This window comes from Triticum aestivum, chromosome 5A, assembly GCF_018294505.1.
Source record: "Triticum aestivum cultivar Chinese Spring chromosome 5A, IWGSC CS RefSeq v2.1, whole genome shotgun sequence".
Lineage (NCBI taxonomy): Eukaryota > Viridiplantae > Streptophyta > Magnoliopsida > Poales > Poaceae > Triticum > Triticum aestivum.
In genome coordinates, this window is record NC_057806.1 from 634,196,758 (window position 1) to 634,268,846 (window position 72,089).

A 72,089-nucleotide genomic window follows, 5' to 3' on the forward strand; every position below is an offset into this window, starting at 1 on the left:
TTGGCCATGGTGTGATGTCACACTACAGAATACATCAGTAGATTAGATTTGTGTAAATATTATTCTCTCTATGGCAATATGTGGAAACTTATTTTTCAGAGCCGGACACTATCTTTGTGTTCAAAATCTTCTATGAAGTACTTGGAGGAGGAACCCACCTTGCAATACCGAAGACAATATGCGCGCCGGACTCGTCGTCATTGAAGCCTGGTTCAGGGGCTACTAAGGGAGTCCTGGATTAGGGGGTGTCCGGATGGCCGGACTATACCTTCAGCCGGACTCCTGGATTATGAAGATACAAGATTGAAGACTCCGTCCCGCGTCCGGAAGGGACTTTCCTTGGCGTGGAAGGCAAGCTTGGCGATACGGATATGCAGATCTCCTACCATTGTAACCGACTCTATGTAACCCTACCCCTACCCGGTGTCTATATAAACCGGAGGGTTTTAGTCCGTAGGACAACATACACATCAACAATCATACCATAGGCTAGCTTCTAGGGTTTAGCCTCCTCGATCTCGTGGTAGATCTACTCTTGTACTACCCATATCATCAATATTAATCAAGCAGGACGTAGGGTTTTACCTCCATCGAGAGGGTCCGAACCTGGGTAAAACTTCGTGTCCCTTGTCTCCTGTTACCATCCGGCCTAGACGCACAGTTCGGGACCCCCTACCCGAGATCCACCAATTTTGACATCGACAACTTCCATTTGGCTGCAAAGGCTTGAAAATCCATGTTTTGCTATATTCAAACATCTCCATCACTAATAAGTTTGTGTGTTAATATACATCTTTTCCTAGAAAAAAGTGTAACATCTTCTTTATCGTTTCAAATATGATGTTATTTCCTTTGATTCAAGACTGAATGTGAAGTACTTATGCCGCTGCCCTACCCTAGGGGAAGTTCTTAGACCCAGAGCGGATGAGGTCGAAGATCGTCGGTAGCGCAGCCCAAGGGAAGGCGTCCTTACCAGCAGGGCCTCCTCCAGCATCTGTGGCTGCAGCGCTGTTTGACGCTGTGCGCGCCTCCTCCTACTGCTTGCTCCGCTCCTCCTCGTGCGCCCAACATTGTTGGCGCTCCTCCTCCTCGCGCTCCCGCCGCATCTATCGCTTGCTATCGGCCTGTTCCTCTGCCAACCAGTGGGCCTTTCAGACGTCGAGGTGTTGGGCCTCCTCCTCTGAGTCTTCGATGTCATGTGCATCCACACGGCCGGCGTGTTGAGCCACTCCCACACGACGCCGGTCCACTGATACGTCTCAAGGGCGCCATCGGGTGCCGGCGCGGGTGATGGTGGTGACGGCGGATAGATGCTGTCGAGATCGTCGACAACTAGATCGAGCACCTCCTCGAGGCCAGGCCAAGCGGGCGTCCTCGTGATGTGACTCCTCGATGGCGCGCTAGAATGGTGCCTCCAGCGCGGTCTGGTACTCCGCCTCCGGTTCCAAGTCCTCCTCCTTCACCACCAGCGGCGGTAGTGGAGGACGGGCCTCAACCTGGACGGCACCGTGGCGGCGCATGACATGCTTCGTCATGAACCAGACGTCCCAGTTGGGACTTTCTACGTGGCGGCGCTGCTCCGGCGTGAGGAGAGCATGCTGCCTGCGGATCTCCTCCGCCCGCGCCTCCTCGGACTGTGGCGCTGCTGGCATGAGAATGTGATGGGGGTCGAGATGCCAGCTGGAGGGGAGGTTGACGTCTGACCAGGACAGTGGGATGTTGTACTCCTATTGGTATTGTGCCCGCTCACCGTGATGTACAGTCGGTCTCGTCACCGGCGAGCCCCCCCCCCACCCCGGCACCAGCGGCCACCTCATCGGACCACGATCACCCACAAGTATAGGGTATCAACCATTGTCCTTTCGATAAGTAAGAGTGTCGACCCCAACGAGGTGCAGAATGAATTGATATGCGGTTTTCAGTAAAGTATTCTCTGCAGGTGTTGTAAGAAAGTTTCGGTAGCAATATAATTGGTAACAAGTAATAAAAGAAGCAAGGTGCATCAAGTGGTCCAATCCTTAATTATTCTAAAGACAAGTTGATGATACTTCTGATAGTGATTAAAACGCTCTTGAGACATAGGAATATCGCCTAAGTTATTTTCACCACGATACATTGGCTTCGTGTTCATTGCGTCGATACGTGTCATGTGGGCGGAGCGGAGCTAAGGTACTATTCTTACTTTAACAAACACCTACTTATGATTATACCCTCCATGCAAGCACCAAGAAATACAAGAGCAGTAATGAAGATAAATATAATAATAGCATTAAACACGTGGATCCAAAATAGCCTCTCAGGAAACAATTCATAAATCGAGGTTTAGGTTTTTATTACTCCCGCAACCCATCACGTAGAAACTAATTTCACGATGCCTTCTAATAGGCCTAAAGATGGTGAAGTTTTATGGAGTCGACGTTCATATAACAACACTAGAGAAAGAACAACACAATATAATATTGAAACATTGAATGGTGATCAACTTCACATGATTAATAACAAGACTTCTCTCATGTCCTAAAGAACAAATGGAACTACTGACAACTCATCTTATAACCAGCATTTCGAACCCACATGCGTCAACCAGGCCTAACCGGAGAGCAACCCCGACTTATGAGAGGCCTTGGACCCCTCCCCCCCCCCACGCACACACACAACCGATGTGTGACTAAAACCAACACACAATACATTTCTTTTTTATTTTTCTCTTCCTAAGTCGGTACTTAGTTGCTATTTGTTATTTTGTAAATAAGTAATACTATGATGTTTGTTCAAAGCCAAGATTACTGCCCAGTGCCCAAGATGTTAAATAGATTGCAAGATTGATACATGCAAGATGACTTAGACCCTATTTTCCTTGCTTATGGCTTCAGCCAAAAGTGGGTGAGCAATCTATTTGAAAGCTTATATCCTCCAAATTAAAACAATGAAATGTTTCCTCACTGCCATCCGTCTCACCGTCTGTGGTAATCATGCACCTCATCTTCTGCTCGTTACAATATTTTCCTATAGCTCGACCTCAGGTTCACATACTGAATTTGGTTCCTATTCCATCTCTGTTAACTCACATGTAGTTTATGGGACATACTTTCTTCAAAAGAATATTTCATCTTCCGTCACTATAATGGTCTATTTTCATAAGATGGCAGATAATTATCTGGTTGAAACGTTCACAATAACCATGACACTTTCATTGTTTATGTGTTGTTTTTTAGCCACTAGCCCATGCAACGTCACGGGTTTATGACTAGTTAATACTAATAACATACCCTCCAGAATCTACATGATTTGAAGTTGTGTTCAAGTGTGACACATAGCCATGCAGATGATTGACTATCTTGTCTTTGCACTGCAAATGGTGAACAGATGATTAGCAATTTGCTGCGAACTGAAGTGACATGCTAGCCGTGGTAGACAACTCTTTGTTTCCACATTATTTTTGTTGTCGTTGTCTTGCTTGATAGTGGATTTTAGGTTGTTTGCACTCAGTAGGTCAGTACCAGACTTGATCAAGCTTTCTCTCTCTCTCTCTCCACACTATATTCTGAAATACTGAATTGATTTTGCATGTAAGGAAACCAGCATGGAACAATCCAATGAATCTTCTATATAGGCGTCAGTAATAGAAGACACATGGAATCTTATGAAAGGCATGTGAGTCAATGACTCAACAAAATATGGTTAGGTGTAGAATAAATAACGGTTTAAATGCGGGTTGGATTGATCTTTATTGACTTTATCAGTTATTTAGTTTTCACAATTTTCTTGATAACCATTAGATGCGGATCTCATATAATTAAAGTCACAGAACGACTTGAGCATATGTGGACCTAGGGTTCCTGAATATACAGTAAGGCTAGTCATAGTGAGAGTAACTTAGCTAGTAACATAGCATACTCCATGAAAATTTTGCTTACGTATCGAGTAGTTAATGAGAAGTAGTAACATAATATGTCACTGTAACATAATATGTTACTGTAACATAGCGGTTCCCAAAACAAGATGAGTCTATAAGATAATAAATGAAATCATCTATAACACTACTAGTATGTTACTTTGCATTATGAAGTTAGTAACTTAGACTAGTGTCATATACATGACACTAGTATAAATTACTCTCCACTATGACCAACCTAAAAGATAACAAAAACAAAGCCACATATTCGAGAATCGCATAGCCTCGAGACCATGTATAATATGATAAATACAGTGAATCGGGCAAAACGTCTTCACATCAACGTGCTAACATGCCCGCGCAGGTCCTAGCTTCCCAAGGCTTCTTTTTCATCCCACTCTATTGACAACCACCATGCATATAACACGGATGCAGACGGGTTGCATGGGACTGGAAGGCACTGTGAATTATTTTGGGGCCTTGTCATGTTGTTCACCAGCAAAAGGAGGTGGACCTAGTCGCACCACTGGAAATACTTGTGCCGAAGGGTGTTCGTCAAGAGGTGACCGGCTTGAGAAGCCAAACGGCCATATCGCACATCCCGCCTCCAATGTCATACCTGTAGGAGTCTAAGGGCATCTCCAGCCGCGCCCCCAAGAAGGGGTAAATAGCTCCCATGCGACGTCGTTGGTGTGAACTGTCTCTCATGCGACGTCGTTGGCTGTAATAGCTTGCATGCGACATCTTCGTTGGAAAAAATAGCTCCCATGCGACACACCATTTACGCGGCTAGTTGGCTGTCCGTTAGGCTGAGATTTGGTTAGGACACTGGGGGTTATGTGCTCTGACTGGTGGGGTCCACCTATGGCCACGTAGTCAAGAGTCAACCGTCCACGACTCGACCGGTGACTGGGCGAGCGGCGCCGCCGTAAGCATCTTCTCCGGCAGTGGTTTCTTCTCCGCGGTGGTGGAGTGCATTTCTCGGCAGCGGCAGAGCTATTGCGAGGTGAGCCCGAAACCCTAGTCCCACTCCCCGATCTGTGGCCTCATGCTGCCCTCTGTTTCTTGGCGATTTAGAATCGGGCTCCATTGGATCCGGGGGTTGTTTCTTCTCCGCGGCCCGGTGGTGGAGCGCCTATCCCTGCAGCGGCTATTGCGAGTGAGTATTTTCCAAACACTACTCCCATTCCACTGAATTTTGAATAAATCTGGGGTACCCATAAATCTGGGGTACCCATAAATCTGTGGCCTCATGCTGCCCCTGTTGCTTGATTGGATAGGAGATGGAGCGAGGGCTAGATGAGATGGAGCGAGGAGACGGGCTGCCCCGAGGAGACAGTGCTTCAAATCGGTAATGGCACCCTCTTTTCTTGGCGATTTAGAATCGAACTCGATTTGGTAGTGACTGCCGCCGCTGCCTGCCATTGACAAAACAGGGGAGGTTCAGGTTCTGCCACCACATTCGCAATTAGAGTGGAATTTTTTCCCTGTAAAGCCAAGCTCAGTGATGGCAGTGTCCAAGACATTGATAGAGATACCACCGTGAGGTTGGATGTCGATTTTGCAGATGTTGATCCCCAGGAATTGGAGATCATGAAGGAGAAGGCCGTGGGCAATTTGGTGGAGAGAATTGGGGAGAGTATTGTTTGGGGTCCAGAACAAGAGGTATCTCTGCAACGTTTCGATAACTATAATGGTGAATATGTGAGAATTGAAGATGGAGAATCCATGGTTGCTGAAATTGATCAGCAAGGAGGATGGGCAAGCAAACAAGTAACATTTTATGCAGAGCTAATTGATCTGCAAACTCATTCCAGAGTTGGTTATGTGCCATCAAAGATGGCTGCACAGATGGAAGATGATGAGTGGGTTTCACAAAAGAAGATGTTGGCATTGTTGACTGAACCGACTATAGTAGCTGAAGATACTGGGATTGATGCAGATGGAGAGGAGGGAACCCATGGTGCTAGGAAGATTGTTGTTGACTGGAATGTAGTAGAGTTGAATGAAAAAACAGATTTGGTCATTACACCAATATCTGACATTGATATGGCCGAAATGTTTGGCATTCAAGTTGATGACAAAGATAAGGAGAAGGATGACAGTTCTTTGCCAGCTGAAGGTAACACAGGCCCTAGAAATGCAAATGAGGATGAAGAACACCTGATGAGAGAGGCTGCAGATGATGTGGATGATGCAGATGATAATGAGCTGGTTTGTTTGTATGACAAAGAGAACCCAGTTATTGAGGTGGGAAAGTTGTGGCCAAGCATGAAGGAGTTTAGGATGTCTTTCAGGACCTATGCAGTGAAAAAAGAGTTTGATGCCAAGACTATGTGGACTGATCGAAAGAAATTTTATGCTCGGTGCAAAGGTTATGATGGTGGTGGCAATCCTTGCAAATGGTACTTGTCTGCCAGACTACAACCTGATGGAAGTACAGTAAGGGTAAATCAAATACCACACCAGCATACATGTATGACCACTTCACAGAGAGTTTCAAAGATGACATCACAGCTTTGGGTTACAGAGAAGATTACTCCTATTTTAGCCAAGACTCCAAACACTACTGCAAAGAGGCTTAAAGTTGACTTGGAGAAGTTGTACCCCATCCAGCTGCAATATACCACAGTGTGGAAAGCAAAACAAAGGGCCATGAAATCATTGTATGGTGACTGGGCAAATACATTTAGGATGTTGTATAGTTTTAAAGCAGAGGTGGAGAAGAGGTCACCTGGGAGTGTAGTGGAGATAGATACAGAGGTAACAGAGGATGGCAAGGTTTTATTCAGCAAGTTTTTTATGTGTTTGAAGCCTTGCATAGATGGATTCAAAGCAGGTTGTCGTCCATATTTGAGCATAGACTCATCTTTTTTGACTGGAAAGTGGAATGGTCAGTTGGCTGCATGCAATGCTCTAGATGGACACAACTGGATGTTCCCAATTGCAATAGGAATGTTTCAATCAGAGACAGAGGCATCATGGATATGGTTCATGATGCAACTGAAAAGATGCATAGGGCCAGTTTCTCCTTTGGCCATCCACACAGATGCATGTAAAGGGTTGGAAAATGCAGTAAAAAGTGTTTTCCCCCATGCTGAGCAGAGGGAGTGCTTTGGACATATGTGGATGAATCTGATAAAAAAATTCAGAGGAGATGAATTTGGGCGCATGTGGCCAGCAGCAAGATCCTACACCAGACAGACACATTCCTATCACCTTGGTAAGATATTGGCATCATGTAGTGATAATGAATTTGCTTCATGGTTGAACACCCACCATTCTCTGTTGTGGTATAGATCAGGTTTTAATACTGCCATAAAATGTGATCATATCAATAACAACTTGGCAGAAAGTTTTAACAACAAAGTGAAGCATTTGAAAGACTTGCCTGTGCATGACATGGTGGACCAAATAAGAATCATGATCATGCGTTTGTGGGAGTTGAGAGGAAAAATTGCTAATATTTTGGAAGGGGACAAGCTTCCAGCAGTGGTACAACAGGTGGTCAACAGGAGTAGAAATCTTTCACATCTATCTGTTGAGAAATCTTCCTTGTGGGGTGCTGAAGTTAGAGATACAAAGAGTGGCAAGAGGCATGTGGTAAATACTGAGTTGCATGAGTGCACTTGCCAAGAGTGGCAACACACTGGAAAACCATGTGAGCATTCCATACTTTTTTGGCATCTAAACCCAGGTTAAATATGCACCCATATTTGCATGAGTATTATTCAGTACAAAAATTCAAAGCTGCATATGCAAGTCCAATTCCTGCACTGACTGACCAATCTCAGTGGCCTGAGGTGGAAATAGAATTTACCTTGTGTCCCCCTGTCACTAGAAGAAAGGCTGGGAGGCCTAAACAGAGCAGATTCAAAGCTTGGTTTGAGAAAGGTGGTTGTAGTAAGAAGGGGGAAAAGGAAAAGGAAAAGAATGATAAGCCCAAAAGGGCTCAAAAAGGTAACAAAAATAGGTGCAAGTTGTGTGAGGTACTTGGGCACAGAATTGGTTCATCCAAGTGCATCTACACTCCTCAGAGGCCAAAGTATGTTTATGTTACTGTTTTTGCAAGTTTTTGATTTTGCTACTTGTTCTAGTATCTAACCAAGTCAAATGCTTTATTTTTTAGGAGGAAGCGTGCAGAAAAAGCCCCACCGCTTGTTGTTGAACAATGCTGGCCAGTGAAAAAAGCAAGACTCAGTGGCTATAGAAGGAAGAGCACTAAGCAGATAATGTTTGGTGACAAAGATATGGAGCTAACTGAAACTGTTACTGCTGAACATGAGCTAAGTGTTTGTGTTTTGGACGATGTGATGCATACTGAATCTGTTTTGCAGACGCTAGGGCAATCTGAAACTGTTGCAGATGAAGCAACTGTTGTGCTGCCATTCGAATCTGCTTTGACAACTGTGTTGCCATGTTTGGAGGTTGTGCTGCCAAGTGTTGAGTTGCAAACTGAAGTAGTTGAACAATGTGTGCCATCTACTCAATCTGCAGAAGTGCAAACTGAAGAAGTGAGACATGGTCAGGTGCAAAAGTTGAGGGGGCCAAAAAGCAAGAGCATCAGCATCAACAAACTATGCGCCGTGGAACCAAACGGTGGAAAAAAGCAGAAGAAATCGAGTGGTAGAAAGAAGCAGAAGAAATAGAGTCGAAAACATTCAAATTTGATGTGAAAACTTAAGTTTGTTGTCATTTGATGTGAAAACTTATGTTCTTTCATGTCATAACTTATGTGCTATGATGTTGATTTGACTTGAAATAAAATTCAAATTTGAACCGATATTCAAATTTGAACCTATCTTCAATATTTTTTGAGTTCATTTGTTTGTTCTGTGATGTTGCATCGTTTTATGTACTACTATGCACTTTAGTTCATAAATCCAACCCTTTTTGTGAATTCCAACTCATAGTCACGGACAATGTTGACCAAACAGGCTCCAAAGTAAGGGAAAACGGCCCCATTTCTAAGCAAGTTTTTTTCGACCTTCTCAAAATCACCCAAAAAAGATTTTCTTAGCTTATATTATACCTATATAGGATCAATACGAAGTCTCACCTTTTTTTGAATAAGTATTCATATTATTTAATTTATTTTTGAAAAAACACCCTTTAATACAAAGTTAGCAATAAAACAAGTTTAAAAATTTTAAATGCAAAAATAACTTCAGATCCTCCTTAGTCACTCTAAAATGAAGCTAAGGTGATGTTTTTGATTTTTTTGCATTTTCAAAACCTCAAACCCTCTTCTCACTCCTGTGAACTCCATGCAACCTCAGTCGAGATAGTCCAATTTGTGAAGGTTTTTTCAAGCAAAGATCATTAGATCAAGTTTATCATTTTATATCATAACTATGTAACATAAAAAGGCTATATGCGCAGGTTTTTCATTTTTTAGATTTTTTTTGAATTAGTTATACACATTTGAATGTTCGGTCAAACCTTTCAAAACCCCATTGACTGCCTCCAAACCCCATGTAACCCTAGCGCCAAACGTCCACCGTCGATCTAACCCTAACGCCAAACTGCGGCCGTCGGATAGGCCTTCTAGAAGGATTCCGTGGGGGCGATCCGTGGGCTCCAATCTGATTGGCCACCGTTTTTTCTCTCTGACGAACAGATAACGTTGAGCGGGGGATCATCTAAGTGACCGTTGGGCCGAGCGGATCGGGCCCGGCAGAGCCTGGCGTGCGTGCGCACGGCCGTCGAGAGGGGGATGGGCTGCATGCGAGAGGGTCAATGACATGTGGGCCATCCCTGTCCCATGCATGCCATGCAACGTCGCAGCCTAGCTATTCTTTGCTCGTGAACACCTAGCCCGCCATTGCATGCACGCATCGACGCAGTAAAGCACGGCAGGGGCGCAGCGTATAGGTACGTCGCATCTAAGCTATTTTAACAAATGCATGTTTGAACGAGACGGACGCGTCGGTGGTGCAGCTCCTTTTTCAGTGTCACGCGCGGATGCAAGTGCACGAAACGATGCAACTCGCCTGTGCTTCCCGTGCCTCTTTGGATGCTCTGGCCGCCGTTTTTTGAATTAATGCCCGCAATTACTTATGCCAGTGCGAACGGAGAAGAGAAAACGATCCAGAAGGCACCGTGTACACATTGACCACAGCTGCAACGCGGCTATAAAAGGGCACCATTTCCTCATCCTCTCACACTCATCTCTCAAGCCTCCTCCCCTTCTTCTTTTCGAGCCAAATCCCACTCGAGCCACCATGCAGTTCAACGGCCCTACCTACCGTCGCCCTCCCACCGTGCCGGAGAGGCAGTACCCGGCCGGAGTCGTCGTCGAGAATAGCCTGAGGGTGTGGGCCATCTCTAGATGGAGGGGCCCTAGAGAGTTCGCTCGCTTCTTCCTCCAAGCCGGCTACCGCCACCTCCCTCCGGGCACTCCGCCCATGTTCCACCTCCACGAGCAGTACGATGGCAACGCCAACGGCCTCGTCATCGGCCTCCACGTCACCTTCACCAACCCCTACGACGCTCACCACCTCCTCGGCCAGGTGTTCTGGTGTGGATGCGAGTTTATCGCGTTCACGACCTACAACATCTTCACCAACTTCCACCACATCTTCCCTCACCCCAATGGCATGCACACCCTCCCCTACCAGATGCCGGAGGATGACGAGTGAGGGGCCCAAGGAGGAGGGGCCAAGGAGTGGCAAGGAGGAGGGGCCAAGGAGTTGTTCAAGGGGCGAGTCTTCTATCTATCTAGTTTGGGGCTCTAGTTTCTGTTTGTGTTGGTTCGGGCGTGTGTGCCCGTGTCTTTTATATATCTAGTTTTAATTATTTTACTTTCATGTTTTATGAACTATATGTAGTGGGGGGATGCCCCTCTATATGTTTTATCTATCTATGCTACTAGGGTACCCGATGCCCCACTATCTATCTATATGTTTTTTCGGTCCTAAAGTTTCTCCATTGCATTTTATTTATGTGGCCATGTGTACTAAAAAACAATTGATCTGGTATCTAAAATGTACGTTACCAAGAAATTGACAATAAAGATTATGTACTGTACTACATAATCATACAGTTGGTATACAATGCATTTGAAGACAATGGGCAAGAAAAATGCTAATTATCTGGTGCTGATGACATGCGCAAGTGTTGTTTGATGTTTAAATCATGCTTGCTATGTCATTTTTTGCTGCCAAACATGGCATTAGCGAGAAAGGTCATTTGGGCACTGAATGTATTAAAGTATACACCATATATAAAAATGTCTAGCCAAAAGATTTGGGTGTACACCCATGACCAAGTATGGATCCGCCCCTGGTTGTAAGGGGATGCCCCTCTATGTTGTAAGGAGATGCTACTAGGGGCACACTAGATGTCTTCTTTTTTGGGCACAACCTTTTTCGGTTGAAACACACGAGTAAAAACTTTGAAAACACCATAGCACAAGTAAAAAAATATATTAAGAAATGGTGCTTGGTTGAAATAAACTAGAACCAAACAATTGCAACTTTTTTGGTTCACAAAGACTGCTCAAATAATTATCTCAAATAGCTTATGCATAAAAATATCTCAAATAATTATCAGATGAGTTATCTCAAAAAAGGTGACTGCAGGAAACTTAAAATTTGTGAAATGATCTAAAGCCGAAAAGATATATCGATGTCAATGACCGTGTGCACTTTTTTTGCACTCCTTTTATCAATGGGCCTGGATATGTTCTATTCGGCCCTGCCTAACTTCTATATGGGCCTGGCCTTTTCGGGCAACTGTGGACGAACCTTTTTTTCTTTTCTCCCTCTACCACTGAAACTGAAACTGATGACGAACTGAAGAAATAAAAAACGGGGCCGAAACAGAGTGGAGAGGACATGCTTAATTCATACAGCGCAACACTTTTATTCAAATGTACATATCATCCCGATTACAAATGATGCCCAATCTATTCACTTACGACTAATTATCATCACATAAACAAATGCGAGACCAATTACACAAACATAAAAAAGTGCGGCCATGAGCCCCATCAAATTGCCCTGCTTCTGCAATTTGATGAGTTTCTTCATCTGCTTGTTCAGCTTCTTCAGCTCTGCCGTCACTCCTGCATCCCCCACAGTAGCACCAATGGAAGGGCGGGCGCCCCCGATGGAATTGCCAGATCCAGGGGCCCCGGATCCAGATGCGCCCGATCCAAACTTGCCCAACTTCTCCTCCCCTGATGCACCCTCCAGTTGAATCCGCTCTATGTACTCATCTAGCCACTCAAAATGGGTGCATTGCTTCAATTTCTGAAATCGGAAAGATGAACCCTAAATCCCAAATCCGATGGGGAAAAATGGGCAAATATGAAATTGGGAGACAAAAACCAAAATTGGCATATTGAGAAGTAAAATCTCACCTTTCCCTGCTCTGGTTTGCTCTCGCATTTCACGAATTCCCGCCCAAGGTTGCCATTCTTGTCGGTCGTTGTGACTAGCCGCTTCAGGGGTGCGATACGTGGGCATGCAGGGCATCTTGTCATGGGCACTGCGCCATAGCGCGGCCATGAGCGGCGGGAGGCTGAAGCGGAGCTCGACATTGCTAGGTCGCGGCCCGGAACGGCGTTGCTGCGCGTCGTCGCCGGAGAAAAAGAACAACAACGGTCGGGGAGGGGGAGGGGGGAGGATGGGCTCGGGTGCTGCACGGCTCGGGGCACGGCTCGGTGTCCTCTTGTACCAATGCTGACCTGGATAAGTTAGTGGGTCCCACGCTGTGGGTCCCGCTCACCTGACCAATGCTGAGTTGGATAAGTTAGTGGGTCCCATGCTGTGGGTCCCGCTCACCTGATTCGAGTTTTAAACATGTGTCTTTGGATTAGGCAGCAGTGTCGCATGGGAGCTATTTTTTCCAACGAAGATGTCGCATGAGAGCGATTACAACCAACTACGTCGCATGAGAGACAATTCACACCAACTACGTCGCATGGGAGCTATTCACCCCCCAAGAAGGCCCCTCAGGCGTCTTTTCGTCCGCCGACGCCAAAAAATCGGCCCAGTCGCGCCCCCAAGAGCCCAGTTTTCGCCGGCTCAGGCCGAAATTGACGCCGGCGGACCCAACCTGAACCCGGCGCGCTGGGGTCGCTCGGGGGCGCCGGGCGAATCGTTTTTGGCACGAAGAGCCATGGGCCCGCCGCGTCAGCGACTCTACCCTCTTCTCACCCCTTCGTCGTCCTCATCACTTCGTTTCCCGCGGCGAATCAATGCAAAAGCTGCCGCGCGCTACCGCGCCAATCAGCCTCCTATTGATGCCTCACGAGCGGCGCAGTGAAGGCTGGGCGGCGCGTCCCTCGGCCGCCATGCAATGACGCCATGCGTAACGCGCCGGCCAAGCCTACCACGCGGTGTCTCCGCCTATAAAAGCCGACTGCAAGCACGCTGGAGAGACTCACCCCGATCATCCACCGACGACGCGCTCATTTCTCCCCCTTTCCTCCTCTCGCCGTCATCAGTTGAGAAAGCATGGCCGAGCGTTTCCCAGGCGACGGCGCGACGGCGAACGGATTCGGGCGCCGTTATCTACACGAGGACGAGGCTCGCCTCCTTTTCGAGGCCGAGTACCCGGTCTCGCCGGACATGCGGGTGCCCGGGGCTTGGAGGATCAGCGCCGGCGGCGTGCCGGTGCCACCACCACCCACGCCGTCCGTCGCCGCCGCGCCATCTCCTGGGAAACGCTCGGCCATGCTTTCTCAACTGGTGACGGCGAGAGAAGGAAAGGGGGAGAAATGAGTGCGTCGTCGGTGGATGATCGGGGTGAGTCTCGCTGGCGCGCTTGCAGTCGGCTTTTATAGGCGGAGACGCCGCGTGGTAGGCTTGGCCGGCACACTACGCGTGGCGTGATTGCGTGGCGGCCGAGGGACGCGTTGCCCAGCCTTCGCTACGCCGCCCGTGAGGCATCAATGGAGGCTGACCGGTGCGGCAGCGCGCTAGCTTTGGCATTGATTCGCCGCAGGAAACGAGGCGATGAGGACGACGAAGGGGCGAGAAGAGAGTAGAGTCGCAGACGCGGCGGGCTCGCGGCTCTTCATGCCAAAAATGATTCGCCCGGCGCCCCCGAGCGAGCCCCAGCGCGCCGGGTTTGGGTTGGGTCCGCCGGCGCCAATTTTGGCCGGAGCCGGCGAAAACTGGGCTCTTGGGGGCGCGACTAGGCCGATTTTTTGGCGCTGGCGGACGAAAAAACGCCTGGGGGGCCTTCTTGCGGGTGCGGCTGGAGATGCCCTAACCACGCGAGGAGATGAGGCCACCGCAGCCGTTAGGTCGAGAGACTTCTCTTGTAAGCTTCCTGCTGCCATAATACTTTTTCTAAAATTTAGACATCTCTTTTTAATTTGGCCTTCGGTCGTTTTTTTTGGCCATCCGATGTGCACGGATCTTAGCATTGCTAACTATAGTAAATGTCTCACTAGCCACGTATACATTGTCATGACAAAACTGAAATGACAATTTAATCTTTACAGACCACCAGCCAAGAAGTAAAAATACATTCGAGACCGAAGAATCTCCTAAGCTTGGCGGTAACGCCCGTCACCTGTAAAGTGTTATGCGACCTAGAGGTTGAGAGAGCCTCTGAGTTGATACGCCAATTAGTGGTGGTTAAACCTATGTCTGATGCCGACATTCATAATTTGAGTGTCCCCACACTTGTGAATTTTTGTGATGGGATGATGCCTGCATCGGAGGTCGATGAGGAGGCAGGAGGGGTAGAGAATACGCTGTCAAGTGGGGAGTTAGCTAGTTTGGAGGGGTCACCAGAAGTACTGGCTCCTGATGCGGACATGCCGGTATTGAACAAACCTAAACGACCCTGGAAGAGGAAGATCTATCCAGCGTCGGCGGTCCGTAGAAGTGCGAGAGTGAAACTCAAGAAAAAATTCCATGATGAAATATGAAAGGGATCTTTTGGAATAGCAGAGGTCTGGCAGACTTGGCTAAACAATGGTTCCTTGCAGAAACAACAATACAGGATAAGTTAGAGTTTATCGCTCTTCTGGAGACGGGTAGAGATAACTTCACGTCACAATTCTTAGGCTCACTTACAGCGGGAGTTGCCTTTGACTGGCACTGTCTTTCGCCAAGAGGGTGGTCCGGTGGGATTCTCTTGGGAGTGAAGTGTGAGACTCTTGAGGTTATAAATGTAGTAAGAGGAGAATATGCGGTGAAGTTCAGGGTTAGGTCCAAATTAGATGGGTTCCGTTGGGCCTTAGTGGCAGTTTATGGGGCTGCTCAACCTGAGTTTAAGCTAGAGTTCTTAGCAGGTCTGGTACGGATTTGCGCAGATGAAAGATTGCCAATTTTGGTAGGAGGCGATTTTAATATCATTAGGAGGAAGGAAGAAAAGAACAATGATCATTTTGATGGACGGTGGTCTTTTATGTTCAATATGATCATTGAGAGTCTTAATCTTAGGGAGACTGAACTCTCAGGAAGACAATTTACCTGGGCAAATTCTCTTCCTACTCCTACGTACGAGAAGCTCGATAGGGTTCTGGCGAGTGTGCAATGAGAACAGAAGTGCCCCTTAGTATCGGTGCACGCGATGCAACGGGCGATCTTGGACCACACACCCCTGTTAGTTGATTCAGGGAACGCCACACACATTGGTAATAAAAATATTTTCTCGTTCGAATTAAGCTGGTTCGAAAAAGAGAATTTCATTGAGATGGTGGCAAGAGAGTGGGCTAAACCAGTGCATGGCACATCTAGCATGGAACGCTAGCAGAACAAAATCAGACACCTGAGATAACTCTTGAGGGGTTGGGATAAAACTGAGAGTGGCATCTATAAAAAAGAGGAGAGGCTTCTCCAGTTAATTCAGACACTAGATATACAGGCGGAAACGAATTTGCTGGACCCGATTGAGCAAGCTTGCAAGTCGGACGCCGAGGCCAAATTACGTTCGTTACTTAGAGAAGAAGAAATGAAGTGGGCATTGCGGGCCAAAGTTCTTAAGGTGGTAAAAGGAGATGACAATACACAATTTTTTCATATGATTGCGAATGACAAGCATAGGAGGAAAAAAATCATTCAGCTAGAACAGGATGAGGAAACAGTTGTTGGACACGAGAATTTGAAGCTGTATATATCCAACTATTACAAGCAGTTGTTTGGTCCTCCGAAGGATAACACCGTGACTCTAGATGAGAGTGTACGGGTAGATATCCATCAGTTGCAGTTAGAGGAGAATGAGATCCTTTCTGCTCCTTTTACTGAGAAGGAGCTGTTTGAGGCGATAGATCAAATGAAACCAAACAAGGCACCGGGACCGGATGGGTTCCCGGCAGAATTTTATAAGAAATGTTGGCATATTGTGTAAGATGATCTTATGCCTATGTTTCATGATCTTTTTAATGGGCACCTTCAACAGTTCCATCTGAATTTTGGCACAATGACTCTTCTACCTAAAAGGAGGAGGCTATCCGCATTGAACAATTCAGGCCCATATGCTTATTGAATGTCAGTTTCAAAATCTTTACGAAAGTGGCCACCAACAGGCTGACTAAGGTGGCACACTCAGTGGTGCAAGCAAGTCAAACTGCCTTTATGCCTGGAAGACACATACTAGAAGGGGTAGTTGTCTTACATGAAACCTTACATGAAATCCACTTGAAGAAACTCGATGGAGTGATATTTAAAGTGGATTTTGAGAAGGCTTATGATAAAGTCAAGTGGCCTTTTTTACAACAAGCTATGCACATGAAAGGTTTCAATGAGTCCTGGACGAATCAGGTGGATTCTTTTGTCCAAAAAGGCAGTGTTGAAATAAAGGTTAATGATGACATTGGACATTATTTTCAAATGCATAAAGGCATGAGGCAGGGTGACCCAATGTCCCCAATACTGTTTAATATTGTGGCGGACATGTTGACAGTACTCATAGGCCGGGCCAAGGAAAAGGGGCTGATTGGTGGACTAGTCCCGGGGGTATCCATCTTACAATATGCGGATGACACAATATTGTTTATGGAACATGACATTGCTCAAGCTCGAAACATGAAACTCATCCTATGTCTCTTTGAGCAATTATCGGGGCTAAAGATCAATTTCCACAAAAGTGAACTTTTCTGCTTTGGAAGGGCCAAAGATGACCAAGAAGAATACAAGCACCTGTTCGGTTGTGAATTGGGATCGCTGTCCTTTAGTTATCTTGGCCTTCCAATACATCATAGGAAATTGACTAATAAAGAATGGAAACGTATCGAGGATCGATTCGAGAAGAAACTTAGCTGCTGGAAGGGCAAGCTTATGTCATATGGAGGACAGCTCATATTAATTAATTCGGTACTAACGGGCATGCCGATGTTCCTCCTGTCTTTTTTCGAAGTACCCAAAGGGGTACGCAAGAGATTAGACTTCTATCGATCTCGATTCTTTTGGCAATCGGACGAGGTTAAGACAAAATATCGTCTGGCAAGATGGGATATTATTTGTCGACCAAAGGCCAGGGGGGGTCTTGGGATTGAAAACCTCGAGGTGAAAAATAAATGTTTGTTGAGTAAGTGGTTATATCGATTATCACTGCATTCTGAGGGAATGTGGGCCCAGATTCTACACAGCAAGTATTTACACTCCAAAACTCTAGCCCAGGTTACCGTAAGACCTATTGATTCACCCTTTTGGAAGGGACTCATTTGAGTGAAGGATACTTTCTTTCATAGGGTGAAGTTTAGTGTTGGGGGCGGCTCAACGATAAGGTTTTGGGAGGATACGTGGTTAGGTGATATGCCGCTAGCTCTCCAGTATCCTTCTCTGTATCATATTGCTCAACGTAAGGAAGAGTACATGGCAACAGTGATGCAGACGGTACCCTTGAATATTCAGTTCAGGAGATCTTTAGTTGGGGAACGCTGGACTTCTTGGCTGCACTTAATGAGGAGGCTAATGGAGGTGCACCTTTCCGATGAGGTGGATTCTTTTAGATGGAAGCTCATGAATAATGGCTTGTTCACTGTCAAGTCTATGTACTTAGATCTCATCAACTCTGGCCCAATCCCGCGATCGCTTCATATTTGGCGAGTTAAAGTGCCCCTACGAATTAAGATATTTATGTGGTTTGTCCACAAACAAGTGATCCTAACCAAAGATAACTTACTTAGGCAGAGATGGGTAGGTAGCTCGAGGTGTTGCTATTGTGATCAGGATGAAACAATACAACACCTATTTCTTGAATTTTTGTCCAAAAAGACCACCCGCCGAGTGAAATTGAGAGAAAAACTATCTCTAGATCAAATTGTCAAAAAAGACCAGCTGAGTCGTGGCGGCAGGTGCGGAAGTAGACACATGGCACCTGCCACCACGGACGCCATCGGCAGAACCTGCCGCCACGGGTGCAGGCGGCAGCCGAGGCTTAACAGGTTTTTTTTCGTCCGGCGCACCAGCTGCAACGGAACGCCGGAGTGGTACGTCTGCTGCGCATAGCGCGATAGGCCAGGTGGGCCCTGCCGCCACAGCCCGAGGAGGCAGCCGCTGTTGCTGCTGTGCACCGTTTCCTTGCTTCAACAACTCGGGTTTCGTCAGAGATGTAATAGTAGTAGAAAGCAAGATTGATCACTAATCACACGGGCAGGCAGGCCAATGCCTGAACACACAAAAGCTTCGTGTTGATGCGCTGTTCAGGATTACTACAGTAGATAGATTACTGGAAAGCGTGAGATGATCTGTTCAGCTGTTCTCGATATGTCAATCACATGAACTCCACCCACTCGTTAGGTATTACTACCGGATAAATACATCACCACCTGACTGGCCGACACAAATAGTCATATATAATATTGTGCATTTGTTCTTCGCTTGCAGATCAACAGCAGCGGCTGCCGCGTCTGGCCGTGGCGGCAGGGCCCATCTGGCGCACACTCGCAGTAGTAGCGGCCGCCTGCCCGTTCCATTGCAGCTGGCGCGGACGAAAAACCTGTTATGCCCGAGCTGCCGCCTGCGCTCGTGGCGCCAGGGGCTGTCGCCGGCGACTGTGGCGGCAGGTGCCACATGTCGTCTGCTGCGCCTGCCGCCACGGTGTAGCTGGTCCTTTTTGTCAATTCATTTTGGAGATGGTCTTTTCTAGCAATTTGACTCGGCAAATGGTCTTTTTGGACAAAAATCCCTATTTCTTGAGTGCCCGCTAGCGAAGTTACTTTGGAGATTGGTACTTGTATCCTTTAATATTTCACCTCCTAATAGCGTAGAGACGTTGTTTGGGATGTGGCTTGATGGAGTGAATGTGCATCTCACGCGTAATATTCGGATTGGAATATGCGCACTTATTTGGGCTATATGGAACTGTAGGAATGACATAATTTTTAACAGAAAACCTATGACTAATTTCTTGTGGGTCATATTCCAGGCTACGGCATGGATCCGCACTTGGTCATTGCTCACTCCTACGACCTCCAGGGAGCAGCTGGCTACTGGGTGCAACCGATGGGAGATGGCAGCTCGGGTTTTCTTCAACCGGTTTGGATGGCGATCACTTCATAGGATTGGTCCTTAGTGGATCTTCGTTAAGCCAGATGCGGTTTTGAGACTTGTTCTTTTTATTTTTACTTGGCTCCTTTTGTGAGCAGTACTTTGCACTCCAGACTTTGTTTATTTCGAATTTTTAATAAAGTGGCTGCATGCATCTGTCCGATGCAGAGGCTGGGGATGACCTTCTTTTCCACAAAAAAAAATAGCCGTGGCAGGCAACTACTTGTTTCCACTTTATTTTTGTTGTTGTCCTGCTTCACAGTGAATCTCAGGACGGCAAATGTGTCGGTCTGTTTCAGAAATAACCAACTAGTTTGGCCCTTTCCTTCACTCAGGCTCTTTGAAGTTTATAAAATCAGTAGGCCAGTACCCTGACTTTCTCAATCTTGCACTGTCAAAGAATTTTGTTACAACCCAGAGGCCAGTTGAGAAAGAAACAAATCTAAAAGAAGAGTTTATCTTTGGTCCTGAATAACAAAACAGATATGATCAGCCACAGTAATGAGCTCCTAAATTCACTCTCTCTCTCTCTCTCTCTCTCTCTCTCTGTGTGTGAGCTCCTAAATTCACTCTCTCTCTCTCTCTCTCTCTCTCTCTGTGTGTGTGTGTGTGTGTGTGTGTGTGTTTCTCTCCTGTATGAAAATCACTGAACTGACTTTCACATGTAGGGCGACACCAGCATGAAGCAATCCAACAGATTCGAAGTGGATGGAATTCATTGATCACTGCATGCATCTGTCCGATGCAGAGGCCGGTGATGACCTTCTTTTCCACAAAAAAAATAGCCGTGGCAGGCAACTACCTGTTTCCACTTTATTTTTGTTGTTGTCCTGCTTCACAGTGGATCTTAGGACAGCAAATGTGTCGGTCTGTTTCAGAAATAACCAACTAGTTTGGCCCTTTGCTTCACTCAGGCTCTTTGAAGTTTATAAAATCAGTAGGCCAGTACCCTGACTTTCTCAATCTTGCACTGTCAAAGAATTTTGTTACAACCCAGAGGCCAGTTGAGAAAGAAACAAATCTAAAAGAAGAGTTTATCTTTGGTCCTGAATAACAAAACAGATATGATCAGCCACAGTAATGAGCTCCTAAATTCACTCTCTCTCACTCTCTCTCTCTCAAAACAAAAAAGATGATGACACAATGCCTGAAAGTGGTGCTTATTTCTTCAGGGTGATGTTCAATTTGGAACTACTTTCAGACCTCACCTCACTTTTACCATGCCCCCTCTCTCCTAGAGTTACTCCAAAGATGAAATTCTTTCCTGTTTCTTTTGCCACACAACATTGTGCCCAAAAAAATTTACCCCCTGAGAGGGAATCTACGAAGTACTTGATGGAGAGAAGCGGCCCAAGTTCAAAACGAGAACAAGAGAAAACATAAAGATAGGGAGTGTTAGATGATTCTACGTATCCCCAACCGGATCGACCACGTGTTGTAATTGATCATGTACAGTTGGTTACCATATAAGGTTAAAACCGACTTGATGAACTTGCGATACAAGTTTTGTAACCCTATATATATATACCAATCAATGAGATCAATCGAGGTGTGCACTTTAGCAGCCCGATCATATTACATTACATGGTATCAGACACTAGCCGTATCCTCCCTCCTTTTGAAATCCTAATACACACAAGCCTCTCCAATCGAATCCCAACCTAGCCTTCTACCTGCACCATGACAACCGACGATCTCAAGAAGCTCGAGGCCGAGTTGAAGGAACGCGAGTCTCTCCTGCAGACTCGCCAGGAAGAACTTGATCGTCGCGCCGCCGAGATGGGCAAAGCTCCCGCAACCTCCCCAACAGCCTCCACGCCCAGCCCTTCCACCTATGCCACATCCATCAAACGTCATGTACCCATCACCCTCCAACTACACCAACTGGCGCGAGCTGTTCCTCGTCGCCCTTGGCCGCTATGGCCTTATAGCTCATGTCATCGGCGATGCCGGCGCTACTCCCTCCGACACTTCGCCGGCCTTAGATTGGGGCCACGACGACTACACGGTTCTCTCTTGGATCTATGGCTCTATCTCCATCGACCTCTTCGGCATCGTCATGCGCCCCGGCTCCACCGTGCGCACGATCTGGGACGCCATCGAGAATCTCTTCCGCGACAATAAAAAGCACCGGGCAATCCAGCTGGAAGCGGAGTTCAGGAACACCCCGCAAGGCGATATGACCATCAGTGACTACTGCACAAAGCTCAAGTCCCTTGTTGATTCTCTCGTGGATGTTGGCTAGACGATCAGTGACGAAACACTCGTCCTCACCCTCCTGCGTGGCCTCAACGACAGTTTCTCCCACCTCCGCTCGTTTCTTCCGTTCCAGGTTCCCTTCCCCTCGTTCCCGCAGACCCGCTCGGCGTTGATCCTTGAAGAGAGCCAGAAGAAAACTGATGCCAAGAACGCGGCATCCACTGCCCTTTGGGCTAGCGGGAACAGCATCATCCCGAGCGCTGGCGGTGAACGTGCTCCTCTCCCTATAGGCTCCGGGGGCGTCGGCTCTGGAGGGCGCGGAACGGGCTCCACCTTCAACCGCGGTAGTGGCCATGGACGTGGCGGACGCAGTGGACGTGGCCGCGGCCGCGACAATCCGTGGCAGTTCAACCCATGGACGGGTGCTCCGACGAGGGCATATCTTCAGCAACAACACACACAGGCTCCATGGCAGCAGCCCTTCTCTTCCTGGCAGTCACGTCCGTGGCAGGCTCCTGCTCCAGGTCTACTTGGTCCTCGCCCCAACACTGCTCCTCAAGCTTACACTGCGTACGGCCATGCCAACAACAACTCCAACATGCTGCAGTCACCTTCATCAAGCTCGGCGGTCGACCCTGCGCTTCTAGCGACTCTCAACAACATGCAGATTCCCCGCACACATGAGTGGTATATGGACTCTGGTGCATCCTCCCACATGGCATCCGATCATGGTAACTTCGACTCTCTAATACCACCTGCTTCTCAATCTGTCACTATTGGTAATGGTGCTACTCTACCCATTACACATATTGGTTCCTACTCTCTAACTAGCACATCTATTCCTCTTTATTTACGCAAAATTCTCATCGTTCCACAAATTATCAAAAATCTTGTCTCTGTTCGTCAATTCACCACTGACAAATCTTGTTCCGTCGAATTTGACCCTTATGGTTTCTCTGTGAAGGATCTTCTCACGGGGATCGTGATTCTTCGATGCAATAGCTCCGGTCCCCTCTATCCAGTCTGCCAAGCCAGCCATGAAGCCCATGTCACCACATCTCCTTCGGATATTTGGCATGATCGCCTAGGTCACCCCGGCTCCCACACCATGTCGCGTCTTCATCAACTTCAGCACATCCCCTACAATAAAGCCGACTCTACTTTATGTCATGCTTGTCAATTAGGAAAACATGTTAGGTCGTCGTTTTTTCCATCACAGTCCTATACTATTCGTCCGTTTGAGCGTCTACATTGTGATCTTTGGACATCCCCTGTACCCAGCTCATCTGGCTATTGCTATTAGTTAATAATTGTCGATGATTTCACTCAATATTTTTGGAGCTTTCATCTTCAAAAAAATCCGATGTTTATAACACATTTGTCGCCTTTCATGCTTATGCCTCTACACAATTTAATCTCACTATTCAATCCATCCAATGTGATAATGGCAGAGAATTTGACAATACTAAATTAGATGTTTTCTGCGGTAGCCATGGCATTCTATTCCGTTTTTCCTGCCCCTACACATCTCAACAAAACGGCAAGGCCGAGCGAGCTATTCGTACAACCAATGATGTTGTTCGTACATTACTATTTCAAGCCTCTCTTCCTTCTTCTTTTTGGGCTGAAGCTCTACACACTGCCACCTATCTCATTAACATTAGACCAACCAATTCATCTAACCTTAGTACACCCTTCTTTCTCCTCCACGGTCATCATCCTCGGTATCATGATCCCCGTGTGTTTGGATGCCTTTGTTATCCCAACACCTCATCCACCACACCACATAAATTAGCTCCTCGTGCCACTCGTTGCTTATTTCTCGGCTATCCTTCTCGGCATCGCGGTTACCGATGTCTTGATCTTGAAAGCCGGCAAATCATCATCTCCCGTCACGTTACATTTGATGAGAACACCTTCCCATATGCTCCAACACCTAGCCCTCCCAACCCACCTCACCATGACATATTCGATCCTCTAATCATTGACCCAATTCATACCACGACAACCAAAACTCCTCCATTCCCTACAGCAGCAGCCGACCCATCTGTCGTGGCAAAGAACACCTCCACTATTCCTGCCGCGGCAGCGCCCCCACCCGAACCATCCTCTCCTATTTCTCCTACCGCCTCCGTATTACACACTCCCAACAACTCACCAACCCCTTCTCCTATCCCTACCCCGCCACCACCACCTCCTATACATCGCACTCGTCGCACAACCGGTAAGCTACCCGGTCCCATCGATCATCTTAATCTTTCCATCATGGTTGGCTCCCCTCTTCCACATAATTATATTGTTGCTCTTCGTGATCCTTCATGGCGTCAAGCCATGCAAGACGAATATGATGCTCTCATGACAAATGGCACTTGGACTCTTGTTCCTCCCCCTTTGGGTGCTAACATTGTTAGTGGCAAATGGATATTTCGCCACAAATATAACTCCGATGGATCTCTTGCTCGTCATAAGGCTCGTTGGGTAGTGCGCGGATTTACACAACAACCCGGCATTGACTACGACGAAACCTTCAGCCCTGTTGTCAAACCTGCCACCATACGTGTTGTTCTTTCTCTCGCGCTTTCTAAATATTGGCCAATTCATCAACTAGATGTAAAAAATGCTTTCTTGCATGGAAATCTCAATGAAGAAGTCTATAGTCAGCAACCATCTGGATTTATCGATGCTCGCTTTCCTACACATGTCTGTCGTCTTCAAAAGTCTCTCTATGGTCTCAAACAGGCTCCCCGCGCATGGTTCCAACGCTTTGCCACCTATGCTCATTCCATTGGATTTATTGAATCTAAGTCCGATGCATCTCTTTTTGTCTTACATCATGGCACGGCCACTGCCTATCTTCTCCTTTATGTAGATGATATTATTCTTACTGCTTCTTCTCAAACCACTCTTCATCAAATAATTGTTCAACTTAGCGGTGAATTCTCCATGAAAGATCTTGGTCCTCTTCATCATTTTCTTGGCATCTCCGTCACCCGCACTCCCTCCACTATTCATTTATCTCAACGTCAGTACATCATTGATGTTCTCCGTCGTGCTGGCATGATTGACTGTAATCCTTCTCCAACACCTATAGACACCAAATCCAAACTTTCTGCTTCTGCCGGTGCACCGGTCTCTGATCCTTCTCAGTATCGTAGTCTTGCTGGGGCACTCCAGTATATCACTCTTACCCGACCAGAAATTTCATCTGCCGTCCATCAAGTATGTCTTCACATGCATGATCCTCGAGAACCACATCTTCTTCTAATCAGACGTATTCTTCGTTATCTTAAAGGAACACTTGATCTTGGTCTCATTCTTCATTCCTCCTCTTCACACACTCTTGTTGCCTATTCGGATGCTGATTGGGCTGGATGCCCGGATACTCGCCGCTCTACGTCCGGTTTCTGTGTATTTTTGGGAGACAATCTAGTCTCATGGTCTTCTCGCCGACAGCCGACAGTTTCTCGCAGCAGTGCCGAAGCTGAATATCGAGCAGTTGCTACAGCCGTAGCCGAGACTTGTTGGCTGCGTCATTTGTTACTTGAACTAAATTGCCCGCTTGACAGTGCCACCGTCATCTACTGTGACAACATATCTGTAGTATACATGTCCGCAAACCCAGTGCAACATCGCCGTACTAAACACATTGAGCTGGATATACATTTTGTTCGCGAGAAAGTTGCTATTGGAGCCCTGCGTGTACTACATGTTCCATCGTCATCACAGTTTGCGGACATATTTACTAAAGGATTGCCGACACCATTGTTCCTCGAGTTTCGATCCAGTCTTCACATCGGCGACGGCATGTCTCCACGTTCAGACTGCGGGGGCGTGTTAGATGATTCTACGTATCCCCAACCGGATCGACCACGTGTTGTAATTAATCCTGTATAGTTGGTTACCATATAAGGTTAAAACCGACTTGATGAACTTGCCATACAAGTTTTGTAACCCTGTATATATACCAATCAATGAGATCAATCGAGGTGTGCACTTTAGCAGCCCGATCATATTACATTACAGGGAGCAAGTACAGCCTTACAGAAAATACTTTTTATTGAGTTCTCAATTTTTTTGAAAATTCATAAATCTACAATATGCTATAGTACAGGTTGCGCCGATACATTTTGTGATTCTCAAAAAATATGAAAATTCATAAATGTACAATGTGCTATAGTAGGAGCATTTTTACAAAAGCACACTTGAAAGGCGTGACAATTTGTGAATCGCTCAAAAGCATACAAATGTAGAGACAGTTTAAGACATCTCAGATGCCTAAATACAAAACTATTATTTTGAAATTATTAATGGAAAATATATGTCGAGATGTTTTACGTTGTATCTAATGACTGTCTCTACTATCTAGACATGGTTGCAGCTGAACTCTCTTAATCATTGAGACGAGGGGTGTTACAATAGCGGGTCAGAGGTTGGTGCTAAAGTCATCTTTACCCTATGTAGATATAGGTAAAATCGTGTCTACAAGACAATAAATCCATTTCTCCATGTTGATTTTGCCATGGTGATGCAAAAACTATTTACACTTGTGGTACAAAGTTTTTGCTGGATTAAGTGATATCTGGTCTCTACAATAATAAAACCCAATATGAGCCATTTAGCCTTATGGTTAGATGATGTACAAGTGAATTTACCCAAAAGGAAATTCTAGATCATTTTGGAATATTTCTAGTGATGTCCTAGGCACGACATAATGTTGATGTGCATATGTAGTAATGTGGGAGACTGATACACTATAATATGACACATATAAAGGTGTTGCTCGGAACTTGTACTTCAACGACCAAAACTGGGACTATCAATTAAGCGAGTAAGTAATGTCTTGAAGCCACGCATAAGCAAGGCCATGAATAAATCCCATTCGTATGAACTGGATGCATGTTTGCACCAAACATATATAGCTGTCCATAAATAACAATCATGACCAACGATTCAACAAATGCATCGAAACTAGTTAAGGAGGGGATCAATGAGCCATGTGTGTATCCACACCGGCAAATATAAGCTGCTCAGATGAATAGGGGAGAGGAACCATCGAGCCCTCAGGCACAATGCATCCTAGTTAATTCAGCGAGAAATGATAGCAGGCCAGTATTAGATCACCTAGAGATGGCATGGAAACCGGCCGGTGAACCACATGTGATTAGGAGGTATTAGGAATTACGTTCACCCATTGCATAAGCTTTGCCTAACAGTGTTAGAGACTCGAACACACAATGTTTTCACACTGTTGATTGTGAGTGCAACATGGGTTAGTCTTCATTTCGAAGCCAATAGCATGGGTTACTTTTTTCCAGCTAGCAGTGCCGGTAACTGATGTTGCAGGGAGAGGTTTGTTCGTTGATATAGAAGGAGAGAGTAAATTTGCGGGAAGAAGGGGTGGGAGAGGCGACACAGTGTGATCCAACAGATGAGAATATTGTTTTCTTAGAGAAGAAGATGAACCCATTGTTGCATGCATCGTTTACTCGTGTTTTGAAAGATCACAAAGCCCATGTAAGAACTGGCTCAGGCCCTACGCTTTTTGGTGTACCCCGAGATCAACATCAGATACTCCTTTTTTTGATTATTGAGAGACAACCTTTTCTATATATGTCTTAATGTGTCAACCTTCATGCGAACCAACCTGTGGTTGGATCATTAGGAGAATAGTGGTATTCTCATTCGACCAGGGTTCAAGTTTAGACTTGACACTAGTGCTCGTATTTTTCTGGATTTATTTTAGGCCCTTGTGTGTTCGATGGAAGGAGACGTCTTCATCGACTACAAAGTCGTCTATGGCAACTTCGTGAATCACAAAATGATGTGTCGGCTCAGTCTCTCTTGAAGGTGCTCATATGGATAGGGTGTGTGTGCGTGCGTTTGTAGGGATGAGTATATGTGTGTATGTATGAGCATCCACGTCTATACTGCGTTTGAAAAAAAAACGTGCCAACCTCCATGTTTACTGCCTTTACACTGTCTTGTCAAGGCAAAGTGGTGACAAGAAATATACGGGGACAAGTTAAGCAAGGGTTTTTCATTGGTCTACTTGCAACATGAGCACGATGAATTTGTGGATACTTCATATTGCTGGATCCGGACGGAGTGTCACATCCCAATTTTTTTTAAATGGAATGTTTAAAGAATTCACAGGGAATTAAATTTTCCTAGGAATGTGTATGTTTGTATGCTTTTAGAAAAAATTTGACTAGGGTTGAGTGTTAGTTTGATTGTTTGGTCTTGTTAGTTTGAATTCGAATTCCAAAAAAGGCCCTAGGTAGTGAAATCCTAAGGATTGAACTTTGGAAAGATAAGAGGAAACCCTAAAGGCCAACCCTAATGGGGCAACCTTGGAAATAATCAAATTCCAAATAAGATAACAAACATGCAAATTGGGCTCAAAGTAAAATAAAATGGAATTCAATTAATCAAGAAAATCAAACTTCGAAGTAAGTCAAATAAAATGTTAAAACATGGTTAAGAAAATAATTGTAGGAAATAAATGATCAAAAGGTCCAAATAAAACATTCACGGTCTCGGAAATATTCCAAATCAATTTTAGAACAAGTTTTCTTTTGAAAGTGAATCAAAATTCAAAACAGAAATAAAAATAAAAAAGAAAAAGGAAATCTAAACTAGACTCAACCTAAGTCTCTCCACCTCCCTCCCACGCGCGCACTACAGTGAAGCAGGCTGACCTAGTAGCGTAGGCCTGCGCAACCCCTCGCCACTGTCACCGACAGGTGGGCCCCGCTTGACAGGGTCTTCCCCAACCTCCCACACCCCAAGCATGCGCCCACGACTGGGTCAGCCGCCCCATGACCATGCGACCCAAGCCCATCGACCTGCCCTATAAGACCTCCTCTCCTCCCTCAAGACTTATTCCGATATGCCCCAACACAAGGGGATTAGAGAGGATTGGAGGGGGAGATAGATTTACAGTCTTTGAGGATTTAATCCCTTCCAATCCCATTCAAACCCCTTGAAATCTTATGAAACTGAACAAGAACTCAACGTTTTGCCCCTGCCCGCATCCCTTTCCACCACCAGGCTGCCACGCATCATCGTTGGCGTTGCTACCACTGTCACCGCTCAGTTCCGACAAGCCGAGCCATCCTTAGTCGTGCCTCATCCACCACTGCTCTCCACGCACCCACACACATCTCCTAGACATGCTCCGCATGTCCATAGCGTCCCCCAAGCGCGTCCCGGCTTCGTTTTTAATCGTTTCTTTCAGTTTTGTTAGGGTTTGTGTCCTGCTCAGGAAGACGAGACGGCAGCGGCTCCCTGAAGATGGAATAAAGGTCTCTCCGCCTAGCCCCCGTTCCGGAGGTGCGTCTAGCACCGTTGGTGGGCGTGTGGAGGTGTGTCTCCGGCGGATCTATCTTTGGTGGATTTGCTCGGATCTCGTCGTTGTTCGTCTACGTTCGTGTGTCTTCGGTTTGGATCTTTCTGATCTACGTTATTCTTCATCCGCGGCGGTTGCTGTTCTGATGCGTTGGTCCTACATGGCCTTAGCACGACGACTTCTCGACTGTCTACTACAACAAGTTGTGCCCGACTCTGGCGATGGACAGGCGATGATGGCGGCGCGCCTTCGGCTCGCTTCAGTGCTGATAGTCGTCGCTAGGTGGTCTACGGATCTGGATGTAATTTCTATTATTTCTGATATTCGTTGTACTGCCATGATTGAAGATGAATAGATCAGAAATTTTCTCGAAAAAAAAAACACCTGAAATCCTCTGCCGCTACGTCGACAAACCTGATGAGGTGAACCCTTCCCGACTTCCTCGTCGTACCCTCTGTCTACCCGAGGCTCTACGAGTCAATTTTGACCACACATGTGTATGTAGAAACGCACAAACCGTCGATTTCATCCACCAACCAAGCTCGTCGACGTTCATCCGTCTCCAGCCGCTCACCTCGGTTGCTTCCGTCTACGCCAGTCGCAGTCGATCCCACCAACATACGCGACGTGACGCGGTGAAGCCCGAGGACCTCGTTGACTTCACTAGAGCCCACCGCCATCGCCATCGTTACCTCCATCTCTAGTGATGCCACGCCCTCTCTCTTTGGTAAGTTTCTCTCGGCTATCTCACTTAAAACACGAACCGGCACGCACTGTAGACCGTTAGATCTCAATCCAAATGGCCACGTAGATCCACTTAAAGAATATGTATACTAGGCAATCGTATCGTACCACATGGCATAACCTTATCCAAATAGGTTATGTTTAAAATAAAACACTAGATAAATGACACTTTTCAGAAAAGCGCCTGGAATTTCAAACACTCATAACTTTTACCCGTAGCTACTTTTTAGGTGATTGTTTTTGCGTATTGACCCTTATGGAATGCACTATCACCAGAACCAAATAAATTTAGTTTTGAACTCTAAAAGCTTGAATTTATTCAACTTTTAATTCAAACTTCAATTGAACATAATTTGAAAAGCATAAACCCAAATGTAGTGAACATTTTGCCTGTTGATCCTTATGAAAATACCTTTCCACCGGAACAAAAAAAATTAACTTTTGAATAAATTAAAATTTGAATTCAAGTCCAACTCAAACTTAAATAGAGTCTAAAATGCAACATATAAATTTGAATTCAATAGAATTTAATCAAGCCTTTTTAGACGTAGGAGCAAATGTAAGAAAAACTAGCCATGGTTATCCATAGGGCTAGGAGATAAGAGTATGAGTGCTTTCAATCATGCAAATATAGCTTCAGCTTAGCTCCAACTTAGCTTAGTTATTTCTTTTTCTTCTCCTTTAAACATGTAGACTAAAATAACTATAATTATATGTAGCAGAAAGCTATTTTTGTAAAAACAAAAGGAAGCATAGCTTGGCGTGTGTTGGGGAAAAAGAACAGAATGAAACAACTCAACAAAGTACCTCACAAATTGTTGTTTTGGTTTACTTTAAATTTGAAGATCACCATTTTTCCATTTTAATGCTACTCGTAGGGTACTCCTCATATATCTTTTTAAGGTGGTACTCCCATTTATCCATGTTGGGGTACCATTTACTATCTTCCTTTAGATTGACAAAAATGGAGGGTCATATATTTTTCAAGGTACCGTAAAAGAACTCTTATCCGTTTACCGATGGGTTGTGATGTTCTATCTTCATGAGTGAATCAAATCCATATATTGTACAATTTAAGAAGTATGATATTTTGGAATTGAAGTTTTAACACCAAAATTTATTCTAACAGCTCACGTACTTAGGTAGACTCACGGGATGGTTGCTTGGCATGCCACTTCAGTTTTTGTTGTATTTCACTTAATCCTCTATCAATCTTTGGCATGATAAATTTGAATTTGTCGACCATGTAGATCACTTGCATAGAGGAGTAATTTTACAATAACGCAAACAAGGATAATGCTACTAATAGATATCAAGGTTGTTGCAAGTCCAACTGTCCAGTGAGCTTGCCCACCGAGAGGTATTGGCCAATTCTATGATATACCTGGCAAAGTACTGGTTATAACTTATAACTCCAGAAAACACTTACCGAGAAAAGGAAAAAAAACACCTACTAGTACTGGTAAGCACTTAAAAATGCACATTCTTATGGGCCCTTACAATCAATTTAAAACACTCCATACATTAATCTCTTGTAAACAAATAGTTTCTATGAATAGTACAAAACAAATAGAAAGATGAAAAGATAGATAAAGGTACCTGAACAAAATGTAGGTGGAGATGTCCAAAGAGAATTTGATCAACATACTTGAAGTTAAGGCTAGAGCTGCTAGTATGCATGAGAGCTAATCTCTGCAGCAGCAGATTTGCTTAGGCAAGAAAATAATTCGCTAGTTTAAATCCCACTCATCATATGCGGGAAATCAATTCATGCATGATAACACGGAAGTAAATCACAAATAGGACGAGGCTACAAGAAGTTTCCCCATAGTCACTACTGGAAATTTCATATATGCCGGGTGTCATGGTCTTCGCCGAGAGCCAAACCACGGGCACTCGACAAAGTAAGGGACGCCGAGACTGACTCTCGGCAAAAGGGGCATCTCGGCAAACACATGATAATGCCGAGAGTATGCCTCGGCAAAAAGGCAACACTCGGCAAAGGCACTATTTGCCGAGGGCCAAGTGGACACCACACGGCAAAGTTTTGCCACGTGGCACATCTGGCGGAGAATAACAGCATGGTCACAGATGCAAATCTTTGCCGAGAGTGGATCTCGGGAAAGACCAGGCTCTCAACAAACTTTAGTCCCACCTCGCTCACAAACAAGCAACGTGACAGTACCTCGACGGTATACAATTATGAGTATGTATTAATTTTATGATCCAATAGTAGAGGAACAGTTACCGAGAGCAGCTCTCGGTAAAGGTAAGGTTACCATCAAACTTTAGTCCCACCTCTCCTAGAGATAAGCCACATAACCTGTTTAAATAGTGGGATAGTCCAGATGCAATAAGCTTCATTACACTATTATTAAGGAGATGAACTATCACTTTGAATCTTCACCTGTTTCGGGCAGAGAAGATTCAAAGTGATAGGCCATCTTATTAATGGTGGATGCCGGTGTTTTTTAATTAATTCAACTATTAATTTCCCCTGAGGCCTCTTGTAAACCGTACCGTCTCCGAACTAGTCTCTGGGTATCGAGAGGGAACGTGTCTGGTTTGTGCAGGAAGTGCGGGTCCTGTTGCTCCGTTGGCCTCAAAACATCTTGTGCTTTAAAAGGGGGCAACCGCATGACACGTGCCACGCCCCCATATTTTTTGGGCCCACGTGCAATATTCAAGAAATTTATTCCTCTGCTAGGGTTTCATCGTCGGAAATTGCAGACCAGCAAGGCGACACATGCAATCATGCCCGGTAGTGGCATGGGAAATCTTTTTTGATGTCCTTGTGGCATGCATAGGGCTTGCACAGATGAGGGAGGGGTGTGCCCTGCCACCCGGTTACCGAAAGTACCTCGGTGTCATTCCTGATGGAACCATTGAAATCCTCGGAAAATCGTACGATGGTAGGATTGCTCGGGTGTCGTGGTTCTAAGCCTGACAGTAGAGTGGGGGTAGGTATGGAGAGGCAAGGTCCTAGCTATGGAGAGGTTGTAAGCACAAAGGATGTACGAGTTCAGGCCCTTCTCGGAAGAAGTAACAGCCCTACGTCTCGGAGCCCGGAGGCGGTCGAGTGGATTATGAGTATATGAACTACAAGGTGCCGAACCCTTCTGCCTGTGGAGGGGGGTGGCTTATATTGAGTGCGCCAGGACCCCAGCCAGCCCACGTAGGAGAGGGTTTAACGTGAGTTAAGTCTGGGGCGTTACTGGTAACGCCCCACATAAAGTGCCTTTACTATCATAAAGTCTACTTGATTACAGGCCGTTGCAGTGCAGAGTGCCTCTTGACCTCCTGGTGGTCGAGTGGGCCTTCGTGGTCGAGTCCTTCAGGCCAGTCGAGTGAATCCTCGTTGGTCGACTGGAAGGCGACCTCTTCTAAGGATGTCATAGGGTAAGTTACTTGGATCAGGTCCATAACCCTACCCTAGGTACATAACCCCATCATTAGCCCCCGAATGGATTGAGGCTTCGAGTGAAGAAGGAGTTGATGTCGTTTCCGATTAACCTTTGCGCTCCGGTTGTGCGCTGATCTGAACCAAAGAATCCCTTTGTCGATAGGAAACAATTTGCCTTCAGTCGACTTGATCCATTCTGTTTTTGCGTCGAGTGATCTTTCAGGCTTCGACGATCTCCGAGCGACGGATCGCCGGAAACTCCGCGCCTGACAGACTGATTTGTTGCTCGCGGATTTCGCGGGATGCGAAATTTTGGGGCGCGCGCGAAGCGGGGCGGACCGCGGCGTTCGGATGGGACGGGGCATGGACGCCTCGATCTCCGCGCCGCCTTTTTCGCCACGTATCCCGTCTGCATAACTGTTCCAGATATGATTAGATCGACCGGGCCCACCTGTCATCCACTCGGAAGGGACCTTATAAATGTGCCCGGCGAGGATTTCTGTGCTGCGCCTTAGCATTCTCCCCCTCTCTCTGCTTCCTTCCTCCCTACTCAGCGCGCTCGCTCTCGCCCCCGCATCACTTCCCTTCGTGCATCTCGCCGGCGACCATGGCCAAGGAGAAGACGGTGGCGCTGGAGCGTGCAAAGAAGGCGTCGGCATCGGAGAAGGCGAAGGGGAGGTCCACCAGCCGCGGAGGGTCCTCGTCCAGATCCCGCCTGCCGAAGGGCTGGGTCCAAGGAGACTGGATCCAGTCGACCATCACGGAGAATGACCTCCTCGACATGGCCAACGAGGGCTTGATCCCCCACGGAGCTGCGAGGCTTCCGGGGAAGGAGTGGCAGCCCCAGCCAGAAGAGGGTGAGTGTGTGCTTTTGGCCACCCATGTTGATCGCGGGTTTTCCTTGCCACCGAGTGTTTTTCTTTCGTGGCTTTTTGAACTTCTTCGGAGCGCAGCTCCACCACTTTACCCCAAATTCCATTGCCTATCTTGCCGCGTTCGTGTCCATGTGTGAGGGTTTCTTGGGCTGTCGACCGCACTGGGGTTTGTTCAAACGTATATTCACGTGTCGATCTCAGACCGTGAAGAAGGCGAGCCCAGGTGATGAGAGAACTCGAGTCGCCCAAATGTGCGGAGGCCTGGGGATTCAGGTGAGGAATAAGAGCACCTTCCCGCCCATGACCTTTCCCGAGTCCGTCAGAGGCTGGCAGTCGACTTGGTTCTACTGCCAGGTCCAGTCGACGCCAGGGCAGTCGAGTGGACTCCCTCCGTTCACCATAGACCGAGTGAGCAAACCTTCCCCTCTGAAGCTGATTCCGGAGGAGAAAGCCGACGTGAAGATGTTGATGGAGCGCGTGGTGCAGTTGGTTCGGGAGGGAGTGACGGGCATGGACCTCCTGGAGGTATTCCTCAGGCGTCGCATCCAGCCTCTCCAGTTCCGAAGCCACTGCATGTGGTTGTACTGTGGGACCGAAGACGAGACTAGAGTCCATCCAGAAGCAGTCGACGATGTCACTCTGGAAAGATGGATGGTAGTCGTCACTGGAAACAAGGACAACCCACGTGGAGCCAGAAGGATTCCTCCACTCGACCACAACAGCGACTCAAACAAGGTACACTTGCTTTGCTCTCCACTGCGCCCTCGTCGTATTCATTTCTGTTAACCCTGCCGACTGGTCGACTGATCCTTGTCTGGGCATCTGCTAGGCCCTCACCGAGCTGTACTCGATGCCCAATGGGGCACAAGCTTCGACTGAGGAGGGCGAGGCGAGCGGGGGCGAGAGCCAGGAAGAGGAGGAATGGGACTCGGATGTTGCAGAGGATGATGACGACGATGATGATGATGTTGGTGATGAAGACGACGTCGAGGACGAGGAAGAGGAGGAGGAGGAGGTCGTACCACCGCGCTCAGAAAGGCGGTCGAAGCTTGTCCACGACCCTTCGACCGAACGTGGTAAGGGGGTTGTGACCGCCACTCAGTCGACCAAGCGCCCTCGGACCACCTCTCCGGTGCCGACTGAAAAGGTGCCGAAGCAGCCCAGGGCGGCCTCGTCGAAGCCGATCAAACTCTTGCCGAAGATGAAGGTGTCCATCCCCACCATATCAGGGTAACTATGCTGCTCATATTTTCTTATTCTGTGTGAACTTTATCTCTGGTCGACGCTGAAGTTAGTCGACTGATCCTTTGGAGTTGCAGTGCTGCTACTTCTGAGACCTCGGCCCGGGCCGATGACCACGAGATGGAGGATGCAGCAACTTCGAACCCAGGTACTGTATTCTTAACACCGTTCTTAGTCGACTGACTCGCGATCTCTGATCCTGATTCTTCTCCGCAGCTCCACCCAACACTGTTATCAATCTCCCTGACGACGACGAGGATGAAGAACCACTGACACGCAGGAGGAGTCGGAAAGCATCCGCCAGTAAGGTGCCTCAGGATGTGACGGCGCCTGAGACTCTGACTGTGGAGGAGGAGAACACCACTCGACACACGGTGTCCTTCGCAAATCCGCTGACGAGTGCTCAGCAGCCCTCCCTCTTCACGATGCACCACGTCCCAGAGGACCAAGCTGGCGCAGCGAAGGAGGCAATACGCCAGGCGGGACTCATGATGGAGCAGCTGAAGACCATCCGAGACGCGAGCCAGGCAGCTTATGACGCCAGTTCTGCCCTCCAAAGCAATGTCCAGGTCAGTCGACCACTGTTTATTCTGTTGGCTATGCTACCAAAAACTTTTCTTTTCCGGAATTTATAGTAGTCACCCAGTGGGTGTGTCAAATAAACTCCGTGTTAGCGGGGGCACGCTGAGTGCACCCGCTGGGTGTAGTCCCCAAGGCTAAGGTCGACTGCTGGCAGTCGGCCTTAGGCTTTATGATGTCAATCTTTCTGTCAGTCGACTGGTCGACTGGATTTTACAAACCGGTGGGGCACGCTGAGTGCACCCACTGGGTGTAGTCCCCGAGGCTAAGGTCGACTGCTGGCAGTCGGCCTTAGGCTTTATGATGTCAATCTTTCTGTCAGTCGACTGGTCGACTGGATTTTACAAACCGGTGGGGCACGCTGAGTGCACCCACTGGGTGTAGTCCCCGAGGCTAAGGTCGACTGCTGGCAGTCGGCCTTAGGCTTTATTTTTTTTTATTTTTTTTTGAGGTCGACTGGTCGACTTTGTCTTCATCGGGATTAGTAGGGGCACGTTGAGTGCACCCACTGGGTGTAGTCCCCAAGACTACGGTCGAATGCTTGTATTTGGCTGTAGTCTTAGAAACGTGTGTTTTTCCCTTTTTCACTCGGAAGTGAATTATATTTGACATTTAGTCGATTGGTTCTTCGCAGAACTCCTGTGATCTTGTGGCTCGCTACTCAGAGCTGGAACAAAAACATACTCAAGTCGAGCTGAGCTTGAAGCTGGTTCAGGAGAAGCTGACAAAGGCAAAGGAGGAGACCGAATGTATGTTTGGTGAGACCCTGACGATTGCTTTTTCCCTTGCTTGTTTCAAAATATGATCTTGCTGCAACTTGCAGGTAAGGTAAGGGAGGCCCAGCAGAAGAAAGACCTTGAGCTAACTGAGAAGATCAAGCTTGCTGACGAGAAGTTAGCTTCAGTCACCAAGCTCGAACAAGACAATACCAATCTGAAAGCTGCTCTTGGGATTGCCAACAAGGAGGTCAGTCGACTGAAAACTGATAAAGCTGCCCTGACCGACCAAGTCAGCAAATTGACTGAGAAGAAAACTGAACTGGAGGCCTTCCTGAGTGGCCTTGCCAAGAAGCTGTTTCTTATGCTTGAAGGTAAACCTCCATGTTTGGCAAATATTTCCAATTGTGGCTTTTTCATTCGACTATCCCCTTGACTTAGTGATCATCCTCGCAGAATTTTGTCAAAACTTTGAAGAAGAAACCAGCCGACTGGAGCCAAACCTCGACCCCGTCAATTCTTTGGTGAACGACGAAGTTGCCATGGATGTTTTCCGACTGGAGTCTTGTGTTGCAGCTGTCGTGGACTATCTCGCAAGGCTGAAGGCCGCCACATCTCGCATCGACTCGACGCTCTGGCCTGAGGAGACACTTCAGAATGACCTTGAGTCGCTGATGGCCCGCTTGAACACGATCCCTGGTCGAGTGCAGGAGTGGAAGAAGTCCTCGGCTCGGTGTGGTGCAGATGTCGCTCTGTGTCTGGCCCGAGTCCACTGCAAAGATGCGCGAGAAGAGAAGCTGGCGGCCCTTCGGGTGGCCAATACCAAGAAGCACGACTTCAGGTCCTTTATGGAAACTTTCCTTGCAGCTGCCACTCGGATCGCCGACGGAATTGACCTTGATGAATTCGTTGCACCCTCCAGCCCTCCACAGGAGGGGTAAAAAACTTCTTCTGGCTCGATACTTTTAAATTTGCCTCGGTATGCCGAGTGGAATTGTAACCGACAAACCTTAACAGGCTTGATGCCTGAGCACTTTCGGTTCCTTTAGATGCCGATCCAAACTTGAATTTGGTGCTTGAATACGATTGCCTTCGGCTCGAAATGTCTTTTGCAGGTTCAAAGCAAGGCGCCTTTATTGCAATCGACTTACCCTGCGGTCCACTTAGGCGAGCATTGGGCCGCAGCTAAGCCTCCGAGTGTAAGTCAGGCTTACCACTCGGTAGGATTTTTATAACTTAGGCGAGCACATGGCTGCAGCTAAGCCCCCGAGTGAGAGGGTTGCTCTTCACTCGGTGGAATTTTTATAACTTAGGCGAGTGCTTGGACTGCAGCTAAGCCTCCGAGTGAGAGGATTGCTCTTCACTCGGTAGGATTTTGATAACTTAGGCGAGTGAGAGGACTGCAGCTAAGCCCCCGAGTGAGAGGGTTGCTCTTCACTCGGTAGGATTTTTATAACTTAGGCGAGCACGAGGCTGCAGCTAAGCCCCCGAGTGAGAGGGTTGCTCTTCACTCGGTAGGATTTTTATAACTTAGGCGAGCACGAGGCTGCAGCTAAGCCCCCGAGTGAGAGGGTTGCTCTTCACTCGGTAGGATTTTTATAACTTAGGCGAGCACGAGGCTGCAGCTAAGCCCCCGAGTGAGAGGGTTGCTCTTCACTCGGTAGGATTTTTATAACTTAGGCGAGCACGAGGCTGCAGCTAAGCCTCCGAGTGGAAGGCTGGCTTACCACTCGGTAGGATTTTTATAACTTAGGCGAGCACGAGGCTGCAGCTAAGCCTCCGAGTGGAAGGCTGGCTTACCACTCGGTAGGATTTTTATAACTTAGGCGAGCACGAGGCTGCAGCTAAGCCTCCGAGTGGAAGGCTGGCTTACCACTCGGTAGGATTTTTATAACTTAGGCGAGCACGAGGCTGCAGCTAAGCCTCTGAGTGGAAGGCTGGCTTACCACTCGGTAGGATTTTTATAACTTAGGCGAGCACGAGGCTGCAGCTAAGCCTCCGAGTGGAAGGCTGGCTTACCACTCGGTAGGATTTTTATAACTTAGGCGAGCACGAGGCTGCAGCTAAGCCTCCGAGTGGAAGGCTGGCTTACCACTCGGTAGGATTTTTATAACTTAGGCGAGCACGAGGCTGCAGCTAAGCCTCCGAGTGGAAGGCTGGCTTACCACTCGGTAGGATTTTTATAACTTAGGCGAGCACGAGGCTGCAGCTAAGCCTCCGAGTGGAAGGCTGGCTTACCACTCGGTAGGATTTTTATAACTTAGGCGAGCACGAGGCTGCAGCTAAGCCTCCGAGTGGAAGGCTGGCTTACCACTCGGTAGGATTTTTATAACTTAGGCGAGCACGAGGCTGCAGCTAAGCCTCCGAGTGGAAGGCTGGCTTACCACTCGGTAGGATTTTTATAACTTATGCGAGCACGAGGCTGCAGCTAAGCCTCCGAGTGGAAGGCTGGCTTACCACTCGGTAGGATTTTTATAACTTAGGCGAGCACGAGGCTGCAGCTAAGCCTCCGAGTGGAAGGCTGGCTTACCACTCGGTAGGATTTTGATAACTTAGGCGAAACGGATTCGCAGCTAAGCCTCCGAGTAGGAGTCTGGCTCACCACTTGGTAGGATTTTTACATACTTAGGCGAAACGGATTTGCAGCTAAGTCACCCACTGAGGGGAATTTCATTGGACAAAAATAAAAAGTGACAGATATTATGGAGGAACTATGACACTATTATTTTGAGGTCCATGAACTACAAAAGTACTTTATTGCAACTCATCCGAGTGATAAAACTTAAGTGTAAAATGGGCGGAGTAGCTCCGCGTTCCAAGTTCGGGGCTCGTCGAAATTACGCTCGACGTTGTAAAGACGGTACGCCCCGTTGTGGAGGACTTTGGTGACGATGAAGGGGCCTTCCCAAGAAGGAGCAAGCTTGTGTGGTTTGTGCTGATCCACTCGGAGAACCAAATCCCCTTCCTGGAAGGCTCGACCTCTCACATTTCTGGCGTGGAAACGGCGCAGATCTTGTTGGTAGATGGTCGACCGAATCAAAGCCATCTCCCTTTCTTCCTCTAAAAGGTCGACTGCGTCCTGCCGCGCCTGTTCAGCTTCTGCTTCGTTGTAGATTTCGACCCGGGGAGCATTATGCAGAAGATCACTTGGTAAGACCGCTTCGGCTCCGTAGACCAAGAAGAATGGAGTTCTTCCGGTCGACCGATTAGGTGTGGTCCGCAGTCCCCAGAGTACAGAGGGAAGTTCATCGACCCAAGCTCCAGCCGCGTGTTTGAGATCACGCATCAGTCGAGGCTTCAATCCCTTAAGAATCAGTCCATTAGCTCGTTCTGCTTGTCCATTCGACTGTGGATGGGCGACTGAAGCGTAGTCGACCCGTGTGCCCTGGGAGTTGCAGAAAGCTCTGAATTCCTCTGAGTCAAAGTTCGACCCATTATCCGTAATGATGCTGTGCGGGACTCCATATCTGAATATTAGTTCCCTGATGAAGCTAACAGCAGTACCGGTGTCAAGGCTCTTGATTGGTTTAGCTTCGATCCACTTGGTGAACTTGTCGACTGCCACCAGTACATGCGTGAAACCGCTTCGTCCTGTTCTCAAAGGACCGACCATGTCCAGCCCCCAAACTGCAAAAGGCCAGACGAGTGGGATGGTCTTCAAAGCTGACGCAGGCTTGTGCGACATATTCGAGTAGAACTGACATCCCTCGCACTTATCCACTATCTCTTTTGCCATCTCATTCGCCTTGGTCCAGTAAAATCCGGCTCGGTATGCTTTGGCCACGATGGTCCGAGAGGACGCATGATGACCACAGGTCCTCGAGTGAATATCATTGAGGATGAGTCGACCTTCTTCTGGTGTTATGCATTTCTGACCGACTCCGGTCGCGCTTTCTCTGTATAATTGTCCTTTGATTACGGTAAAGGCCTTAGATCGACGGACGATCTGTCGAGCCTCTTCCTCATCCTCCGGAAGCTCTTTCCTCAAGATATATGCGACATACGGAATCGTCCAGTCGGGAACGACCACCAAAACCTCCATGATCAAGTCGACCACCGCTGGGATTTCAACTTCAGTCGGATCTGTGGCGCTCTTGGGCTGCGGAGCTTCTTCGGTGAAAGGGTCTTCTTTGACTGACGGAGTGTGTATATGCTCCAAGAACACACCACTCGGAATGGCTTCTCTCTTGGAACCTATCTTTGCTAGATCATCAGCTGCCTGATTTTTCAGTCGGGGTATATGATGGAGCTCCAACCCCTCGAACTTCTTTTCCAGCTTCCTCACTGCACTGCAGTATCCAGTCATGGCTGGACTTCTCACGTCCCACTCTTTCATCACCTGATTGACCACTAAATCCGAGTCGCCATAGACCATTAGGCGACGGACGCCGAGTGAAATGGCCATGCGCAACCCATATAGGAGGGCCTCATATTCTGCCTCATTGTTGGAGGAATCAAAGTGAATCTGGAGCACATATCTGAGCTTATCTCCTCTGGGGGAAACCAGGACAACCCCAGCACCGGAACCATTCAACATCTTAGAGCCATCGAAAAATATGGTCCAATGCTCCGAGTGAACTTCAGTCGGCTGCTGTTGTTCAATCCACTCGGCGAGGAAATCTGCTATCGCCTGGGACTTAATGGCTTTCTTTGCCTCGAACTTAATATCAAGGGGAAGAAGTTCAATCGCCCATTTGGCCACTCGACCAGTTGCATCTCTGTTGTGCAAAATCTCTGATAGTGGAGCGTCGCTGACGACTGTGATGGAATGGTCAAAGAAATAATGAGCAACCTTCTTTGTGGTCATGTATATTCCATACACAAGCTTCTGATAATGAGGATATCTCTGCTTGGATGGAGTCAAGACTTCAGACAAATAATACACTGGGCGCTGAACTTTGAGAGCTTTTCCTTCTTCTTCCCGCTCGACCGTTAGCACAGTACTGACGACTTGTCCTGTGGCTGCGATGTAGAGCAACAGAGGCTCTTTGCTGATTGGAGCAGCAAGCACCGGCTGGGTGGAGAGCAGAGCTTTTAGCTCGGCAAACGCTGCATCAGCTTCTGGAGTCCACTCGAACTTGTCAGCCTTCTTCATCAGTCGGTAAAGAGGCAGTGCCTTTTCACCGAGTCGTGAGATGAATCGACTTAATGCGGCCAAGCATCCAGTAAGCTTCTGGACATCGTGCACTCGCACAGGGCGTTTCATTCGGAGAATAGTGCCAATCTTCTCTGGGTTAGCGTCGATTCCCCGTTCGGAAACGAGAAAACCGAGTAACTTGCCACCAGGAACTCCAAATGTGCACTTTGATGGATTGAGCTTGATATCATACCTTCTGAGGTTGGAAAACGTTTCGGCGAGGTCAGCGAGCAGGTCGGAACCTTTTCGTGACTTGACAACAATATCATCCATATAAGCTTCCACATTCCGACTGATTTGAGTGAGTAGACACTTCTGAATCATTCGCATAAATGTGGCTCCGGCATTCTTGAGGCCGAATGGCATGGTGATATAGCAGAAGCACCCGAATGGAGTGATGAAAGCTGTTTTTACCTCATCGGGCCCGTACAGACGGATCTGGTGGTACCCGGAGTAAGCATCTAAAAAAGACAACCTCTCGCATCCCGCGGTCGAGTCAACAATTTGATCTATGCGAGGGAGAGGAAAGTGATCTTTCGGGCAGGCCCGGTTGATGTGCTTGAAATCAATGCACATTCGGAGCGACTTGTCCTTCTTAGGAACCATGACGACATTAGCGAGCCACTCGGAGTGGTATATCTCTCGGATAAATCCTGCCGCCAACAGTCGAGCCACTTCTTCACCGATGGCCTTTCTCTTCTGGACGGCGGACCGCCGAAGATGCTCTTTGACTGGTTTTGCAGACGAGTCGACTCTTAGGCGATGCTCAGCCAGTCCCCTGGGAACACCTGGCATGTCAGCGGGCTTCCATGCGAAAATGTCCCAGTTCTCACGGAGGAACTGGATGAGCGCTTCTTCCTATTTTGGGTCGAGTGTTGTGGAGATGCGGGTTGGAGCTGCTTCGGGGTCGGTCGGGTGAATGTGAACAGGCTTCGTCTCACCGGACGACTGGAATGCAGACTCTGTGGCGGGCTTCTTGGATCGCAGCAAGTCACTCGGATCTGCGTTTTGCTTGTATTCTTCGAACTCGACCGCTGTCACTTGGGAATCGGCAATCTTGGAGCCCTTCTGAAAGCACTCCTCTGCCTTTTTCCTATCACCGGTGACAGTGATCACACCTTTGGGACCGGGCATCTTCAATTTGAGGTACACGTAACATGGTCGAGCCATGAACCGTGCATAGGCTGGTCTCCCCAAAATGGCATGATATGCACTTTGAAAATCCACGACCTCAAACGTCAACTTTTCTTTGCGAAAATGCTTCGAATCACCAAACACTACGTCCAAAGCTATCTGGCCGAGTGACTCGGCCTTCTTCCCTGGTATAACTCCATGGAAGCTCATGTTACTAGTGCTCAGTCGGGACATCGGAATGCCCATACCTTTCAATGTGTCTGCATATAACAGATTCAATCCACTTCCACCATCCATCAGCACCTTTGTCAGTCGAGTGCCTTCGACAACTGGATCGACCACCAAAGCTTGCCTCCCAGGGGTGGCAATATGAGTCGGGTGATCAGATTGGTCGAATGTGATGGGTGTTTGAGACCACTTTAGATAATTTGCCTTTGCTGGGGCAACCATGTTCACCTCTCGGTTAATCACTTTCAGTCGACTTCTGATTTCCACATCTGCAAAGATCATCAGAGTGGAGTTGATATGCGGATATCATCCCTCACTGTCCTCTTTGTCTTCGGCCTTGTCCGACTCCTTCTCCTTGTCCTTAGACTGTTTTCCCTGAAACTGCTGGATCAGGAGTCGACATTGGCGAGTGGTGTGCTTTGGGTAAATGATATTCCCCTCTTCGTCTTTCTTCGTGTGAATGTGACATGGCATATCCAACACGTCGTTCCCTTCTTTATCCTTTACCTTCTTGGGGTTCCAGGATCCTTTTGGTTTCCCCTTAAACTTTCCTTGAGTCACGGCCAGAGCCTCTCCAGGAGCTGCCGGTTCAGCCTTCCGCTTCTGTTTCCGACTGGTGTTTCCTTTTTCCGACTGACTCGGCTTGTGCTTGCCGCTTCGGAGTCGGTCTTCTTCTTCGCCATTGGCATACTTGGTAGCAATCTCCATCATCCGACTCAAGGTCATGTCACCGGTTCGACCAAATTTCAAACTCAGTTCTCTGTTCTTGACGCCGTCTTTGAAGGCGCATACTGCCTGATGATCAGAGACATTTTCCACAGTGTGGTGCAAAGTGATCCACCTCTAAATATACTCTCTGAGAGTCTCATTAGCTTTCTGCACGCAGACTTGCAACTCTGTCAATCCAGCTGGTCGCTTGCAAGTCCCTTCAAACGTTCTGACGAACACTCGGGACAGATCTTCCCAAGTGTAAATGCTGCTAGGAGGTAATTGAGTCAACCATGCCCTGGCAGAACCTTCCAACATGAGGGGCAAGTGTTTCTTGGCCACCTCGTCGTTCCCACCACCGATCTGAACTGCCACTCGGTAGTCTTCAAGCCAAGTTTCAGGCTTAGACTCACCAGTGAACTTGCTGACTCCTGTTGCCAACCTGAAATTGGGGGGGATAACCGCGGCTCTGATAGCTCTGCTGAAACATTCAGGACCAGAAACATGCACTCGACTGCTTGTGAGTACATCTCTGTCGAGTGCACCTCGATGGGCTCTGTTCCGGTCGACCAACCCTTGCACGATAATGGATCGCGCGTCGAAGCCTGGCTCTCTGGGGTCAACTGGAACCCTACGCCCTGTACTGTACTGACGCCTATCATCTGGGTGCCGAGGAGCGTAAGACCCACCCCTCGGAGGGGAATAGGCACTCGACGCCTATCATCTCGGTCGAGTCTGTCGCCATATTGATCTCGCCGATTCTCACGCCCTTCGCGCCGCGGAGGCGATCTGGGGCTGTGAGCCGACTGAACCGTATTCACAGTGACGGATCGACTGTGAATTCTGTTGCGCGACTGAGACATGGCTGAATTCTGATCTCCTGCTGCCCGGAGCAGATCCCTGATCTGCAGCAAACCTCTGCTAGCTTCCGACTGCGAAGGCTGGATGGACTCTGCTATATGGGTCGCAGCTGCTAAATTCTGAATTGGGGTTCGATATACCTGAGTCGGCGGGAAGAGTTGACGTCGACTGGTGTCGGGAACTCGTTGCCGCGCGCGCTCGTCGAGTGCTCGCTGAAGGTTCTCCAGTCGAGTGCGCTCGGCCAAATTGGCCAGACGCGCCTCCTCCAAGGCACGAGCCTCGGGGGTTTCTCCTGCGATGGGAATACGCAGGGGATCCTCGTTCCTGCGGCGAAGTTCCTCCCTTTGCAGAGAGTCGAGTGGCTCGGGCTGGTACTCTTCGTAGCCTCGTGCAGGGTCGCCGCCGTCGCCTGCTCCACCACCACGGGCGAAGCCAGGAGGGCTGTGGGGCCCGTCGACCATCAAGATTTCTGCCGCTGGATCACTGCTTCCGCACTCGGATGCAGTCTCTACGGAGCCAGTCGACTGATCGAACAAGCCGTAGAGAGATTCGTTGGGCTCGATTGCCGCAACTTGGGTAGTGGCCGATTGGCGAGCCACCGCGTGACTCACCCATCGCTGAAGCCTCGACCGGCCTGAGCGCTTGCGCTGGCGGGAGACCGGGAGGGTGGACGATGAAGGAGCCGACCGATACTGGGTCGACGGTTGCCGCAGCAGAACACCGCGGACACATGCGCGAAAATGCGTCGCACCGCGGACGGGGAGCGCATCTACGTCGAGTGGAGCCTCCTGGAGCCATGCGGAGTCGTCGGCGATGAAGGTGAGAGTGCCGAGACGGATCTCTTGACCCTCGACCAAAACTCCAGCAGACACCATGATGAAAGTACTCGGAAGAATCGCAACTTCTCCACAAAATCGCTAAAACACCCGCCCCACGGTGGGCGCCAACTGTCGTGGTCCTAAGCCTGACAGTAGAGTGGGGGGTAGGTATGGAGAGGCAAGGTCCTAGCTATGGAGAGGTTGTAAGCACAAAGGATGTACGAGTTCAGGCCCTTCTCGGAAGAAGTAACAGCCCTACGTCTCGGAGCCCGGAGGCGGTCGAGTGGATTATGAGTATATGAACTACAAGGTGCCGAACCCTTCTGCCTGTGGAGGGGGGTGGCTTATATAGAGTGCGCCAGGACCCCAGCCAGCCCACGTAGGAGAGGGTTTAAGGTGAGTTAAGTCTGGGGCGTTACTGGTAACGCCCCACATAAAGTGCCTTTACTATCATAAAGTCTACTTGATTATAGGCTGTTGCAGTGCAGAGTGCCTCTTGACCTCCTGGTGGTCGAGTGGGCCTTCGTGGTCGAGTCCTTCAGGCCAGTCGAGTGAATCCTCGTTGGTCGACTGGAAGGCGACCTCTTCTAAGGATGTCCTAGGGTAAGTTACTTGGATCAGGTCCATAACCCTACCCTAGGTACATAACCCCATCATCGGGATCTGGCATGGTGTCATCACATGGGCCCTGTAGGGTGCGATAAAAGTTTGGGCATGTTTCGAGTAAGCCTCCCCTGAGGCCGCTTGTAAACCGCATCGTCTCCGAGCTAGTCTCTGGGTATCGAGAGGGAACGTGTCCGGTTTGTGCAGGAAGTGCGGGTCATGTTGCTCCGTTGGCCTCAAAACTTCTCGTGCTCTAAAAGGGGGCAACCGCATGACATGTTCCACACACCCACATTTTTCGGGCACGTGTGCAATATTCGAGAAATTCATTGCTCTGCTAGGGTTTCATCGCGGGAAATTGCAGACCAACAAGGCGGCACATGCAATCATGCTCGGTAGCGGCATGTGAAATCCTTTGTGATGTACTTGTGGCATGCCTAGGCCTTGCACAGACGAGGGAGGGCTATGCCCTGCCACTAGGTTACCAAAAGTACCTCGGTGTCATTCCTGATGCAACCGTTGAAATTCTCGGAAAATCATACAATGGTACGATTGCTCGGGATCTCGCACGGTGTCATCACATGGGCCCTGTAGGATGTGGTAAAAGTTTGGGCGCGTTTCGAGTAAGTCTCCCCTAAGGGCTCTTGTAAACCGCACCATCTCCGAGCTAGTCTCTGGTTATCGAGAGGGAACGTGTCCAGTTTGTGCGAATCATGTTGCTCCATTGGCCTCGAAACTTCTCGTGCTCGAAAAGAGGGCAACCGCATGACACGTGCCACGCCCCCACTTTTTTAGGGCATGCATGCAATCTTCGAGAAATTTATTGCTCTGGTAGGGTTTCATCACTGGAAATTGTAGATCAACAAGGCAGCACATGCAATTGTAAGTGCATCTAGTGCCACCCCTAGTTGGTTTTGGAGTATTGACGACAAACCTAGTTGAGGGACTAATGTGTTTGTGAGAATAGTAGGATAACACAGGTAGAAGTCCCTCATTGATTCGGTTTTCCTACCAGAGATGACCCCTAAAAATGTATGAAGACATTGATGTCAAAGGTGGTTTATGAAGATATTCTCATTGAAGACTATGACAAGAGAAGACATCACATGAAGCCTATGAAGCTCAAAGACTTAGATATTTCGTAGTTTTTTTTCTTCTCTGTTGAGTCATAGGAACCACCGTACTGTTAAGTGGGGTCCAACAAATACCTAGCCGCCCTAAACAGACGTACAGTTGTCACAGCAACTGGAACTGGTCCAACAAATCATTGTCTTCAACGAGTCACTGGTTTCATCCTTCCCTTCCCTTTACTTACTGTTGGTCCTTGTGAAGTCATTGTATGATTGCACTATCTTTTGTCTTCACTGAGTGACTGCGTGTTCTGTTTGGCTTCATAATATCTTCCTACCTGATCCTTACTACATTGCTGCTATTAGTCATTGTGCTTTCACTTCATTGAATACTTGACTGTGGCTTGCTTAGTGTAGTCTACCTTCTGCTGCATGGTAATAGGTTTATTTATATCGTTTGTCTTCATAACTTCCACGTTTTGAAGACTTTCATAAAAATCGCCTATTCACGCCCCCTCTAGTCGATATAACGCACTTTCAGCAATCATGCACAATAGTGGCATGGGAAATCATTTCTGATGTCCTTGTGGCATGCCTATGCCTTGCACAGACGAGGGAGGACTGTCATTTCCGAGTGCTGCTCTCGGTATTTGTGCCTTTTCTGGGAGCTGCTCTCGGGAGAAGGTAACCTAGATCTAAGGTATTATCCTTTACCGAGCGTGGCTCTCGAAAAAAGTATAAACCCTAGATCTAGGGTACGTACCTTTTCCGAGAGCCGCACCGACAGACTCTCGGTAAAGGTCGACGAACAGTTAAACTCCACCCGTGCGATCTCTTCTTCTCTCACTTCTCTCTCTTTCTCACCCACCCCACCCCACCGGCGCCCCCACCTCACCGGCGCCCCCTGCCTCGCCGGCAGCCCTACCTCGCCGACACCCTCCCACCCCGCCGGCGCCACCTCCCCCGAGCTACCTCCCCCCCCCCCCCTCGGTGAGCTTCATCTCCCCCCTCCCCGATCTTGTATGTATGCATGGATTTTTGTATGGATGCATGATGTATGAATGTATATATGTATGTATTAATGCATGAATTGATGCATGGACTTTTTTGTAGTAATATTTTTTGTTTTTTGTATGTATCAATATATGTATGTATGCATGAATGTATAGATGGATGAATGTAGATAAGTGTTGATAATGTTGTATAGATAATTGTTGATAATGCATATATAATTGTTGATCTTTTTTGTAGTTTTTTGTTGTTTGCAAGTATTAGTTCTTGTTGTTTGTATGGATGCTATGGAGCTCGCCCCAATCATATTTGACGCTGAGAGTTGTTTTTGGAGGAAGAAAATCGACTTCTCACGATTGTGGTCAATCTGGGAGAGTTCTTCTTGTGATATACATTTGTCACGCATGATGGACTCGCCCAGCTTGACCATCACCGAAAGTCGAAATATCCTTGGGAGAGTGTCCACCATATATACCACCACTAGAGAGAGTTCCGCCATATATATGTGAGAGAGATGAGAGTTGTTCTTGGAGAAAGAAAAGCGTATTTTGCCGATGGCGATCGATCTATGCGAGTTTGTCCTGTGATATACATTTTTCATGCACGATGGACTCGCCCAGCTCGACCATCACTGAAAGTCGAAATATACGAGAGATTGTGTCCATCATGATTAATTTTCTTAGAAGTAATCTTTGATGTTTGATTCTTATGTTTTTTTTCATTGTGTGATGAAAGGTGTTAGCACTGATCAATTTCGCGGCTATGGCTTCCTCCGACGACGCATCTTCCATTAGGGTCGATTCCGTGGTCAAAGAGAACCTCACCGAGGACCGCTTGGCGGCGCTCATTGAGAAGCACCTGCAGCTGATCCTAATAAAGTATTTTGAGGATATGGCCAAGTAGAATCCGTCAGCTAAGGAGAAGAAGGCCCGGCCACGTAAGGAGTGTGATGACTCAATGCCATTGAGTCACCGACGTACATTCCCGACGACGCTTGGTCCTCCACCATAGGGGATGCCCCGATGTGCTCTGACTCCATGATCACCGGTTTCACCGACTACACCTCTGAGTAGTCCACCTAGATAGTTTGGCGTTGATTTAGTGATATAGTCATGTAGGTGCTGATATGGACTTAGATTGCCATTTGTGATGCTTTTGATTGTATGAGTGATGAACACTTATGTGGATTATGTATGATGTGATATTTTTAACCTTGCATTCCTTCTCTTCCTCTTTTTCTCCCCCTCCCCGATCTTGTATGTATCCATATATGTATGGATGCATGGATTTTTGTATGATGATGTATGAATGTATATATGTATGTATTAATGCATGAATTTATGCATGGACTTTTTTGTAGTAATATTTTTTGTTTATTGTATGTATGCATGAACACTAGTAGAAAACAGGGCTTTGGTTGGAGCCTGCCAAGCCCATTAGTCCCGGTTCAGTCAAGAACCGGGACCCATGGGGGGCATACGTCCCGGTTCGTGTGCCCAGGGGCCCGGCCGGGCCTCGGGAGCCATTTGTCCCAGTTTATGCGGACCCATGTGTCCCGGTTCTAGGCACGAACCAGGACCAATGGGCCTCGCTCCTAGCCCACAGCCATTGGTCCTGGTTCGCGCCTAGAACCGGGACAGAAGGGGGGCCTTTAGTCCCGGTTCCAACCACGAACCGGGACAAATGAGTTTCCTATATATACCCCCTAGCCGGCGAGTAGAGCACTCCACAGTGCTCTATTTTTTTGGCCGGCGAGGGGAGGGCATTTGGATGCTCTAGCTCACCTCCTATGCGCATGAGATGTTCGATAAAATGCCCGAGCCACGCTAGTTAAGTTTTCACCTCTCGAAGCTCGACCTCCAAGCTCCATTTTCCCCGAGATTTGCATAGGTTTAGCGGTCCGTCACATCCCGTCCCCGTCTTCACCGCCGTTGATCGCCCGCGCTGATCTTGTCACCGACACCACCGTGGTGAGCCTCTTGTTCTTATCTTCTTTCTGAAAGAAAAACTATTCTTACTTTAGATAGATACTTGCGAAGGTGATGTGGTGAGCCCCCCAGGAAGAGGGTTCCTGCGAAGGTGATGTGGTATGCTCCTATAATACCACGGTTGAAACGTCTGTTCAGAAACAAAGAGCATGCCAAGTTGATGTGATGGCACAGAGAGGGCCATAAGAAAGACGGGAAGTTGAGAGCACCCGCTAACGGGTCGCAGTGGAGAAAAATCAAGAGAAAGTACTGGGCTGAGTTTGCAGGTGACCCAAGGAACGTATGGTTTGGTTTAAGCACAGATGGCATTAATCCTTTCGGGGAGCAGAGCAGCAATCACAACACCTGGCCCATGACTCTATGTATGTATAACCTTCCTCCTTGGATGTGCATGAAGCAGAAGTTCATTATGATGCCAATTATCATCCAAGGACCTAAGCAACCCGGCAATGACATTGATGTGTACCTAAAGCCATTAGTTGAAGAACTTTTACAGCTGTGGAATGGAAACAATGTACACGTGTGCGATGAGCACAAACATGAGGAATTTAACTTGCATGCCTTGCTATCTGTAACCATCCACGATTGGCCCGCTCTCCGTAACCTTTTAGGACAGACAAACAAGGGATACCACGCATGCACGCACTATTTAGCTGACACCGAAAGTATATACCTGGGCAAATGCAGGAAGAATGTGTACCTAGGCCATCATCGATTTCTTCCGACCAACCATCAATGTCGAAAGAAAGGCAAGCATTTCAAAGGCGAGGTAGATCACCGGAAGAAGCCCGCCATGCGTACCGGTGATCACGTACTTTCTATGGTCAATGATTTACACGTAGTCTTTGGAAAGGGTCTCGGCGAACTAGCTATTCTGAATGACGTTGAGGGACGCGCACCCATGTGGAAGAAGAAATCTATATTTTGGGACCTACCCTACTGGAAAGTCCTAGAGGTCCTCTCTTCAATCGACGTGATGCATGTGACAAAGAACCTTTGTGTGAACCTGCTAGGCTTATTGGGCGTGTATGGGAAGACAAAATATACACCTGAGGCACGGGAGGACCTGCAACGTTTGCACGAAAATGACGGCATGCCTCCAAAGCAGTATGAAGGTCCTGCCGGCTACGCTCTTACCAAAGAAGAGAAGGAAATCTTCTTTGAATGCCTGCTCAGTATGAAGGTCCCGACTGGCTACTCGTCGAATATAAAGGGAATAATAAATATGCCGGAGAAAAAGTTCCAGAACCTAAAGTCTCATGACTGCCACGTGATTTTGACGCAACTGCTTCCAGTTGCATTGAGGGGCCTGATACGTCTCCAATGTATCTATAATTTTTGATTGTTCCATGATATATTATATTCTGTTTTGGACATTATTGGGCTTTAATATACACTTTTATATTATTTTTGGGACTAACCTATTAAACGGAGGCCCAGCCCAGAATTGCTGTTTTTTTGCCTATTTTAGGGTTTTGCAGAAAAAGAATATCAAACGGAGTCCAAACGGAATGAAACCTTCGGGAACGTGAATTTTGGAACGAACATGATCCAGAGGACTTGGACCCTACGTCAAGACATTAACCAGGAGGCCACGAGGTAGGGGGTGCGCCTATTGGGGAACGTAGTAATTTCAAAAAAATTCCTACACACACGCAGGATCAGTGATGCATAGCAACAAGAGGGGAGAGTGTTATCTATGTACCCTCGTAGACCGTTCGCGGAAGCGTCATATCAACGCAGTTGATGTAGTCGTACGTCTTCACGATCCGACCGATCCAAGTACCGAAAGCACGACACCTCTGAGTTTTGCACACGTTCGGCTCGGTGACGTCCTCGCCTTCTCGATCCAGCAAGAGGGGCGAAGTAGTAGATGAGTTCCGGCAGCACGACGACGTGGTGACGGTGTTGGTGAAGAAGAATCTCCGCAGGGCTTCGCCTAAGCACTACGAAAACTATGACGGAAGATAAACTAGAGGGGACGGGGTTGCCGGCACACGGCTTGGTATTTCTTGATGACTCTTGGGTGCTAGCCCTGCCCCTCTATTTATATGTTGAGCCTTGGGGTCGAAACTTGGAGTAAAAGCCTCCAGAAAGTCGGTTTCACCCGAAAGGCAAGAGTCCTTCTCGGACTCCAGGGCAAGACGCCAGGGTTCCCGGTGTCTGGAGCTAGACGACAGGGACCCTGGCGTCTGGCCCCTGGACTCCACAAAACTTCCTTTTGCGCTTTCCAAAAACCTCATGGGCTTTCCCCTTTGGCCCAGATAAAGTGTTCTCGTGCCCAAACATTTCGGGAAACATCCAGAACCCCTTCCGGTGAATTCCGGAACCCTTCCGGAGATCAAACACTACTATCCACATATCAATCTTTACTTTCGGACCATTCCGGAGTTCCTCGTCATATCTGTAATCTCATCCGAAACTCCGAACAACATCCGGTCACCAACATACATAACTCATAGTACTATATCATCAACAAACGTTAAGCGTGCGGACCCTACGGGTTCGAGAACTATGTAGACATGACCGAGACACCTCTCTGGTCAATAACCAACAGCGGGACCTGGATGCCCATATTGGCTCCAACATATTCTATGAAGATCTTTATCGGTCAGACCGCATAACAACATACGTTGTTCCCTTTGTCATCAGTACGTTACTTGCCCGAGATTCGATCGTCGATATCTCAATACCTAGTTTAATCTCGTTACCGGCAAGTCTCTTTACTCGTTCTGTAATACATCATCCCACAACTAACTCATTAGTTGCAATGCTTGCAAGGCTTATAGTGATGTGCATTACCGAGTGGGCCCAGAGATACCTCTCCGACAATCGGAGTGAAAAATCATAATCTCGAAATATGCCAACGTAACAAGTACCTTTGGAGACACCTTTAGAGCACCTTTACAATCACCCAGTTACGTTGTGATGTTTGGTGGCACACAAAGTGTTCCTCCGGTAAACGGGAGTTGCATAATCTCATAGTCATAGGAACATGTATAAGTCATGAAGAAAGCAATAGCAACAAACTAAACGATCAAGTGCTAAGCTAACTTAATGGGTCAAGTCAATCACATCATTCTCCTAATGATGTGATCCCGTTAATCAAATGACAACTCATGTCTATGGTTAGGAAACTTAACCATCTTTGATCAATGAGCTAGTCATGTAGAGGCATACTAATGACACTCTGTTTGTCTATGTATTCACACATGTATTATGTTTCCGGTTAATACAATTCTAGCATGAATAATAAACATTTATCATGAAATAAGGAAATAAATAATAACTTTATTATTGCCTCTAGGGCATATTTCCTTCATTCTCCCACTTGCACTAGAGTCAATAATCTAGATCACATCGCCATGTGATTTAACATCAATAGTTCACATCACCATGTGATTAACACCCATAGTTCACATCGTCATGTGACCAACACCCAAAGGGTTTACTAGAGTCAATAATCTAGTTCACATCGCTATATGATTAACACCCAAAGAGGACTAAGGTGTGATCATGTTTTGCTTGTGAGAGAAGTTTAGTCAACGGGTCTGCAACATTCAGATCCATATGTATTTTGCAAACTTCTATGTCAACAATGCTCTGCACGGAGCTACTCTAGCTAATTGCTCCCACTTTCAATATGTATCTAGATTGAGACTTAGAGTCATCTGGATCAGTGTCAAAATTTGCATCGACGTAACCGTTTACGACGAACCTTTTTGTCACTTCCATAATCGAGAAACATATCCTTATTTCACTAAGGATAATTTTGACCGCTGTCCAGTGATCTACTCCTAGATCACTATTGTACTCCCTTGCCAAAAACAGTGTAGGGTATACAATAGATCTAGTACATAGCATGGCATATTTTATAGAACCTATGACCAAGGCATAGGGAATGACTTCCATTCTCTTTCTATTTTCTGCCGTGGTCGAGCTTTGAGTCTTACTCAGTTTCACACCTTGTAACACAGGCAAGAAATCTTTCTTTGACCATTCCATTTTTAACTACTTCAAAATCTTGTCAAGCTATGTACTCATTGAAAAACTTATCAAGCGTCTTGATCTATCTCTATAGATCTTGGTGATCAATATGTAAGTAGTTTCACCGAGGTATTTCTTTGAAAAACTCCTTTCAAACATTCCTTTATACTTTGCAGAATAATTCTACATAATCTTCGATCAACAATATGTCATTCACATATACTTATCAGAAATGCTATAGTGCTCCCACTCACTTTCTTGTAAATATAGGCTTCACCGCATGCCTGTATAAAACTATATGCTTTGATCAACTTATCAAAGCATATATTCCAACTCCGAGATGCTTGCACCAGTCCATAGATGGATCGCTAGAGCATGCATATTTTGTTAGCACCTTTAGGATTGAAAAAACCTTATGGTTGCATCATATACAACTCTTCTTAAATAAATCCATTAAGGAATGCAGTTTTGTTTATCCATTTGCTAGATTTCATAAAATGCGGCAATTGCTAACATGATTCGGATAGACTTAAGCATAGATACAAGTGAGAAACTCTCATCGTAGTCAACACCTTGAACTTGTCGAAAACCTTTTTGCGACAATTCTAGCTTTGTAGATAGTAACACTACTATCAACGTCCGTCTTCCTCTTGAAGATCCATTTAATCTCAATGGCTCGCCAATCATTGGGCAAGTCAATCAAAGTCCATACTTTGTTCTCATACATGGATCTCATCTCAGATTTCATGGCCTCAAGCCATTTCATGGAATCTTGCCTCATCATCACTTCCTTATAGTTTGTAGGTTCGTCATGGTCAAGTAACATGACCTCCAGAATAGGATTACCGTACCACTCTGGTGTGGATCTCACTCTGGTTTACCTACGAGGTTCGGTAGTAACTTGATCTGAAGTTACATGATCATCATCATTAGCTTCCTCACTAATTGGTGTAGTAGTCACAGGAACAGATTTCTATGATGAACTACTTTCCAATAAGGGAGCAGGTACAATTACCTCATCAAGTTCTACTTTCCTCCCACTCACTTCTTTCGAGAGAAACTCCTTATCTAGAAAGGATCCATTCTCAGCAATGAATATCTTGCCTTCGGATCTGTGATAGAAGGTGTACCCAACATTTTCTTTTGGGTATCCTATGAAGACGCACTTCTCCGGTTTGGGTCTGAGCTTATCAGGTTGAAACTTTTTCACATAAGCATTGCAACCTCAAACTTTAAGAAACGGCAGCTTAGGTTTCTTGCCAAACCATAGTTCATACGGTGCCATCTCAACGGATTTAGATGGTGCCCTATTTAATGTGAATGTAGCTGTCTCTAATGCATAACCCCAAAACGATAGTGGTAAATCGGTAAGAGACATCATAGATCGCACCATATCTAATAAAGTATGGTTATGACGTTCGGACACACCATTACACTATGGTGTTCCAGGTGGCGTGAGTAGTGAAACTATTTCACATTGTTTTAACTGAAGGCCAAACTTGTAACTCAAATATTTTACTTCTGCGATCATATCGCAAAAACTTTTATTTTTGTTACGATGATTCTCCACTTCACTCTGAAACTCTTTGAACTTTTCAAATGTTTTAGATTTATGTTTCATCAAGTAGATATACTCATATCTGCTCAAATCATCTGTGAAGATCAGAAAATAATGATACCTACCGCGAGCCTCAATATTCATCGGACCACATACATTAATATGTATGATTTCCAACAAATCTGTTGCTCGCTCCATTGTTCCGGAGAACGGAGTCTTAGTCATCTTGCCCATGAGGCATGGTTCGCAAGCATCAACTGATTCATAATCAAGTGATTCCAAAAGCCCATCAGCATGGATTTTCTTCATGCGCTTTACACCAATATGACCTAAATGGCAGTGCTACAAATAAGTTGCACTATCATTATTAACTTTGCATATTTTGGCTTCAATATTATGAAAATGTGTATCACCATGACCGAGATCCAACAAACCATTTTCATTGGGTGTATGACCATAGAAGGTCTTATTCATGTAAGCAGAACAACAATTATTCTCTAACTTACATGAATAACCGTATTGCAATAAACATGATCCAATCATATTCATGCTCAACGCAAACACTAAATAACATTTATTTTAGGTTTAACACTAATCCCGAAAGTATAAGGAGTGTGCGATGATGATCATATCAATCTTGGAACCATTTCCAATACACGTCATCACTTCACCCTTAACTAGTCTCTGTTCATTCTGCAACTCCCGTTTCGAGTTACTATTCTTAGCAACTGAACCAGTATCAAATACCGAGGGGTTGCTATAAACACTAGTAAAGTACACATCAATAACATGTATATCGAATATAGCTTTGTTCACTTTGCCATCCTTCTTATCCACCAAATACTTGGGGTAGTTCCACTTCCACTGACCAGTCCCTTTGCAGTACAAGCACTTAGTTTCAGGATTAGGTCCAGACTTGGGCTTCTTCTTGAGCAGCAACTTGCTTGCCGTTCTTCTTGAAGTTCCCCTTTCTTCCCTTTGTTCCTTTACTTGAAACTAGTGGTCTTGTTAAATATCAACACTTGGTGCTCTTTCTTGATTTCTACCTTCGTCTATTTCAGCATCACGAAGAGCTCAGGAATTACTTTCGCCATCCCTTGCATATTATAGTTCATCACGAAGTTCTAGTAACTTGGTGATAGTGACTAGAGAATTCTGTCAATTACTATCTTATCTGAAAGATTAACTCCCACTTGATTCAAGCAATTGTAGTACCCAGACAATCTGAACACATGCTCACTGGTTGAGCTATTCTCCTCCATCTTTTAGGCAAAGTATTGTTAGAGGTCTCATACCTCTCGACACGGGCATGAGTATGAAATACCGATTTCAACTCTTGGAACATCTTATATGCTCTGTGGCGTTCAAAACATTTTTGAAGTCCCGGTTCTAAGCCGTAATGCATGGTGCACTTAACTATCAAGTAGTCATCATACCGAGCTTTTGTCAAAATGTTCATAACGTCTGCATCTGCTCCTGCAATAGGTCTGTCACCTAGCGGTGCATCAAGGACATAATTCTTCTGTGCAGCAATGAGGATAAACCTCAGATCATGAATCCAATCCGCATTATTGCTACTAACATCTTTCAACTTAGTTTTCTCTAGGAACATATAATAAATGGGAAGCAACATCGCGAGCTATTGATCTACAACATAGATATGCTAATACTACCAGGACTAAGTTCATGATAAATTAAAGTTCATTCAATCAAATTATTAAAGAACTCCCACTTAGATAGACGTCCCTCTAATCCTCTAAGTGATCACGTGATCCATATCAACTAAAGCATGTCCGATCATCACGTCAGATGGAGTAGTTTCAATGGTGAACATCACTATGTTGATCATATCTACTATATGATTCACGCTCGACCTTTCGGTCTCCGTGTTCCCAGGCCATATCTGTTATATGCTAGGCTTGTCAAGTTTAACCTGAGTATTCCGCGTGTGCAACTGTTTCGCACCCGGTGTATTTGAACGTAGAGCCTATCACACCCGATCATCACGTGGTGTCTCAGCACGAAGAACTTTCGCAATGGTGCATACTCAGGGAGAACACTTATACCTTGATAATTTAGTGAGAGATCATCTTATAATGCTACCGTCAATCAAAGCAAGATAAGATGCATAAAAAGATAAACATCACATGCAATCAATATAAGTGATATGATATGGCCATCATCATCTTGTGCTTGTGATCTCCATCTTCGAAGCACCATCATGATCACCATCGTCACCAGCGCGACACCTTGATCTCCATCGTAGCATCGTTGTCGTATCGCCAACTTATGCTTCTAAGACTATCGCTACCTCTTAGTGATAAAGTAAAGCATTACAGGGCGTTTGCATTCATAGCATAAAGCGACAACCATATGGCTCCTGCCAGTTGCCGATAACTCGGTTACAAAACATGATCATCTCATACAATAAAATTTAGCATCATGCCTTGACCATATCACATCACAACATGCCATGCAAAAACAAGTTAGACGTCCTCTACTTTGTTGTTGCAAGTTTTACGTGGCTGCTACGGGCTGAGCAAGAACCGTTCTTACCTACGCATCAAAACCACAACGATAGTTCGTCAAGTTAGTGTTGTTTTAACCTTCTCAAGGACCGGGCGTAGCCACACTCGGTTCAGCTAAAGTTGGAGAAACTGACACCCGCCAGCCACCTGTGTGCAAAGCACGTCGGTAGAACCAGTCTCGTGTAAGCGTATGCGTAATGTCGGTCCGGGCTGCTTCATCCAACAATATCGTCGAACCAAAGTATGACGTGCTGGTAAGCAGTATGACTTATATCGCCCACAACTCACTTGTGTTCTACTCGTTCATATAACATCTACACATAAAACCTGGTTCGGATGCCACTGTTGGGGAACGTAGTAATTTCAAAAAAATTCCTACGCACACGCAGGATCATGGTGATGCATAGCAACGAGAGGGGAGAGTGTTGTCTATGTACCCTTGTAGACCGTTCGCGGAAGCATCATATCAACGCGGTTCATGTAGTCGTACGTCTTCACGATCGGACCGATCCAAGTACCGAAAGCACGACACCTCCGAGTTCTGCACATGTAAGGCTCGGTGACGTCCTCGCCTTCTCGATCCAACAAGAGGGGTGAAGTAGTAGATGAGTTCCGGCAGCATGACGGTGTGGTGACGGTGTTGGTGAAGAACAATCTCCGCAGGGCTTCGCCTAAGCACTACGAAAACTATGATGAATGATAAACTAGAGGGGATGGGGTTGCCGGCACACGGCTTGGTGTATCTTGATGACCCTTGGGTGCTAGCCCTGCCCCTCTATTTATATGTTGAGCCTTGGGGTCAAAACTTGGAGTAAAAGCCTCCACAAAGTCGGTTTCACCCGAAAGGCAAGAGTCCTTCTTGGACTCCAGGACCAAATGCCAGGGACCCTGGCGTCTAGCCCCTGTACTCCACAAAACTTCGTTTTGCGCTTTCCAAAAACCTCGTGGGCTATCTCCTTTGGCCCAGATAAAGTGTTCTCGTGCCCAAACATTTCGAGAAACATCCGGAACCCCTTCCAGTGAATTCGGGAACCCTTCTGGAGATCAAACACTACTATCCACATATCAATCTTTACTTTCGGACCATGCCAGAGTTCCTCGTCATATCCATGATCTCATCCGAAACTCCGAACAACATTCGGTCACCAACGTACATAACTCATAGTACTATATCATCAACGAACGCTAAGCGTGCGGACCCTACGGGTTCGAGAACTATGTAGACATGACCGAGACACCTCTCTGGTCAATAACAAATAGCGGGATCTGGATGCCCATATTGGCTCCTACATATTCTACGAAGATCTTTATCGGTCAAACCGCATAGCAACATACGTTGTTCCCTTTGTCATTGGTATGTTACTTGCCCGAGATTCGATCGTCTGTATCTCAATACCTAGTTCAATCTCGTTACCTGCAAGTATCTTTACTCGTTCCGTAATACATCATCCCGCAACTAACTCATTAGTTGCAATGCTTGCAAGGCTTATAGTGATGTGCATTGCCGAGTGGGCCCAGAGATACCTCTCCGACAACCGGAGTGACAAATCCTAATCTTGAAATACGCCAACCCAACAAGTACCTTCGGAGACACCTATAGAGCACCTTTATAATCACCCAATTATGTTGTGATGTTTGGTGGCACACAAAGTGTTCCTTCGGTAAACGGGAGTTGCATAATCTCATAGTCATAGGAACATGTATAAGTCATGAAGAAACCAATAGCAACAAACTAAACGATCAAGTGCTAAGCTAACGAAATGGGTCAAGTCAATCACATCATTCTCCTAATGATGTGATCCCGTTAATCAAATGACAACTCATGTCTATGTTTAGGAAACCTAACCATCTTTGATCAACAAGCTAGTCAAGTAGAGGCATACTAGTGACACTCTGTTTGTCTATGTATTCACACATGTATTACGTTTCCAGTTAATACAATTCTAGCATGAATAATAAACATTTATCATGAAATAAGGAAATAAATAATTACTTTATTATTGCCTCTAGGGCATATTTCCTTCAGCGCCTACCCCCCAGGCGCGCCCTCCACCCTCGTGTGCCCCCTATTGCTCCACCGATATACTCCTTCCTCCTATATATACCTACGAACCCCCAAACTACTAGATACGGAGCCAAAACCCTAATTCCACCACCATAACTTTCTGTATCCACGAGATCCCATCTTGGGGCCTGTTCCGGAGCTCCACCGGAGGGGGCATCGATCACGGAGGGCTTCTACATCAACACCATAGCCCCTCCGATGAAGTGTGAGTAGTTTACCTCAGACCTACGGGTCCATAGTTATTAGCTAGATGGCTTCTTCTCTCTTTTTGGATCTCAATACAAAGTTCTCCCCTTCTCTTGTGGAGATCTATTTGATGTAATCTTCTTTTGCAGTGTGTTTGTTGAGACCGATGAATTGTGGGTTTATGATCAAGTTTATCTATGAACAATATTTGAATCTTCTCTGGATTCTTTTATGTATGATTGGTTATCTTTGCAAGTCTCTTCGAATTATCAGTTTGGTTTGGCCTACTAGATTGATCTTTCTTGCAATGGGAGAAGTGCTTAGCTTTGGGTTCAATATTGCGGTGTCCTTTCCTAGTGACAGTAGGGGCAGCAAGGCACGTATTGTATTGTTGCCATCGAGGATAACAAGATGGGTTTTCTTTTATCATATTGCATGAATTTATATTGGCGTTAAACGATAGCCGCTTATTGGGAGGCAACCCAATCTTATTTTTATTCCTTGCTTTTGCTCCTATTTTAGTAATAAATAATTTATCTAGCCTCTGTTTTGGTTGTGTTTTATGTGTTCAATTAGTGTTTGTGCCAAGTAGAACCGCTGGGAAGACTTGGGGAAAGTCTTTTTAATCTTGCTGTAAAAAACAGAAACTTTAGCGCTCACGAGAACTGCTGCCATTTTTATTTGGAAAGTGATATTTAGTTAATTCTTTTTTAAGATGATTAATAAATAAATTCCTCACGTCCAGAAATTTAGTTTAGAATTTTTGGGGTTCCATATATTGCGTTAGCTACAGATTACTACAGACTATTCTGTTTTTGATAGATTCTGTTTTTCGTGTGTTGTTTGCTTATTTTGATAAATCTATGGCTAGTAAAATAGTTTATAAACCATAGAGAAGTTGGAATACAGTAGGTTTAACACAAATATAAATAAATAATGAGTTCATTACAGTACCTTGAAGTGGTGTTCTGTTTTCTTTCGCTAACGGAGCTCACGAGCTTTTCTACTTTAAGTTTTGTGTTGTGAAGTTTTCATGTTTTGGGTGAAAGATTTGATGGATTATGGAACAAGGAGTGGAAAGATCCTAAGCTTGGGGATGCCCATGTCACCCCAATATAATCTAAGGACACCTAAAAGCCAAAGCTTGGGGATGCCCCGGAAGGCATCCCCTCTTTCGTCTACTTCCATCGGTAACTTTACTTGGAGCTATATTTTTATTGGCCACATGATATGTGTTTTGCTTGCAGCGTCTTGTATGATTTGAGTGTTTGCTTTTTAGTTTACCACAATAATCCTTTCTGTACACACATTTTGAGAGAGACACACATGATTCAGAAATTATTAGAATACTCTATGTGCTTCTCTTATATCTTTTGAGTTATATAGTTTTTGCTCTAGTACTTCACTTATATCTTTTAGAGCACGGTGGTGGTTTTGTTTTATAGAAACTATTATTATCTCATGATTCACTTATATTATTTTGAGAGTCTTAAATATCATGGTAATTTACTTAAATAATCTTAATATGCTAGGTATTCAAGACTAGTAAAAACTTTCTTATGAGTGTGTTGAATACTAAGAGAAGTTTGATGCTTGATGATTATTTTGAGACATGGAGGTAGTGATATCAAAGTTGTGCTAGTTGAGTAGTTGTGAATTTGAAAAATACTTGTGTTGAAGTTTGCAAGTCCCATAGCATGCACGTATGGTAAACGTTATGTAACAAATTTGAAACATGAGGTATTCTTTGAGTGTCCTCCTTATGAGTGGCGGTCGGGGACGAGCGATGGTCTTTTCCTACCAATCTATCCCCCTAGGAGCATGCGCGTAGTTCTTGGTTTTTGATGACTTGTAGATTTTTGCAATAAGTATGTGAGTTCTATATGACTAATGTTGAATCCATGGATTATACGCACTCTCACCTTTCCATCATTGCTAGCCTCTTCGGTACCGTGCATTGCCCTTTCTCACATTGAGAGTTGGTGCAAACTTCGCCAGTGCATCCAAACCTCATGATATGATACGCTCTTTCACACATAAACCTCCTTATATCTTCCTCAAAACAGCCACCATACCTACCTATTATGGCATTCCCATAGCCATTCCGAGATATATTGCCATGCAACTTTCCATCGTTCCGTTTATCATGACACGTTCATCATTATCATATTGCTTTGCATGATCATGTAGTTTACATAGTATTTGTGGCAAAGCCACCATTCATAATCCTTTCATACATGTCACTCTTGGTTCATTGCATATCCCGGTACACCGCCAGAGGCAATCATATAGAGTCATACTTTGTTCTAGTATCGAGTTGTAATCATTGAGTTGTAAATAAATAGAAGTGTGATGATCATCATTTTCTAGAGCATTGTCCCAAGCTAGGAAAAAAGGAGAAAGGTCATAAAAAAAGAGAAGGCCCAAAAAAATGAGAGAAAAAGAGAGAAGGGACAATGTTACTATCCTTTTTACCACACTTGTGCTTCAAAGTAGCACCATAGTCTTCATGATAGAGAGTCTTTTGTTTTGTCACTTTCATATACTAGTGGGAATTTTTCATTATAGAACTTGGCTTGTATATTCCAACATTGGGCTTCCTCAAATGCCCTAGGTATTCATGAGCAAGCAAGTTGGATGCGCACCCACTTAGTTTCTTTTGTTGAGCTTTCATATATTTATAGCTCTAGTCTCTGCTGGAAAAGGCAATGCCTAGGAGGCGCTTAGGCATGCCTAGGCGCTAGGCAATGGCCAAACGCCTCGCCTAGGGCATAAATGGAGGTCTAGGCAGGGAAAGCAAGGAATTGCCTACCCAAGCAAGAAATCATGCCACAAACTGCACTGATACGCCAAACGGGTTATATTCCAATGGTATTAGTGTTGGGGAACATAGTAATTTCAAAAAAATTCCTACGCACACGCAAGATCATGGTGATGCATAGCAACGAGAGGGGAGAGTGTTGTCTACGTACCCTCGTAGACTGTTCGCGGAAGCGTTATATCAATGCAGTTGATGTAGTCGTACGTCTTCACGTCCGACCGATCCAAGTACCGAAAGCACGGCACCTCCGAGTTCTGCACACGTTCGGCTCGGTGACGTCCTCGCCTTCTCGATCTAGCAAGAGGGGCAAAGTAGTAGATGAGTTCCGACAGCACGACGGCGTGGTGACGGTGTTGGTGAAGAACAATCTCCGCAGGGCTTCGCCTAAGCACTGCAAAAACTATGAGGAGGATAAACTAGAGGGGACGGGGTTGCCGGCACACAGCTTGGTGTTTCTTGATGTATCTTGGGTGCTATCCCTACCCCTCTATTTATATGTTGAGCCTTGGGGTCGAAACTTGGAGTAAAAGCATCCACAAAGTCGGTTTCACCCGAAAGGCAAGAGTCCTTCTCGGACTCCAGGGCCAGACGCCAGGGTTCCCGGCGTCTGGGCCCAGACGCCAGGGACCCTGGCGTCTAGCCCCTGGACTCCGCAAAACTTCCTTTTGCGCTTTCCAAAAACCTTGTGGGCTTTCCCCTTTGGCCAAATAAAGTGTTCTCATACCCAAACATTTCGAGAAACATCCGGAACTCCTTCCGGTGATTTCCGGAACCCTTCCGGTGACCAAACACTATTATCCCATATATGAAACTTTATCTCCGGACCATTCCGGAGTTCCTTGTCATGTCCGTGATCTCATCCCGGACTCCGAACAACATTCGGTCATCAACATACATAACTCATATAGTACTATATCGTCAACGAACATTAAGCGTGCGGACCCGACGGGTTCAAGAACTATGTAGACATGACCGAGACACCTCTCTGGTCAATAACCAATAGCGGGACCTGGATGCCCATATTGGCTCCTACATATTCTACGAAGATCTTTATCGGTCAGACCGCATAACAACATACGTTGTTCCCTTTGTCATCGGTATGTTACTTGCCCGAGATTCGATCGTCGGTATCTCAATACCTAGTTCGATCTCGTTACCGGCAAGTCTCTTTACTCGTTCCGTAATACATCATCCCGCAACTAACTCATTAATTGCAATGCTTGCAAGGCTTATAGTGATGTGCATTACCGAGTGGGCCCAGAGATACCTCTTCGACAATCGGAGTGACAAATCCTAATCTCGAAATACGCCAACCCAACAAGTACCTTTGGAGACACCTGTAGAGCACCTTTATAATCACACAGTTATGTTGTGACGTTTGGTGGCACACAAAGTGTTCCTCCGGTAAACGGGAGTTGCATAATCTCATAGTCATAGGAACATGTATAAGTCATGAAGAAAGCAATAGCAACAAACTAAACGATCAAGTGCTATGCTAACGGAATGGGTCAAGTCAATCACATCATTCTCTAATGATGTGATCCCGTTAATCAAATGATAACTCATGTCTATGGCTAGGAAACTTAACCATCTTTGATTCAACGAGTTAGTCAAGTAGAGGCATACTAGTGACATACTGTTTGACTATGTATTCACTCATGTATTATGTTTCTGGCTAATACAATTCTAGCATGAATAATAAACATTTATCATGATATAAGGAAATAAATAATAACTTTATTATTGCCTCTAGGGCATATTTCCTTCAATTAGATGGTAATTAACTTATTTATATGCCTTAAACTAATATCAACAACCATATAATAATCACAAATACACTCCGAGTAAAACTATATTACCGCCTAGGCCGCACCTAGGGCGCTTAGGCACCGCCTAGGCACTAGGCGAAGGCCAACCGCCTCGCTTACGCCTGCTGCTTTTTCCAACCTTGGCTCTAGTGCATCCGTTGCATGGCAATCCCTACTCCTTGCTTTAACATCAATTGATGGGCATCTCCATAGCTCATTGGTTAGCCTCGTTGATGTGAGACTTTCTCCCTTTTTTGTCTTCTCCACATAACCCCCATCATTATATTCTATTCCACCCATAGTGCTATATCCATGGCTCATGAGATTACTAAAGTATGAAACAATTGCTTGGCTTGTCATCGAGGTTGTGCATGATGAGGGCATTCTTGTGTGACGAAATGGAGCATGACTAAACTATATGATTTTGTAGGGATGAACTTTCTTTGGCCATGTTATTTTGAGAGGACATAATTGCTTAGTTAGTATGCTTGAAGTATTATTATTTTTATGTCAATATTGAACTTTTATCTTGAATCTTTCGGATCTGAATATTCATACCACAATTAAGAAGAATTGCATTGAAATTATGCCAAGTAGCATTCCACATCAAAAATTCTGTTTTTATCATTTACCTACTCGGGGACGAGCAGGAATTAAGCTTTGGGATGCTTGATACGTCTCCAATGTATCTTTGATTTTTGATTGTTCCATGTTATATTATATACTGTTTTGGACATTATTGGGCTTTATTATACACTTTTATATTATTTTTGGGACTAACCTATTACCCGGCAGCCCAGCCCAGAATTGTTGTTTTTGCCTATTTTAGGGTTTCGCAGAAAAAGAATATCAAACGGAGTCCAAACAGAATGAAACCATCGGGAACGTGATTTTCGGAACGAACATGATCCAGAGGACTTGGACCCTACGTCAAGACATCAACCAGGAGCCACGAGGTAGGGGGCGCGCCTCCCCCCCAGGCGCACCCTCCACCCTCGTGGGCCCCCTGTTTCTCCACCGACGTACTCCTTCCTCCTATATATACCTACGTACCCTCAAACTACCAGATATGGAGCCAACACCCTAATTCCACCACCGTTACTTTCTGTATCCACGAGATCCCATCTTGGGGCCTGTTCTGGACCTCCGCCGGAGGGGACATCGATCACGGAGGGCTTCTACATCAACACCATAGCCCCTTCGATGAAGTGTGAGTAGTTTACCTCAGACCTACGGGTCCATAGTTATTAGCTAGATGGCTTCTTCTCTCTTTTTGGATCTTAATACAGAGTTCTCCCCCTCTCTTGTGGAGATCTATTCGATGTAATCTTCTTTTGCGGTGTGTTTGTTGAGACCGATGAATTGTGGGTTTATGATCAAGTTTATCTATGAACAATTTTTGAATCTTCTTTTGCAAGTCTCTTTGAATTATCAGTTTGGTTTGGCCTACTAGATTGATCTTTCTTGAAGTGGGAGAAGTGCTTAGCTTTGGGTTCAATCTTGCGGTGTCCTTTCCCAGTGACAATAGGGGCAGCAAGGCACGTATTGTATTGTTGCCATCGAGGATAACAAGATGGGGTTTATATCATATTGCATGAGTTTATCCCTCTACATCATGTCATCTTGCTTAAAGCGTTACTCTATTCTTATGAACTTAATACTCTAGATGCATGCTGGATAGCGGTCGATGTGTGGAGTAATAGTAGTAGATGCAGGCAGGAGTCGGTCTACTTGTCTCGGACGTGATGCCTATATACATGATCATACCTAGATATTCTCATAACTATGCTCAATTCTGTCAATTGCTCAACAGTAATTTGTTAACCCACCGTGAATACTTATGCTCTTGAGAGAAGCCACTAGTGAAACCTCCCCCGGGTCTATCTTCCATCATATTAATCTTCCAATACTTAGTTATTTCCTTTTCCATTTATTTTACTATGCATCTTTTATTTCTCTTTATCATAAAAATAGACAAAATATTATCTTATCATATCTATCAGATCTCACTCTCGTAAGTGACCGTGTAGGGATTGACAACCCCTTATCGCGTTGGTTGCGAGGATTTATTTGTTTGTGTAGGTGCGAGGGACTCGTGCGTGGCCTCCTACTGGATTGATACCGTGGTTCTCAAAAACTAAGGTAAATACTTACGGTACTTTGCTGCATCACCCTTTCCTCTTCAAGGGAAAACCAACGCAAGTGCTCAAGAGGTAGCAGGGGCTTCTATCGGAAAATGTCCGATTAGCCATTGTGAAGCTATGTGCATTCCTCAATGCAATCTCTCAGAAGGTGATCGATCCAGAAATCATACCAAGGCTAAGGAGTGATGTGGCGCAATGTCTTGTCAGTTTCGAGCTGGTGTTCCCACCATCCTTCTTCAATATCATGACACATGTCCTAGTTCATCTAGTCGACGAGATTGTCATTTTGGGGCCCGTATTTCTACACAATATGTTCCCCTTTGAGAGGTTCATGGGAGTCCTAAAGAAATATGTCCGTAACCGCGCTAGGCCAGAAGGAAGCATCTTCATGGGCCATCAAACAGAGGATGTCATTGAGTTTTGTGTTGACTTCATTCCTGGCCTTAAGAAGATAGGTCTCCCTAAATCGCGGTATGAGGGTAGAATGACTGGAAAAGGCACGCTTGGAGGGGATTCAATAATATGTAGGGACGGGCATTCTTGGTCTCAAGCACACTACATAGTCCTACAAAACTCTACCTTGGTGACCCCGTATGTCGATGAACATAAGAATAGTCTGCGCTCCAAACACCCGGAGCAGTGTGACGACTGGATTACATGTGAACACATCAGGACTTTCAGCAATTGGATGGAAACACGTCTCAGAGGTGACAACACTGTTTGTGATGAGCTATACTCGTTGTCCAGGTTACCATCTTCGACTGTACTGACTTACAAATGATACGATATAAATGGGAATACATTTTACACGATCGCCCAATATCAAAAGAGCAACCACCAAATCAGCGGTGTCCGCTTTGATGCAGCAACCGAGAGGGGAAAGGACACATATTATGGTTATATAGTGGACATATGGGAACTTGACTATGGACATGATTTTAAGGTCCCTTTGTTTAAGTGGAAATGGGTCAATCTGTCAGGAGGCGGGGTACAGGCAGACCCACAGTACGGAATGGCAACAGTGGATCTGAACAATCTGTTGGAAATATGCCCTAGAGACAATAATAAATTGATTATTATTATATTTCCTTGTTCATGATAATCATTTATTATCCATGCTAGAATTGTATTGATAGGAAACTCAGATACATGTGTGGATGCATAGACAACACCATGTCCCTAGTAAGCCTCTAGTTGACTAGCTCGTTGATCAATAGATGGTTACGGTTTCCTGACCATGGACATTGGATGTCATTGATAATGGGATCACATCATTAGGAGAATGATGTGATGGACAAGACCCAATCCTAAGCATAGCACAAGATCGTGTAGTTCGTATGCTAAAGCTTTTCTAATGTCAAGTATCATTTCCTTAGACCATGAGATTGTGCAACTCCCGGATACCGTAGGAATGCTTTGGGTGTGCCAAACGTCACAACATAACTGGGTGGCTATAAAGGTACACTACGGGTATCTCCAAAAGTGTCTGTTGGGTTGGCACGAATCGAGACTGGGATTTGTCACTCCGTGTGACGGAGAGGTATCTCTGGGCCCACTCGGTAGGACATCATCATAGTGTGCACAATGTGATCAAGGAGTTGATCACGGGATGATGTGTTACGGAACGAGTAAAGAGACTTGCAGGTAACGAGATTGAACAAGGTATCGGGATACCGACGATCGAATCTCGGGCAAGTATCGTACCGCTAGACAAAGGGAATTGTATACGGGATTGATTAAGTCCTTGACATTGTGGTTCATCCGATGAGATCATCGTGGAACATGTGGGAGCCAACATGGGTATCCAGATCCCGCTGTTGGTTATTGACCGGAGAGTCATCTCGGTCATGTCTGCATGTCTCCCGAACCCATAAGGTCTACACACTTAAGGTTCGGTGACGCTAGGGTTATAGAGATATTAGTATGTGGTAACCCGAAAGTTGTTCAGAGTCCCGGATGAGATCCCAGACGTCACGAGGAGTTCCAGAATGGTCCGGAGGTAAAGAATTATACATAGGAAGTGCTATTTCGGCTATCGGGACAAGTTTTGGGGTCACCGGTATTGTACCGGGACCACCGGAAGGGTCCCGGGGGTCCACCAGGTGGGGCCACCTGCCCCGGGGGGCCACATGGGCTGTAGGGGGTGCGCCTTGGCCTATATGGGTCAAGGGCACCAGCCCCAAGAGGCACATGCGCCAAGAGGAGAGGGAAAGGAAGAGTCCTAAAGGGGGAAGGCACCTCCGAGGTGCCTTGGGGAGGAGGGACTCCTCCCTGGCCGCACCCTTCCTTGGAGGAAGGGCCAAAGGCTGCGCCCCCCTCTCCCTTGGCCCTATATATAGTGGGGAAAAAGGGAGGGCAGCAATACCCAAGCCCTGGCGCCTCCCTCTCCCTCCCATGGCACATCTCCCTCCTCCTGCAGCGCTTGGCGAAGCCCTGTTGGAATCCCGCTACTTCCACCACCACGCCGTCGTGCTGCTGGATCTCCATCAACCTCTCCTCCCCCCTTTCTGGATCAAGAAGGAGGAGACGTTGCTGCTCCGTACGTGTGTTGAACGCAGAGGTGTCGTCCGTTCGGCGCTAGGATCATCGGTGATTTGGATCACGACGAGTACGACTCCATCAACCCCGTTCTCTTGAACGCTTCTGCGCACGATCTACAAGGGTATGTAGATCTGCTCCTCCCTCGTTGCTAGATGACTCCATAGATAGATCTTGGTGACACGTAGGAAAATTTTGAATTTATGCTACGTTCCCCAACAGTGGCATCATGAGCTAGGTCTATGCGTAGTTTCTATGCACGAGTAGAACACAAAGTAGTTGTGGGCGTTGATTTTGTTCAATATGCTTACCGTTTCTAGTCCAATCTTGATTCGGTGGCATTGTGGGATGAAGCGGCCCGGACCGACCTTACACGTACTCTTACGTGAGACTGGTTCCACCGACTAACATGCACTAGTTGCATAAGGTGGCTGGCGGGTGTCTGTCTCTCCCACTTTAGTCGGATCGGATTCGATGAAAAGGGTCCTTATGAAGGGTAAATAGCAATTGGCATATCACGTTGTGGTTTTTGCGTAGGTAAGAAACGTTCTTGCTAGAAACCCATAGCAGCCACGTAAAACATGCAAACAACAATTAGAGGACGTCTAACTTGTTTTTGCAGGGTATGCTATGTGATGTGATGTGGCCAAAAGGATGTGATGAATGATATATGTGATGTATGAGATTGATCATGTTCTTGTAATAGGAATCACGACTTGCATGTCCATGAGTATGACAACCGGCAGGAGCCATAGGAGTTGTCTTAATTTATTTATGACCCGCGTGTCAACATAAACGTCATGTAATTACTTTACTTTATTGCTAACCGTTAGCTGTAGTAGTAGAAGTAATAGATGACGTGACAACTTCATGGAGACACGATGATGGAGATCATGATGATGGAGATCATGGTGTCATGCCAGTGACGTTGATGATCATGGAGCCCCGAAGATGGAGATCAAAAGGAGCAATATGATATTGGCCATATCATGTCACTACTTGATTGCATGTGATGTTTATCATGTTTTTGCATCTTGTTTACTTAGAACGATGGTAGTAAATAAGATGATCCCTCATAATAATTTCAAGAAAGTGTCCCCCCTAACTATGCACCGTTGCGACAGTTCGTTGTTTCGAAGCACCACGTGATGATCGGGTGTGATAGATTCTAACGTTCACATACAACGGGTGTAAGACAGATTTACACACGCGAAACACTTAGGTTGACTTGACGAGCCTAGCATGTGTCGCAAGAGACCGAAACACAAGAGACGGAAAGGTCGAGCATGAGTCGTATGGTAGATACGATCAACATGAAGATGTTCACCGATGTTGACTAGTCCGTCTCACGTGATGATCGGACACGGCCTAGTTGACTCGGATCATGTAATCACTTAGATGACTAGAGGGATGTCTATCTGAGTGGGAGTTCATAAGATGAACTTAATTATCCTGAACATAGTCAAAAGGTCTTCGCAAATTATGTCATAGCTCGCGCTTTAGTTCTATTGTTTAGATATGTTCCTAGAGAAATTTTAGTTGAAAGTTGATAGTAGCAATTATGAGGACTAGGTCCGTAAACTGAGGATTGTCCTCATTGCTACATAGAAGGCTTATGTCCTTAATGCACCGCTCAGTGTTCTGAACCTCGAACGTTGTCTGTGGATGTTGCGAACATCTGACATACACATTTTGATAACTACGTGATAGTTCAGTTAAACGGTTCAGAGTTGAGGCACCGAAGATGTTTTGAAACGTCACGGAACATATGAGATGTTTCGAGGGCTGAAATTGGGATTTCAGGCTCGTGCCCACGTCAAGAGGTATAAGACCTCCGATGATTTTCTTAGCCTACAAACTAGGGAGAAAAGCTCAATTGTTGAGCTTGTGCTCAGATTGTCTGAGTACAACAATCGCTTGAATCGAGTGGGAGTTAATCTTCCAGATGAAATAGTGATGGTTCTCCGAAGTCATTACCACCAAGCTGCTTGAGCTTCGTGATGAACTATAATATATCAGGGACATATATGATGATCCTTGAGATATTCGCGATGTTTGACACCACAAAAGTAGAGATCAAGAAGGAGCATCAATTGTTGATGGTTGGTGAAACCACTAGTTTCAAGAAGGGCAAGGGCAAGAAGGGATACTTCATGAAACGGCAAATCAGCTGCTGCTCTAGTGAAGAAACCCAAAGTTGAACCCAAACCCGAGACTAAGTGCTTCTGTAATAAGGGGAACAACCACTGGAGCAGAATTACCCTAGATACTTGGTAGATGAGAAGGCTGGCAAAGTCAATAGAAGTATATTGGATATACATTGTGTTAATGTGTACTTTACTAGTACTCCTAGTAGCACCATGGTATTAGATACCGGTTCGGTTGCTAAGTGTTAGTAACTCAAAATAAAAGCTATGGAATAAACGGAGACTAGCTA